This window comes from Amphiura filiformis, chromosome 3 (genome assembly GCF_039555335.1).
Source record: "Amphiura filiformis chromosome 3, Afil_fr2py, whole genome shotgun sequence".
Classification (NCBI taxonomy): Eukaryota; Metazoa; Echinodermata; class Ophiuroidea; order Amphilepidida; family Amphiuridae; genus Amphiura; species Amphiura filiformis.
The window spans coordinates 60,398,167-60,464,944 of NC_092630.1; the positions used below are offsets into that span (position 1 = coordinate 60,398,167).

General features: G+C 37.4%; 1 protein-coding gene and 1 long non-coding RNA gene across 2 annotated transcripts; both read right to left on the reverse strand.

Moving 5' to 3' along the window:
* Window positions 1–1,115: 1,115 nt before the first annotated feature.
* LOC140148861 (protein phosphatase 1H-like) lies at window positions 1,116–40,392 on the reverse strand. Its single transcript, XM_072170949.1, is given in 10 exon segments — window positions 1,116–2,256; window positions 2,451–2,602; window positions 5,369–5,540; window positions 6,362–6,565; window positions 14,109–14,214; window positions 15,841–16,126; window positions 22,279–22,341; window positions 37,217–37,355; window positions 39,954–40,112; window positions 40,114–40,392. Coding segments are annotated over 10 exon segments (1,584 nt in total). The 5' UTR covers window positions 40,206–40,392; the 3' UTR covers window positions 1,116–2,045.
* A 13,550-nt stretch (window positions 40,393–53,942) lies between these two features.
* On the reverse strand, window positions 53,943–57,325 carry LOC140148862 (uncharacterized). The gene is made up of 3 exons (XR_011858532.1): window positions 56,882–57,325; window positions 55,781–55,899; window positions 53,943–54,364 (listed from the first exon to the last, which is right to left on the reverse strand). It is a non-coding gene; the product is annotated as an uncharacterized lncRNA (long non-coding RNA).
* Window positions 57,326–66,778: the final 9,453 nt, after the last annotated feature.

The window sequence follows — 66,778 nt, forward strand, 5'->3', positions numbered from 1 at the left end:
AATGACCCACGTTTGCGTATAATTTATTACCATGCAAACAAGCCTGCGTAATCACCGCGAGTAAGCCAGCGTACTTGTTCATCGCGGCATGCTATAACAGTGAACAAAAGAAATATTTTAAACAAAAAATATATGTTATTTTCAAAGCAAATTCTAAAATGGCGGTAATGAATGACATAACAACTATGCATCATTTGTTTAACAGTCATTGCATGAAATCATTGGGGCTTGTTTCGGAAATTTATCTCGGTCCAAAACAAACCATTTTGATTTCCCTTAATGACCTCAAAACAGATATCATGCAGTTATTATTGTCCAATCCATACATATATTGAGTTGGTTTTACACTTCGTCTTATAAAATATAATATATAAATGAAACACATATATGTCTCTTTTACACATAAAAGAATCATGCTGCAAGTTAAAAATAAAAAACTTCACAATTTGTATGACAACATTATCAATTACAAAATCGGATACCAAGGATAACATCAAGTTAAAACCATGTGTAATACAGAGCTATTCAAGTGGCGATGTTTTTGTTATCAGCCTGGAATTGCACCTGTATTTCTTCAATATACAAGTGAATGAGCGGACTTGAAAAAACATTGGGCTATTCCAGTTGAAATCAACACTACCCCTGTGGAAGATTTAGCTAAAATTGGGTAACTTTCATTTGAAATACTCACTCCAGCTGTGGAAGATAGATGTAAAGCAATAATACAGTGAGAGTATGGGTTTCAAAATGATTAACCCTGACCAATTACATTTGAAAACATACTCCCCCTGTAGAAGATATTTCCAAAATCTTCCACAGGGGTAGTGTGGATTTTAACTGGAATAGCCCATTTCACAGGACTGCAGCTGCAGCCTGTCCAATTCCAATTAAGCACACCATGTAAAGGTGAAATCCCTACTCTGTATATGGACAGCTATACCAAGGAATTCAACATGAGAATGTGTATATCCACCATGTTAGTATGTCAGCTATGGAGAGGAAAAGAATGTACCTCTCATTTGTTTCAGGCACACCTACAATCAACGAAAAAAAGTCTTGGAACGCTTATGTATAAATAACGGAAAACTGTCACCCCTCTCCCCGTGCAATGTTGAGAAATACCAATGTCTTCAGCGGTTTCCCAATGTGTTCTAACATTGATTGATGGGGAGGGGGAGGGTAAATCATTGTTGTAGATGTCATGCTTGTTCCCAGGCAAAATATACGTCATTTCCATGATCATATGAAATTCTGCACGGAATTTCGACAGAGTGTACCAAGCGTTCCAAGGACTTTTTTCGTAGATTGTAGTAAACTTTGGTTTCAGTTTTTGAAATTCCTTGTTTCATGAAAGCTGTGTAAATTATTATAGTGTTCTTTTACAATGTTTACTTTCTCGATAACACGTTAAGCATTTACATTCACATTCCTTTTTAATGCTTTTTACTTGCCTGATAATGATTTCTTTGCCCCTTGCTGAAACCTGCCAATAGGTACACATTTCAGCCTCCATGCATGACAATACAATACAGGTTTTTCAATAGTGTTACACATACAATTTCACATCATATAGATCCTTTTACTACCACTTGGTCCTGGAACTTGAGGTCCCAAATCAATCCATATTTAAAAGTGCTTATGTGACCGGATCAAGCAAATGGAACAAAATCTCAAACTTTCCATTTAAAAAATATGGTACTAGATTAAAATAGCATTTTGTTTTTGCCAAATTTGATTTTGACCGAATGTTTTGGAAAAGAAATGTTTTCACAATATGTCGGCAAAAGATTTCTGTGATTTTTTACGGGTCATTTAACCTCTTCCAGAAAAAAAGAAAGAAAAGAAGCCAAACTGACTGACCCTACCTGGCCAGTCTGTCCAATCACAGAACAGGGGTTTTGTTTTCGTTGCTTGATTTGGTCACATAAATACACAGCTCTGAGTAAATGTAGCACTTCACAAAAGCACTTTTGATATCATCCGGTATTCAACATTGTTGAGGTCTGCCTACTTAGTACTGAAGTAGTTGTTTAACATCGGCCATGTTACATATCTTCGCTATCAATGTACGGAACAGCTTGGTTGGATTCCGTAAGACTGTTCTGTGGTGATAGTAGGCCTGTATGGTGGCACAGTGGGATGACCCACACGGTGATATCATCTCCTGAGCCCGATTTGCCCTCTTTGGTTCTCCAGCCGTTATCTTTAAGCACCCCTCGTGCTGCCATGGCAAGTTCCTGAGCTGCTGATGCATATCTGAGGAGGAGAGAAGAAAAAGAAAGGAATGGTTAATCAATATTCGGGCAACCTACTTGGGATAGTGTAGATGTGCATTAAGTGTTGTGACAACATATCAACCATTTTGGCTGCCCCACATTTGTAGTCTATTTGTGATGGCCACCCCACATTTTTCAACCTTGCTGCAGTTCAGTTATGTTATACTGATTTACCTTTTGTAGTCTCCTGGAGGGAAACTTTCCAGTACTTCATGACAAATCTCAGTAACGGCTTCACTGCTGAGAATATCCCATAAACCATCGGAACCCATCACCAACACATCATTCTCTGAATGGTCGTATTCAAATATATTGTAGATTTTCACCTGACGGAGGAAACACACACAGTAATGATACATTAGTGAAATTTTAACTTCCTTAGAAGATCTTCAGAACACTGAATTATGGGAAGAAGTGATCATGCAGTGGCCAGAAGAAGCGCTATAGGAATTAGGAAATGCTGGCTCTTTAAGTTTGATCAGCTCGTAATAAGCGGGCCTTGTAACATCACAGATTAATATAAATATACTTTCTTTCGAGAACTGTCTTGCAACAACTCGTTAGAAGTATCTTGAATTATTAATTAGAGTCCTATACTTTGCCTACTTTATTTAACTCACACAATACAGACTAGACAGATCAACTATATCACTCTTAATTAATGTGGATCTATTTTTCGGCGTAACATTATGAGCTGATCAAAGTATACATCACTCATGATGCCACTCGTGATAGATCGCTTCATCGCATTAGTTGCTTTTGCCAGGATTTGGCTGTTCCATCTCACGCTCTCAAATAGAATGTAAGAGAATCAATAGTAATTCACTTAGGATCATTCTGATCCATCTCGCACCCTCAAATAGAAGTTAAGAGAATCAATAGCAATTCTGGTATCATTCTGCTCAGTATTTTTGTCCTTGTGTATCACAGACTCGTCAAAGCAAAGATTCGACTCATTAGTCATATGCCTACTCAACCGGCTACCTACTACTTGTTTGTCATGGTCATCATTAGATTTTGATGGATGATTCAATAAGAAGTAAAAAAAATTATGCAACTGGCTCCGCATCTGGGGAATGATCGCATAGTGAGCATGTTATTTGTTAAGCGTGTTACAGTGTATGGGTATTGTACCGCCCTCATGTTGCGATATAGTTTGCGTGCAGAAGAGAAGTCCTCATCTTAGAAGTGCGCATTAATGCGAATCTTGCCTCCCGTGTGGAATAGGTTTTTTTTTAGCATTTTGCTGAAGGGGTAGATTCAATTTTTTACACCTTTTCGTAATGTGTGTGTGTAGGGGGGGGGGGTGCAGAACAAACAATTTCACCCCCTTTTTTTATATTAGTAAATGCTATCATTTACTACTGACTGGTACCCTTACCAGCTACAGCCCTAAATCCCACAAAACATTTCTATAATGACAAGGGTAATTTTTGTCATCTATCTTCTAAGATCTAAGATGAAAATATGGGGCATTTCTATGTGAAATCATGGAATATATGAACACGTACGTTTCAAGATTTTGTATGTGTTGAAGGGGTACAAGTGTGAAAGTGTGTGAACGCGTATATATGCATGCTATTTGTGTGTTAAAGAAAATCCTGGTGTGGAGTCACTCAATATCATCTCAATGTAACTATATTGGGACTATAGTACCACTATAGGTAATAGTAAAGGTGCATGTATTAAATCTGTATGATATTACATGCATCAATCATTACTACAATCACTTTGTGTATATAGCTTCACAAGGAGCGCAGTAATTAATTTTCATCAAATTTGTGTGATGTAGTAAAAACGGTAAGTGGAATCGAGGATTTGCATCGTTAACTTTCAGTGACTCAATCATCTGCGATGCACATTGAAAGACTACCGAGTCAACATCTTTGTTTCTATATAGCTTTACAATGGAAGCATCTGTTGATAATTATTTGTAACTATTAACATATTGGAAGTTGAGTTAACTGTCCTCCTTATGTGTCTTTGGCCCAATTGATTTCATGCAGGATATTCAAATTATCAATGCCTGGATTATGAAATCATGATAATATTGTATGTATACTATTACTATGTCCAAATGTAGGTACCATATTGCCTGTAATAGCACTCCCCTCTCATATATGCCCCCATCAATTTTTCAATGAAAAGGTGATCGAAATGCATTCATAACCTCATTAATATACGCGATGTGTTTAATCCAATCACAGATAATAACTTTTAAATACACGGACGCAAATGCAGGTTATTGAAAAAGTATAATGACCGCGTCTTGTGACGTAGCTAAAAGTATGCTCTACAATGACGGCGTTACGTGACGTGTTATGCATTTGAAAAATTTACATGGGCGCTGGCTGCCATATTTGGACATTGCTAGTGTGATTGGTTGTTAGCGGTATTTCCTTGCTCAGCTGCTCGATTTTTTACAGGGAAAACAAAACTTACAGTTAAAATTGTATTTTGTTTTCAAATTTAAAAGAAGAAAATATGACGTTAATTTAAAAAGTGAAAAGTGACAGTTATGAATGAGGTTAATGACTTTGCATCAGTTACTTTTCGGGTATTGCGCCCCTCAGAGTATTCCTCGGTCCCAAATCACAATTTTTAAATATTTCATAATACCTTCAAAACAACTGATGCGCAGTCATTAACCTCTAAAAATGTCTATGCCATATCTTGGGAGTAAGCTTAAAACTGGCATCAGTACTGGCCGCCACAATCACTAAATTACATGGACAAAACCTATTCTAACTTAAACTTCCATCCATGACAGAATTTCATTAAGTATATCACATTCTTGCTTAAAATGCACTTACAGATGTAAATTTGGTAGTATTTACCGCAATAATATGACATCAGTAAAACAAACCCCAAGAAATCTGTAATTAACTCCGTGGACACTACTGGTCATCTAACAGCATTTCTGATTGGTTGATAACTTGAAATGCTCATTTCAATTGCCAATTATGACTAGGCTTTAAACTATTTATGGTCAAATTTGCATTTGCTTATTAATACCCTCCTTTATTGGTTCAAAATTGGACACGATATTCATTTTGGCCAATCGGCAGGTAGTTCTCATGGGGTTAACATACCTCAGGAGCAGGTGTAAGGAATGGTTTGATAAATATATCTGTGCCATGAACCTTTAATTCATGGTCACCAAAGCCTCTAGTTACACCGATAGTAGCCAGCATTCTCGCTCTTTTGCCTTCACCGTATACTAAAGGAAATTTTAAGTCATTTTCTGTGATTTCTTTGTATGCCCTGTAAAAATAAAAGAAAAAAGATTACTGTTAGCATTTTAAAAGAGCTCAAAAACTCTTCTACAATTTATGCACTTATTACAGTTAGTACTTTCCATAAAACAAAGAACTACATCATCACTTCATGTTTGTCCTTGTCATCATCATCATCATCTTCATCATCACATCAGTATAAAACCATTGATCATCATCACATCAGTACAAGATAAAGCATTTCATCATCACTATTTTCATGCAGAATCATCATCATCAATCATCATGATCAACTTTGCCACTACCACATCACTGCCCACAACTCTGCTCTCCCCACTATCTTTATCCTCCTTATTGTCCTGATTATCAACTTCCCCACTGCCACATTACTGCCCACAACTCTGCTATTCCCACCATCCTCACCCTCCTCATTGTCTTCATTATCAACTTTGCCCCTGCCACACCACTATCCACAACTCTATTTCCACCATCCTCCTCCTCCTCCCCCTCCTTATCAACTTTGCCACTGCTCCTCCTCCTCCTCCTCATCATCCTCATCCTCATCATCCTCATCATCAGCATCTTCATCCTCCTCCTCATCATCATCCTCATTCTCATCATCCTCATCTTCATCATCATCATCATCATCCTCATCATCCTCATCCTCATCCTCATCATCATCATCCTCATCATCCTCATCATCATCATCATCATCATCATCATCATCATCATCATCATCATCATCATCATCATCATCATTCATCATCATCATCATCATCATCATCATCATCATCATCATCATCATCATCATCGTCATCAGTTGAAATATATAAACACTTTAATTCTTACCATCCCACCATGTTGCCATCCCTATACAAAAGTTTCTTGCCTATATCCTTGCGTTGAACTCTCTTTTGGAATTCTAGGTGTGTGAACTCATCACTGAGTAACTGTGGATGAAGCTCAGCTATATGTTGTAATCTCCGCCTTTCTAGCACTGGTGTGAAGTCAGTTGACATTGCTATGTAATCTTTGCCTTTCACTATGATTGCTCTGTGACAGTAAATAAAACAAAATAAAGTTAAAAGACTTATACTTATCAGTGATTTACTAAATCAGAAAATCTTAAAAATCATTGAAAATCAGACTTTTGCACATCACCAAATAATTTCTCTTGAGGGCTCTGCAGTTTTTTTATATTGCAAATACTACGACACACCTATAAATCAATATTAAAAACCAAAACAATTGGACAGATTTTGTGAAAAATCTGTGCCAGGTATTAAACATAGGCTTAAACCGCCAAGATTTGACAAAGATTCTGGGGTTTTATTCACATTTTTAGTGTATTTCTCAAGCCGCCAGCTTCTAGGTAAAACCACAAGTGGTGCTATTCTGAAAATGGGGAGAACAAAGTTTATAGTCTTTGCAGTTGTTTGTTTGCCTTTCATGAAAACATCACTTTGGAAAATTGAGCCACTTCTTAAGGTAGATGGAGCCATTTGAATGGAGCCCATTTTGTATACAAAGTATAGGGAAATTCATTAATTGTGCACCCAAAACAGTTAATTCAGGTGTCCTAACATACCTTGCAAGTAAAAAGACAGAACACAATCTACATGTAATAAAGGCAAAAGGTCACATTTCAGTCATTGGTGGTGGAGTCTGTCTGCACAGACACTTGTAGCTACACACAACTGAATGGAGCTTTGTATTATCAATACTGTCGGGTTTTTTTACCTTTATGCCAATTCTTTTTTTTCATTTGAAGAATCACCTATGACAACTTTAATGACTTATCCTTCACTTTTAATCCATCCCTAAAAATTAAATATTTTTACACCTTTGCTGGATAGCTGCTAGCACATTTGAGTGGAAGAAAGCAAAATTTGACAATTCCAGTTGAAACCCATAACACCTAGTGGCGTAGCCAGTGGTGGGGGGGCAGGGGCCAGTGTCCCGCTCATGATGGCCGTTGGTTCATGTCAGGCCGTCGGTAGACTATTTTTTACCGTGCTTAAAAAAGGGTAAAAATGTAAACTTGTTCATTTGTTTTAGGTTCGTAGTGCCTTTTGTTCCTCACTTTTTCAAACCATTGAAAAAAAAATTGGGTCTACAATTCTAAACATCCGTCTGTAAAAAATATTTCCGTCGGTACATTTTCAAGTTGTGCCCCTCCGGTTCCGAAATCCTGGCTACGCCACTGATAACACCCCTAACAGAAGAATGCAAGGGAGTGCAAATTTTAAATGGAGTTGCCTAACTGGGTGATTCCATTTAAAACTTACACTCCGTGTGTGGGAGATTAAAATCATGTCTTCCATAGGGGGTGTATGGAAAGAACTAAGAAATAAGTCGCCCTCTGAACATGTCGTCATAACATTGTAAGGTTTCGTTTTGTACCAATAAAACTAACTTTGAAATAATTATATGACTGTTTACTAAGTGGTGTGTGAAAATGAGAGATTTCCATGACGTCAGGGCTGAATGAGCCTAAATTGAAGGCAAAACTGCCCTTTTCAACAGTCACAAAGTAGGTCTATGCTTGTCACAAAAGTTGATTCATGGCTTGTTACTAATGGAAAACCCCATGTGTTTGAGTGCAGTTTAAAATCCTCACCAAGTGAACATTTACTGTAATGTGTATCGATTCTTGATCATTCAGCCATGCAAATCCCCTTGGTGCAGAGTTCAGCACAGTGAGTTGTAAGATGGCCAGTTCCATTCCTTGTCCCTATACGCCTCGCAAGCATAAGTTAACAAGCATAGGCGTACTTTGTGACTTTTGTCTTCAATTTGGGTTCATTCAGCCATGAAGTCATGGACATCTTTCATTTTCACAAAACACTTAGTAAACAATCATATAATTATTTCTAAGTAAGGGACCGTTCAGAAATACTTTGGTGGGGGGCTGGGCACTTGGAATTTTTGGAGTCAAAACTTTTTTGACCGCCTCCAGAGAACCGAAAACTTTTGACCCCCTCTTTAGACATAAAAACTTTTTGACCCCCCCTTTCCAAGAGGTTAAAAACAGTCTGGGGAGGGGCTACTCCATTTGTGCAAACTCAGTCACAATTATAGGCCTGAAAGTTCAAGATGTTTTTCACATGCTGTGACTTGTATGAAGTTTAATTTCAATTTATGCATTCTAATTTTTGTTTCATTCTCAGTAATCAAATAAATAAAAGTAACACAAAAAAGCGAAATTGACAGTGGCGTAGCTAGGGCTTGTGGCACCCAGAGCTAAGGATAGGTGTCGCTCCCGATTCTTGAAATAATTATTGCGCCCGGAGCACAAATAGGGCCTACCGCTAATTAAGTTTGGTTATAATGAAAGAATATCGGTCTTAAATTGATCTTTCAAATGACTTTGTCCTGAAATTTGGACTTTCATCGCTTAGAGTTGCGCAGAATCGATGCTGAATTGGTCAATTTGGCGCCCCCTAAGAGTGGCGCACAGGGCACATGCCCCCACCTGCCCCCGTCGCTATCCATTGGAAATTCAGAGCAACATCTGGGCACATACTCAAGATTTTTAATACTTAGGACTTGTTTATCAGGGGCGGAGCCAGCTTTCTTGGTCGGGGGGCAAAATAGAAATTTCGGGGCAAAGACAAAAAATCCTGGTTGCATCATTTTGACCCGGTATTATCAGTGGGATACATACATAATCACCCTTTTCTTATAGCGACTGTAGAATACATGTAAAGTCTTTGAGATTCCAAAAAGGCTTTAACCGGACACCGGTAATGAGCGCCAAAAATGTATTTTACACTATTTTGGGCCATAATCGTGGTAAAAAAAGGGCTTTATTGGTACATATGCGTGCAAAAATTTTGTATGCTCTTGTTCTTTTGGTATTTTTTTGTTTAAAACTTTTTTGACCCCCCCTCCTTTAGTAACCAAAACTTTTTGGTCCCCCCCTTTGTGCAACTCAAAACTTTTTGTGCCCCCCCCCCACTTTGCCCAGTCCCCCACCAAAGTATTTATGAACGGTCCCTAAGTTTTATTGGTACTAAGTTTTACTTTACAATGTTATGACTAAATTTTCAGAGGGGGACTTATTTCTTTTGATGTGTTTAGCCCATTGTCTTTTCTTACTGATTGGTTTCAGAAAGCATTTATTTTCATTGTACATTTGTAGATATTCTGCATTCCTACAATGATATATGGTATGTTAATAAGAATGACTCTGTACACACACATTAATCATGAAATTATGTGTGTGTGAAAATAATATCAAATTATACTAGCACCAGCAGTGAAAATTTAGCAGTTGATAGCTATGCTGCAATGTCTGTTCATGTCATTATGCAGTATTTGTAATGCAAAATAGTGAGTTATTTATAGTAATTTAGTTATAAATGCTCTTCTTTTTGGATAAAAAAAAAAGAATGTACATATTCTATAAACGTAGGATAATTAATTTGGGACTATCCACTTCTTTTTGAAAGATTTTACAGCCTGTTATGTGTGCACCTTACATAATGCCCTGGAAGATAACCTGAAACTGTCGCATATTATTATTTAACAGATCGGTTTCAGTCATGATATCCACTAGCAACATATAATTGAGATAGACTGCTTTATGCCATGATTTCATCCGGGGGATGTGCGTTTGAGAAGGGCTGATGCATTTCAAGATCTCGGTTATAAAGACAGGTTGCAAAATCTTAACAATTGGTTTGGAAGGATGTTTTTATAATTTTTAAAAACATCTGCAAAATGTGCACATTTTTCAATATTTTACATCAAAACTATAGCAACATTTTTCCAAATATTTTGAACAAAGCTTATCTTTTGGTCAGACACCACTTACTATTCATATATTCTGTGTATCCTTTTTATTAAATTTGGCTGCACATCCCCATCCAAATCAAAATCAACTAGAATAAATGCAACTGTTGGCGGAAAGAAGAAGGAAAAACAGCGCAAAACCAAAATTAAAATCAACTGGAGCAGATGCAATTGTTGGCGGAAAGAAGAAAGAAGAAGAAAACAAAAACAGCGCAAATACCCCAGGAGATTTCATGCATATATAAACAATTCCTACACTCTAATCACAGACTACATCCAAATGGTTGACTTAGGCTAAATTGATGTACAGGTGATTTACTAGTAGTCCTAATGTATATAAGGCAAAGAAAATATTATTTCAGTGATCGTAAGTGCATCGTCTATAAATTATAAAGTGTTGAAATATTTCAGAAATAATTCTGTGCACTATTAAGTTAACACACAATACTAAGAGCATTTTCTGCAATTACAGAATGCTGTGGGCATGTTTTGACTAGATTTATCATGTGGGGGCAAAAGTACACTGATCAATATTCTTTGTTTAGCAAAATGAGACACACAATTTGCAAAATAAACTGCGTTTATGCTTGTGAGTAATCTAATTAAATTATAGCTTATCATGCATTGATAATTTATTTAAACAAAAATAAAATCATTTATGTTCTAGAGTATTAAGCAAACTAGATAGTGTTCTGTTTATACATCGGATGGCGGCTATATAAAGTACATAAAACTAAAAAATCACATAAAAGGAAGCAAAGGGTCAGAAAGATTTTAACTTTGTTAGCCAAAATGATTACATTTCTCCTGTATCTACATGCTGCAACTTTTTAACAATTGTGATTCTTACAATGAGCGGTTGTTTCCCGGGGGTCGCATGATATAAATCAGAGATCCTGGAGAAAAGAATGATCATCATGTCATTGAAAATGTTTTTGTCCATTTGAAGTCATAATGTATGATCTTTTAAAATTTGATTAAAAACAATTTTTTTTTTTTTTTTTTTTTGGGGGAGCATATTTGTAATGTTTACACATGTCCCATTTACACATGAAATCCACCATATTTGTTGTGTTTATATGACAACAGAGCAATTTTGAATTAATGCTGTAAATTAAATCCCCCATAGATCTCCATGTTAAAGCTGAGTAACCTGATTGACAGCCTCATCCCCCCACTTTACCCCATCAAAATACAGACTTTGGTATCAGGTGAAAGCTCATATTTTTGTCATTAACATATTGAAATTAGGCGTTCCAAATTGGTAAATTGCCAGAGAAATCATCAAAAACTGTCGAACTAATCTCAACTGTGGTATACCACGTTTGAGACTAATTCAACAGATTTCGATGACATCTTCGGAAATACACAGATTTGGAACTCTTAATTTCAATATGTTAATGAGAAGAATAGGATCTATCATTTGATATCAATTTATTACATGATCATGATGAGTATCATTAAGAAAAACACTGTAGACTACCAGCATAAATGTCAGTAGTTCCATTTAGGAATTTGTCACATTTACATGTACTTTTTGCATGAATGTTTGAAAGGGACGACATTTTATGTTATACGTGTCACGATCGTTGTTGCTGCAAGCGTGTACCCGATGGTCCAACAAAGATTTTCTTTCCTTTTAAATTGCGGAAACAAGTGAAATAGTGAAATAAAATCCATAAAATAGAGCAGAAAAAAAAAGCTCAATTCATTCAAAAAAGCTCAATTTCGCGAAAGAAACAATGTCTAGAGTACACAGCCACGTTAAGAGGTGTATGTTATCAAAATGAGAATAAAAGCTCCCAAGATATAAATAGGTTCATTTTCCATAGTGGAGAAGTATTTTTGGATGGGTTGTGCAGCCCAAATTTCAAAACCCTACTGAACAGGGTAATTGCAAAACTGGCCATTAAAAAATGTGAACGAATGTTAGGACTTGATAGACAAACAATCTTAATTTTTATTTTAGTTGTTGTTGTTGTTACTAGTTTAAACAAAGGATAGGATTCATTATAAACCAGACTACAAGTACCATATTTGTTCCATTAACCCCCCCTGGCGCTTAACAAATTTTAGTCATTTTAGTTGCATTATATTCATCCATCATTATGTTTCAGACCATGATCCAGATTTGCATCTAGGCAGTTCATAATATCAGTTTGCTTGTTGTGGTGGGCGCTTATAGAGGCAGGCGGTTAATGGAATGAATTTGGCACTTAGCTTATTAAGCTACTTGTTTGATTATTTCAACAGGAGAATATAAAGTAGATGACCTTATGGGTATTGGACTAGTAGACTAATGAAAATAGACAGTCAACACAGGCTAGTGGATTTCACAGATCTACATTCGCTTAAAACGCTGGTACACGACTCAGTAATGCACCAATTGGCAATGGATGATGAATAAGCTATTCAGTTCAAATCCATACACCCCTGTGGAAGACACAACCTTAATCTCCCACACAGGGAGTGTGAATTTCAAACGAGGTTACCTGACTGGGTGACTCCATTTGAAATCTACACCCCCTGTATGGAAAATTAAAATCATGACTTACGGGGGTGTATGGATTTCAACTGGAACTGCCCAATACATGAAGCTGTATAGTGGACCAATGTGGAAATTAGATGAATGGGAGTGGATGGTGTAGCAATAAACTAATTTCCCTCATTTATCTAAGCAGCACACAGCTTCCTTTGGCATTAGCCTTGACCAAATTAGGGTTGGGGAACGGGTATACACCCCTAATGCCAAACTTGTTTAATGAGGTAAATATGCAAAACTTCCTCAATTGTAACATATCCTACAGAACGTGAAAACAATATCAATGGTAAATTCTTAGTATCAGCACAAAGAGGCAAGCTTGACATGTTGATGATAAAATCATCATAATCATGTCTATAAGGTGACAAAAAAAAAAACAAATCTTGTTTTATGTGTGGACATACTTCAAGTAGGATATGTTGGTCTGGATTTTTTTTCTCACTGGAGGCTAAAATTACCCTAAAATATCACTGAAAGCTTCAAAAATCTGGGAAAAATTTGAGACTTAACTCTGAAAATCAATAAATTTTGGCCAAAAAATGGCTGATTTTACATGATTTAAGCAAAATTTAAAAAATAATTCTCACAAAATGCTAAATCTGGGTCACCGGGCCTGTAAAACAGGGTTTCATTTTGTTGCTCTAGTTATATGAATTTGTTAATTTACTCATTAACAGAGTGGTGGACAAGAATACAATGTACTTGTAAGTGAGTAAATGGACTTGACAGACCTTCACCAGTGTTAGTTTGGAAATCACAATTTGCAGTTTTTACTTTCATTTATTATAACTTTCCTAAAGTGCATATAATTATATTTTATCTAAATTTGAGAGAAATATGGAAGAAATCCAAACCATTTTTGGTGGAGCAGGAGGGAGGGGGGTACGTGGCAGCGGGTGCGAGTGTGTGTGTGGGGGTAGAAATGGAGAAATCCAAGGAGGGGGTGCCATGTTGAAATATTCAGGGTCATGCTGCCCAAATGGATCCATTTTTCAAACGACAATCATTTGACATGGGGGCATACTTTTCACATAAAATCCCTAGACATGGGTCCATATTTTGAAAAATTATCCAAAAACTGGCATGATGGGGGTAGATTTTTACAAAAAAAACACCTAGACATGGGTCCATATTTTCAAAAAGATCAGCCTAAAATGGCAAGATTTAGCCATTTCTTGAATAACCATTGAAGGTTGGTGGAAGTAGCGGCACAACCTGTCAAAACAAAATCACATTTTACCATTTACCACTTCTTACCTTGAGTCACCAGCATTGGATATATAAAGCTTTCCCATTATGAATAATGCTACTAGTGCTGTACATCCACCAGATATATGATGTTGGGTTTTTCTCTGGCTATCAGCTGATCCTGGAAAACAAATACTTTCAATATTCATGACAGATATACATATAAGGGGGAAAACCCTCCCCATTGGAGTATTAAGTTATATACAGGGATAGCGTGAACTCAAAAATGTAAAGGGTCCAATTGATTTTGACTGGGCCCTGCAAAACCCAAATTTAAGGGGTCCAATGAGAATTTTAAGGGGTCAGTTGATTTGGGAACGCTCTATTCGGAAGATTTTTTTTGTCATAATTAATTCAATTTTTGTATCGACAATGACAAAATTTTATTATGAGCTACTCTGCAAAGGATTTACACAATTTAAGCTTCCGTGCATCATAAAAGTTAAGGGGTCCATGTAGTTTTGATCGGACACGCTGGTCAATTTCAACTTGCAATTTATGGGGTCCAAACTGTCCAAAACAAAAAGGGGTCCCAAGATGCAGAGACCATAAGAATCGACCCCCTGGTTATATCGGTTGGTCTGGGTCACTGTTTTGGAAGGCCATAACTCAGGAAACTTGTAAATCAAACCTTCAAATAGAAATTTACATCAAAAAGTAGCGCACTAACAGTCTACACATTTTTACACATTGTTTGTTTCAAAATCCCAATACTGTTGTCATGACAATCCTTTGAATTGAAAAATGCTAATTCCTAAATTACATTCATGTCAAATGCAACATGAAATTAAATTTTCTATGCCAAATGTAATATGGCATTTTCTGCAAGAGTGGTTATGGATAACGAGGTACTCTGCCAAGAAAAGCAAACATTTCAATGGATTTAAGCATTGAGGGTCCCTGGGTTTAGGTGCAACTTTGGGTGTGAATATTATTTATTCACCTGACCATGTTACCTTACAGGTAATTTATGGGTTTATTGAAGAAAATGAGGTTCTACAAACTTGCAGAATAAAATTAAGTCTGCCAATTTTAGGAGCAGGTACATAAACATAAATAGTAGATTTAAAAAAGGATTTTGAGCAGTGGCGGTGCTGCTGGGGGTGGACCCCCCCTCCATATTTTTCTTCCCCCAGTTGCCCCCCCCCCCCCTCCACCGAGGCAAAAACTCAAAAATCACACAAATTTCCACTTTTTGCAGTAATTTTGTGCAAAATCGGTTGATATTTTGCCCCCCCAAAAAGAATGCCTGGTGCTGCCATTGATTTTGAGGACATGGCATCTCTGGAACTAAAATGGGGCTTTGTTTTTGCTCTCTTTGGCAAAAATATCCAAATGTTTCTCAGAAATAAGGTCTTAGATCACAAATTTGGGGGGCATTTAGAGGAAAATTTTGCCAAAAGTCTCTGGGAGCTTGATATGGGCTTCAAATAAGGGTCTCTAGAATGGAAATAGAGATTCAAAGGGGTGGGGGGTCTTGAAGGTGGCACTTACCCGTAGATACATACAAAGGGAATGTTATTTTGTGATGGGTTTTATAGACTGCATTTATACACATTGTATGCGACTATCCACCACAAATGGGACAAAGTCTGCAATTTGAGATATTACTCTGGCAAATCTTTACTGGAAAGGTAGTAAAACTCTAATTGGGAAATCTTTTGTTTTGTTTTCGCTGAAATGTATACTGTTTCGAACCTTGCTTTGACAACATTCCAGTCTATTTATGATCATTTGTCACATATTATTTTACTTACAATATCAAGAAAAGCTGTCTCTAAAGCACCTTGAATGAGACTCTCCACACAAACATCTCTCTGTGAAAAACGGCCATTTGTGAGGCGTTTGTCATCTTTTCTCGTAAAAGTCCTTTGTTACGCCCGTGCACTGTGTATTAATAGTTCATAGACACTGTCCAATTTGTCCAGAATATGATAGTGTAAGTTATTAACAGCCATCAGAGAGGATCCTGTGCCGGCATGGCCATCAAATATGGCAAAGTATGTCATGGGAATATCGTCTGGGTCCTGTATGCAGCGGACAAAATGGAAAAGAGATTTCATCGAGTAACTTGGAGGAATCAATATAATGCATGGCTGGATTAGTGTATCTTGATTGATTTTGAAACCCATCTCATGGCTATTTTACCAGACTTGAGAATATATTGCCTGTTTGTTCACAATTTATGTAGAAATGCGATGTATGGATACACATGTCATGTGATATGCTTTTTAGTGCTCTTAAATACTTGACATTCAATGAGCAAAGCGTACACATATTTTTGCAGAAAGTAGTAAGATACGTCGACCTTTACTCACATGCTGTAACATTAAATTGAAAAAGAGTGTTCACAATTGGCGTAAAAAGGCCATGTATGGATATGCACATGACATGAGATATCCTTTTCAGTGCTCTAAAATACTTGACATTCACAGAGCACGGCACACATATTATTCTTGCAAAGTAGTAGATAAGTCCACCTTTATTCATGTATAGTATTATACCATTAAATTTAACAAATTACCGGAACTGTGACCACTCACATCATTGACAGGTTGGCCTTTGCGGGCAAATTGCTTTTCAAGATGTGGATGAAATCGTGCATGATAAAATAAAACATATAAAAAGAAATCATGACTTTTTTCGCTTATAAAATCTGAATGCTGTGATCGATTTTAACAAGTGATGGCTCAGAATACAGCTGATAAAATAAAAATATGAAAAAAATTATCTCAAATTTAATTTGTTTCCCCAGCAAAGTCCACCTTTCTGATGTGATTGGTCCGACGATGAACAAACAAGATAAAATCACCAAATATATTACGAATATATTATTTTAAAATCTGAATAAAATGGGTATGACATGAGATAGGTTTTGGGAGATATGGCAGACATATCGACTGCTCAGTGCCAGAAGTGGGTTAGTATAATAGCTGCCCTGTGAACATTTGATAATTTACACAGAATATATAGTTCTCATCTACACATGGCAGCTATTGCACTTACCCACTTCTAGCACTGATCAGTCGATATGATAGGTCAGCTGCACAGAGTGAAAATACAAAGTGAATCAATATGATATTTGGTACCTGTCAGTTTCTCAGCCGGCCAAAATCGATAGATCAGATCCACTCAAGTGAAATAACCTGAATAATGTAATGAGTCTTCTATTTTTATTTTCTGGTCATTTCAACAGGATTCCAAGTTGGATGCTGAGGGCACAAACTGAAAATGGATGAAAGAGATCAGGAGCTTACTGCAAGAGGGGTGTACTCCCTACACCAATGAAGAAGTGGGGGACACATTGAACGTTTTTATTTAAACTCCTTTTCACCCACATACTGTATTTTTGTATCAATTTTGCTATCACTAAATGACCCCCTTTTCATTGAATTCGGAACAATTTTTCTCAAATTCAAATTGAAAACTGATGGGTACCAATCATTTTAGACTTTTAGTAAACTTTTACATATGTGACCATCCACCACAACTGAGCCCGGATGTCGCCAGTGCCACTATTCAGTCCCAGAACAACGCCAAATATGGATTAAAAGACCTTTGACCTTGGATGTACAACAGCATGTTATGATCTAATGGGAAACTGTGCACATCAACAAACACCATTTCTATCAAAAAGGCAACGTCCGATATAATTTGAAACCACATAAATTACTAGAGTTGGTTCTTCTCTTGGATTTGGACCAAGCTTTAGAATATCGAATGTTGCGTTTTGAAATAAAACAAACCAGAAATTTATCACCCATTGTAAAAGATATGGAACATGTACCGAATACATGTACATACATTGGCTGACCTTGTGGATTTCCTGGCCCAGCCATGCTAACCACATAAGGAGATTATACGATTAACCTAGTGCAGCTATTGTCATAGCAGGGTATTATTATGTAATACTCCTGATCCATATTTGGCGTTCTCTTGGACTGCTATTGAGATATGCTCCATTGAACTTAACAATAAACAATAGGAAACAAAGGATTTATTGACTGTTTTATTGATTTTTCACTACTTAAATGTCAAGTACTATAGACATGATTTACATCATTTTAAAGCTAATTTCAAGCGGAATATTTTGGTTGAATATCTCAAAAAGGATGATTGGCGACTTCAGGGCTCAGTTGTGCTGGATGGTCACATATGATACATGTACAGTCTTTTGGATTTACAGGTTTTTTACATAGTTGAAGCGTAGTAACATGTATTTTGTAATTCCACACTGCAACATAAATACCCAGCAAACCCCAAACGTTTTACAAAAAAGTTTTTATTGTCAGGTTAGAGTGTAAAATGTTTTAGCAACATTCCAAAAACATTTTTGAAAACTTAAAAAGTTTTAAAAAATTAAAAATTGACAAAACATTTTTAAAAAAATGTTACAATAACATTTTGACAAATTTTTTTAAAGGTTGTTGTTAGTGTTTTTTCATATAAAACATTTAAAAAAAACGTTTTCATGAACTTTATATAACCCGACATTTAAATGTTATAAAAAATTGTTTAGAAAACCAAAGTATATTAATAACATTTTAAGAACATTTTTGTGTTTGCTGGGTATGGACAGAGATAATTTTGGAATGGGTGTGTGTGAACAATGTGAAATGTATGGCACTGATGTGGGATTTACAATCAGTATGTTTCTACTGATGTATGGGATTTACAATCAGTATGTTTCTACTGATGTTGTATGGCTTCCAGGTAATACAGAGTATTGGGAAACGGATTTAGTAGAAACATGTTGGGTTGACAATATAATCTATGGCAACATTACTGCTTACCACCTTTTCAGAAGGTGGTTTTTGTGGGTATAATATGGAGCGACATTTGTATTGCAGCAGACACGAATGGTTAGAATTTCATTGCACAGTTTAAGAATCAAATTTGATTCTCACAAAGGAATTTTATGAGAATCATTTGATTCTAACATGTACTGTGAAGACATTGACAATGTGCAAGAATCAAGTTTGGGAGCATCCCATTAGTCCAAAGGGTCATTAGTCTAAGAAGGATTAAGTTATGGATTAGAGCATTTTAGGGTTATGATTAAAGTCACATTTATGATTAAGGTTAAGTGTTAGGTTCATAATGATCGATATCCATATTAGTTTTTTGGACTAATGATCTTTAAGGCATTTTAGGGTTAGGATTAAACTTACAGTTAGGGTTAAGATTGAGATTACTGTTAGGTTAGGGTCAATGTTTGGATTAGGATTATGTTTAGGTAAAGATTATGGTTCATAATGACCCTTACTTTTAGTTAGTTGGACTAATGGACAAGTGACCTTTAGGGCATTTTAGAGTTAGGATTAAAGTTACAGTTAGGGCTAATATTAGGATTAGTGTTAGGTTAGGGTCAATGTTTGGATTAGGATTAGGTTTAGGTAAAGATAAGGGTTCATAACGACCCTTACCATTAATTTGTTGGACTAATGACCTTTAGGGCATTTAAGAGTTAGGATTAAAGTTACAGTTAGGGCTAAGATTAGGATTAGTGTTAGGTTAGGGTCTGTGTTCAGATTAGGGTTAGGTTTAGGTTAGGTAAAGATTATGGTTCATAATGACCCTTATTAGTTCTTCGGACTAATCACCTTCCAGACTAATGAGCTGCAACCTCAACTTTGAGCTACACAAATGTTTTTACAAGAATCTTTGCAATCAATACACAGATTCTCGTTGAAATTCTAACCCTGGAAACACGCAGGGGTGACAGTTGCCAGGTACCGATTTATTAAATTACATTACCCAAAACTTGTTTGCCATACAGACTTCTGGTTACAATTTACACCGTGCTAGCTGTGAGTTATTTCTCCTGATCGCTCTCTGTATGTAACATGCTGGGTGATTGTAAACATATCCCTATTACCTGTGTGTCAATATCTGGGAAATGGTGGGTGATAAATATATATAGATGTATATATAGATAATGCCGATTGCTCAGTACAGATATGGTGTGAATCTCTTACTTACACACCATATGTGCATGTCTGCCTCCTCACATCAATATGCAGTATTTAGAAGTGAATATCACAGCAGATACTCCTTTCTGACTTGGAGACAGGTGTTTTTGAATCAGTTCCCAAAGTAAATCGCTGTATTTACTCAATCACTTCAATATAATGTAAGAGAGTGAAAATCATTCTTAAAGAGGTGTGACAACCCGATCGATAGCCTTATCCCACTTTTCTCCATAAAAATTTTGGTATCAGAAGAAAGCTTAGATTTTTCTCATTACATAAGTAACCTTTAATGCCCGAGATATGTTTCGTTTCGATGGTGTGAACAAATATGTGGTGAATTGTGGTTACCACACCAGAGGTGTTTATGCTATCTATTCCTATGGAGGCAGTATGTCCCATTCAGACTCCACATCACAGTGCGATGCTTTTAAAACATTGCATCATTGCACGATGCTGCGATATTTTAAAAGCATGTGAGGTCTGCATCTCCTTTTATGGTCATTCTGCCGACCTTGATATTTCAGCAGCCAATCACAAGCATGCACGGATTGCAGCGCGATGCCAAATATTTCACCACCGAGCTTGTAAAAACCTGGCTCTCATATCAAAACCGTTGGAGCAAATTATACAACTCACAATTTTGTTTGATGGTAGCAATGGAAGATAGAAAACAGCACAAGAAAAGATTGGACTATGCTACTTTAAAAAGCCATTATGTGCATCATGAATGACCAAAGGATAGTTAGTCACATGGTTTTTGAAAAGAGTGATTTTTGACACTCTTTAAAATTTAGAGAGTACATTGTACCTCTACCCGTAAAAACATATCTGAAAGCAGAGGTCAAAATTTGCAGTGAAAGGGTTATTTTCCCCCAAATTTGATGAAAATAGTCTGTGTGAATAATATCTGTCAATGGCGAAAAGTACACAAGATTGCTACTTTCGTAGAATCTGTTTCAAATAGCCTTCGTAATCAAACAAGCATTTTGAACCCTGACTGATAGGTAGGTGTTTTTTCAATCAGTCTGCTTTCAACTTTAGTCTAAACCTAGCATCTACGAGAAAATAACATAGCTAATACTGTTTTTTACTTAGCAGACGGGTGCTTCTGAATGAGTTTGCTTTGAAAGTAACAATGCAATATCTACAAGTAAATAACATGGCAGGTACTGTATTTTACTCTTTGAATTAGTCTGTTTTCAAAGTAAAAATACAGTATCTACAAGAAACTAACATAACATCTTACTGCTTTTTTACTTGTTCCTTGTAAGGCATGTGCTTTTGTTAGTCTAAATTTTTCCAAATTCCAAAGTAAAACCTAACATCTACAAGTAAATAACATAGCATACACCGCATTTTACTTATGGCGCAGGTGGTTTTTTGAATCCATCTGCTTCCAAAGTAAAATGCATTCGGCCTATATCTACAAGTACAGAAAATAGCAGACACAACATTCTTACTTGATGAAGGCAGATATCTTGAGGGGTGATTTAGAAAAGTAATCAGTCGGCCCCAAAAGTAAAAAGCAGTAACTGCTAAACAGAAGAAAAGCAGATAGTGCATTTTGACTTGGTAGGGTAGATATCTTGGGGGTGATTTATCCATCCAATAAAAGTAGTTTGCTAATGATAACAAAGTACAATCATATTATCTAGCCACATGTGCGCAGTTTACCGATGAACAGGGTCTGGTGATTTGTGCATTTAAAAAAATTGCTCAGAAAAATAGAGGAAAATGGAATGAAAAAAAAAAAAAAAAGCAAATTTATGGGGGAGAAATGGGAATGGTGTGGAAAATGGCCATCATTTCATTTTCAGGAACAAAGTGGCAGTTATATATTAAAGTAGTTTTTAAAATACTACATGTAGTAAAATGATATATTTTGCTGAAATTCAGCATGATATATGTGAATTGCATGGACACAATTTTATGGAGCAAATCTAATTGCAGCGTTGATTATCATTTTGATGTAAAATGTATAATGAATGCTTATGATTATGTATTTCCTGATTTTTGGTATTATAGTCCTTGTTAATTTGTCTAAAAAATTGCATTCTTGTATAAATTTTGTTCTAAATGTAAAGGTGGCATCATTTCCAGCCATCAGGTCTATCGAATGTCTTCTGTATATTTTGTTAATTGTTATAATGTTAATGAATTATAGAGCGTGAAACAAAGTGGATACATATACATACAGTTTATCTTACCTTACACGCAAATTTGACATCACCATGCGGGATTTCGTACTGCAAAAATTTGTTGGGCCCTGCCTATAAGCATGAAGAGAGCAGACAGACATTTTACTCCTCATGTTCATCCTTTAAAAACCTGCAGGCAAGCTCTCTGCTGCTTAGTCCCATAAGACACATTCTGTTTTTCTTTAGTAATACGGGATGCTATCACACAAAATGGGTCATTTGTCGCCAAAATCAATTTTGAGGTATGGTTTTCTAAAATGGCCAGATCTTTTTTTCCTTGATTATTTTTAGCATTGTGAAAATGATATCTCATCAGGAACTGAGAACTATTAAAACCTAAATTATTAAGACTCATTCAGTAACTGTAATTTCAATTTTGATGGATTTTCAGGATATTAGCACAGGTAATTGGGCTACTAAAAAGTGGACATTTTCACGCTACATTTATTTTCGCGCTTTTCGTGTTCCAAGCTGCTACCGTGAAAATAACCCGGAAAATAACAATGCACGAACATATTCCTTTTGTGTTTAGGTCAATGTAAGGAAACTTAGAATCACAAATTTAAAAACAAGGGAAACAGTTCAAAATTGGCAAAGTGAGGAAAATAAATCGATGCAAAAATGTCCACTTTTACAGTATTCCATTAGACACTCCTCTGTGGAAGATGACACTGTCATTTCAATTCCAGTTGAACCATATGATCAGTGCACTGAGTGCAGTGCTTCACACTCAAGTAGTTAAAATCCCTAAATAAAGTGCAGGTTGAAATTTTGGGGTATTTTATGTTAAAACCCAGCTGAAAACTGTGAAAAATGATTTAAATCTAGTAAAAATTGTCCACAATTTGACCCTTTTGGGGAAATTTGCTTTAGAATTCCAAAATCATTTCCACTGTAACTGTTTTTGGATGAAAAATGTTACATAGTGAAAACTGTTGAGTTTAGTTTAGTTAAGTGTTTCAAAATCTTTTTTTTTTTGGGGTGGGGTGTAGTTTTCAAATGGAATAGCCCATTTGCCGATCTAACATTGCCTCCAATCAGAATGGAGCTTTGCAAATAATTCACCCCAATTGTTTGCAGGGTAAAATTATTCTAACAATGTTGCTGATTGGTCCAATTTATAATGAAAACTTCTTTTTGACCAACCGGCAGGTAGTTCTCATGGGGTTAAATGAAAAAATAAAAAATATGAAAATCAATTTTGTGCTACAAGTGACTCCTTTTGCTTCATTACATAACATAATGTGTTGGCCCACATCATAACGATGCTACAGTCTCATACCACACATAAAATGTGCAGTTTTACATGTAGTAACATAATGAAGTTTACGTTATACTCATTCAAATGAGACCCAAGTTTAGGTTGATCGTATATCATCGGGTATATCATGCATTCTTTATGAAGAAATAAGGTGTGAATCTTTATAATAGTTGACTGTTTCAAAAGTTTTTGAAAGAGATATACAGGGATATTCTGTACATTTTGTATACATACAAAATAATCTGTTTTAAAAAGAATTGTTTGGTCATAAACTCATAATGCTTTTTGATGAACCTGGGCAACTTTAATAAGTTTATCAGTTCGGTGGACCTATCGTTTGCTGGTGTACATCATGGTTTCTGAATTTAGCTTTGTTGCATACAGGAAGATTCTTGTCTCCAGCGACAAGAAACCTGCAAATATAAAAATTTCATCTTAACAAATGCGGGGGTGACAAACTATACAAATGTATGCCTTAGGCCAAAAAATATGTCTCTAAGCTGCCACATGAATTATATTTTATGCGGTGCGATTTGTGTCCGAGAAAATGCACTTCAATTTAATTTGTTTCACATCTTTGTTGTTAAAATTTTACGATGTTAACGCGGCTGTGTACTCTAGCCATTGTTTCTTTCTCAAAATTGAGTTTTTTGATATGTTTGTACCTTGTTATGTTTTTATAAATACAAGGAATGAAAATCCAGATTTGTAAACTCCAACTGCAATATTTTAAGGATTTTATTTCACTATTCCACTCGTGTTTGACATTGAAAAGGAAAGAAAATCTTTGTTGTACCAGCAAGGTACACGCGCGCAACAACTCATCGCGTTGCGTGTCGCGCAATTTGTTAACGCACAAATACGCTGACGCATACGCTGACGCTTATCTGCATGCGTGGCGCATCTTATGGAAACACCACGGAAGCACTGATTTCACAAAAACCTAGTGGTCAAATGGCTCCGTTTTAGCTGATAAAATGTGGGTTTTTCAAGTTCTTTCCCCGATTTAAATATCAAGTTATGAATGGATTTCGCTCAAACTTCTCAAGGGGCTGTGGATTTACCCGATGTTCACGTAATATAAGTTACAAAAGCGAAAACTGTCGCATTCTCCTGTGAGATTCGATGAAAGTGCAAAATGTGACCACTTTAAACTTCAACGGCCATTATTTCAATGTTCATTTTCTCGGTAAAATGACGATTTAGGTACACGATAACTCAATAAATACAGCATCTATAGGTAAGCAAATATGATCATCGTAAAAAGCATGATCGACTCAAGAAACGTTTTCTCATTTTTTATATTTTGGTCTATTTCCGATTTTGGGCATCATTTTGTGCAAATAGGCGTTTTTGAATTTTAAAAGTTCATTTTGATGCCTTATATGGTCAATATCTCAAAAATAAGGCCAATATCAAAAAAAAAAAAAAACGTTTTTGGAATGGAGCCTCAAGATTGAGCTAAAAACAAAATAAAATATTTTTGAAAGAGTGTTTTTTTGTTATGATGTACCTAACAAATATTGCCAAAAACTCACTTTTTTGTGATTTTCTTCAAAATTGTTGTTTTTACCCCAAATCTGTATTTATATTAAGATTTATTGATGTCTTGCCTTCATAAAAATGTATACTTTTATATGTTTTATGCTGAATAATTACAAAGTTATTGCACTTTTACTACATGCATGTCTGAGAGTACACAGCCACCTTAAGGTTGGTCTGAACCCTGGAATTATGAAAACTTTCGGGCCTCATAACTGCTAAATTATTAGTCTAAGGATTATAAAAGTATACATTTTTAGAATGGAAATGACTTGATGAATTCATTTGTGAGGTCCAATTTGGGCCAAAATGCTCATTTTGGAGAAAATCCCAAAAACAGGTTTTTATTAATTTTTAAAAACTAGATAAAAATATCTAGGGACCATTTTTTTATTTTTTTGAATTTTGACCAAAAATTCACCAAAAAATGAAAAAAAATGGTCCCTAGATATTTTTATCTAGTTTTTAAAAATTAATAAAAAATTTTTTGGCCAAACAATTTTTTGTTACGTTGCACTAAAAAAATTTGGGCCAAAAACCCGTTTTTTAATTTTCTCCAAAATGAGCATTTTGGCCCAAATTTGACCTCACAGATGAATTCAGCAAGTCATTTCCAGTCTAAAATGTATACTTTTATATTCTTTAGACTAATAATTTAGCAGTTATGAAGCCCGAAAGTTTCCATAATTCCAGGGTTAAGACCACCCTTAATTCAATTTTTTGTCCTTTTCTTTTCCAGTAAAATATCAGTAAATATGTTAAAACCGTTTTGTTGAAGAAAATTTGTGTGATTAAGGTTGGTCGGAGTGGAATAAGACCTAGTGGTGTTTGCACTAAAATACTGAGACAAATAGAGCTGCCACACAAGAGGAACATTGGTACAAATTCCATATAGGGCATAAAGGAGATCCCAAGGCTTGAAATAAGGGGTGTAATAATATTGTGAGGGTTTTCTTGAGAGGGGGAAAATGCCTGAAACTTTTGTTTTGATATGTATGGAAATATATTAAATGTGATTATTTGCTTCTGTGTCTCATTTTCTATAACATTCTATGAAATGCCTGAAACTTTTGTTTTGATATATTATTGGGCTTAACTCAAGAACCACAAGACATGTATGGAAATATATTAAATGTGATTATTTGCTTCTGTGTCTCATTTTCTATAACATCAGTGTATTTTTTTATAAGTAGTGCACTGTAGTTTTTTTGTTTTTTGTTAAATGGCGTAAACTGGGAAATATGGCACGGTGGCACCTGTCATCCCTCTTATACCTTAATACTTGTTTAGTGAAAATAAAGTAACGATTCACCTAATGGCGTACTTGGCATTCAGAATAGAGAGCTCCCTCCTCTGAAACCCAAACAAGAATTAAGGTTCTGTGCCCTTATTTGCTGGTGGATATTTTACTGGAGGGTACCTTTAGGTTGTGCCTAAATTCGACCCATAGCGCCATTAGGCGTATTTCATAAATGTACATCATACAAAAGTTTCGAGCATCCCAAACTTATTTTGACCTAGTTTGAGTTAGAAAACAAAATCGCTTTCTGCATTATTTTTAGATTTCAAAATCTTCGCAAGTTTAATGACATTTTTTTTACTTGTAAATGTGTAAATAATGAAAATTGTGGAAATAGTGCGGTTCCATTACCACTGGTGATATCTGGGTGTCCCTTTAACTTTCATATTGTTTTGATATGACCTAATACATACAATGACTGCTGGCATCCAGCTCATAATTGAGCAACCAGCTTATGAGCTAGGGGCTGTGTCTGCCTTCATCTACTTACTACTAAACCAAACTGTTTCTGTGTTCTCTTTGATACTTGATATCACAGTCAAATAAATCACCAAATGACAAAGTTTGCACCTCTGTGTTCCTTCTACTATTTTAAAGTACTAGCGGTCACCCGTCTTTCGCAGTCACTGTTGCGGTTACTATCTTTTGCGCTTACTGTCTTTTGCAGTACCGTACTGATATTTTATATTCTTTTTGCCCTTAGTCGTGCTTAAGAGAAGTGTAAAACTAACCAGGCAAAAAAGAAAAAATGTTGTATTGGTGTAACCCACCTACCCTAAAATTGGGCCAGACAATTGACTTTAAAAAAACAAACAAAAAAACCGCTATGCGGTGCTCCTCTTCAAAAAGGAATACAACTAACATTGAAAGTCCCATATGGTTGGGCTGTGTGCGAAAGGTCAATATGTTTTTTTTTAATGTAAATGTAATTTAAGAGAGTACATCTAACCTTATTGGCTGTAGTTTCTACCAAGGGCGTAAATCGGTGGGGGACAGGGGACACGTCCCCTCACTTTTTCAAAGTGGGGGACACAATATCAAATGTCCCCCACATTTTGGTCCCCACCCCCCAAAAAAAAGGGAAAGGAGAGAAGAGAAAGGAGAAAAGGAGAAAAGAGAAGAGAAAGGGAGAAAAAGAGAAGAGAAAAAGAGAAGAGAAGATGGCACGTAATTGAGTAGGCCCATCACTGCCCATACCTAAAAATCCGCACAGCCGGGTCGATCGTAAGTATAATATATTATAGGCCTGTGATTATTTTGGGCAAATTGTTTGAAGGTGGGTCCTCGGCCCAAAAGCCTGTACTGCGGGCCCGTCGATATGCAAGGCCTGTCACATTTTATCACCAAATTCAGTTTTAAGACGGACTCAAAGATGACTTCAACATCAATCCATGCATGCTTTAGTAATAATTCCGAATCTCAAATCTGAAGTAAAATTTTGCAAATTGAGTTTGGTCCCTTTTTTGTTTGTTTTTATGATAACAGTGTAAAAATTATGCACCAAATGACTTCAATTGGACCTTCATTTTGCAAAATTGTCCAACGTCTGAGGGCGGAACATCCCCCCTGCGTATACATAAACAAGTGGTCGCTTTCGCTTCTGTTTTAGTGAAGACTTGTCCACAAGTTAGGCCGTCATTTTTTCAGCTGTTTCAAGCTAAAATTTTACACAATAATAGTGCCAAAATGGTCCACCAAATGGCTTCAATTAGGTCTTCATTTTGCAAAAGTTTCTTACTTCTCAGGGGGAACATCCCCCCTCAGACACCCCCTGCGTATACATAAACAAGCGGTTGCTTTCGCTTCTGTTTTAGTGAAGACTTGTCCACAAATCGCTTATTAGGCCGTCATTTCACAAATTTTCAGCTGTTTCAAGTTAAAATTTTACACAATAATAATGCCAAAATGGTCCACCAAATGGCTTCAATTAGGTCTTCATTTTGCAAAAGTTTCTTACTTCTGAGGGGGGCACATCCCCCCTCAGACACCCCCCTACGTCGCGGGTATCAATGACTTATAATTTTCATTGTGTCCCCCCCCCCACTTTCAAAAATGGATTTACGCCCCTGGTTTCTACTACTTGATTTAATATTTTGTCAGGCTTTGTCATTTTAGTGATTTTGCTTCATACATTTTTAACTTTAACTTCTTTTATCCAAAAAAAAAGACCCATAATTTTGCATAAATCCGAACAAGGAAGTATGCCCATTAATATTTGAAAACAGAATGTTTGTTTTTATAGCGTCAAATCAGGTTTCCACACATTTTGGTTCATTGGTAAAATTGGAAGAAACAATCTTTTTATACTGGAGTTAAAATCCTGATCATCAGTCGAAATGTTTTAAAACAGGCAATTTTTTTAAAATGAGGGAGTGAAAAACCCTGATTCGAGCAAGCAAAGTGCACTGTCATATGCTACATGGATTAACAAAAATGTATAAAGACATTCTATACTCCAACAAGTAAACATCAATGTTGTTTTGTCTTTCTCAATCTGATCACACATTGGACACATGGGAATATATATTGATGTTTTAGTATTGGCTGAAATGTCAGTGAAGTGTAAGTAGAGATATATCCGATGCACTATGTTATTAGGGAACAAAATAAAGGGGAAGGCAGCAAGAAACTCCTCTGAGCCAATCTTAGCAATTTTCAATGTTAAGGTTACACAGAGAAACGTATAAAAAACGTATAAAGTTGTTCTCTAAAACCGTGTTTTCTCAGCAATCAAATATCACAGTGAGTCAAATGTTGGTGCATGGGTGTATCTTTACATTGTTTTTGTGTGTTTATACAAATTTTTAGAATCCGTTTGAAAATCCTTCGTTTAAATCATTTTTACGCACCATGTTCAAAAGATCAAAAACGCGTTCCATGCAGTTTTTTTCAAATGTTCGCTCCGTATAAAACCACGCCGAGTGATTACTTTCTCTTTTTTGTATTGTACTACAAATCGACCAAAGAAATAATGTTGCCATGGGGAAGAACAAAATACAGTACCGTTTAAATTTTATTAGCCCGTTTTTGGGAACAATTTTAGAATCTTGTACCACAAAACACTGTTTTGTTACATTATCGATATCTGGATTGTGGAACGTTAATTTGATTTCTAACTGCCTACATTATTTCTCAAATGTCTGTCGCTTACTTTACCATTTGAATTTCACTCAAAATTAAAGCTACTTTTGCAAAAAACAAGGTTTTTCGCCATCGATACCTTGACAGCGGTAACAAGCTTGTTTATCATAAGAGCTTAATGCACTATTCCATAAAGTATCAGTTTGAGATCAATCATTTTCATGTGCCCCAGTGGCTCAATCGGTTAGCGCGCCGGGCTTACGCTCTACTATATAATTTTGAGCTGGAAAATTTTGGTACGTGTTCGAGTCCCTATGTGGTCCATTCCATTTAGTTTATTTTTTCTTTCTCTCCCTTTTTTTTTCTTTTTTCTTGTTCGTTTCTTTCTTTCTGACTGCAGCGATTGATTGTTTTTGCCCGTTTTTTTTTTCATTATATAATTCAGCAATTTTTAGGCCTATAGGCCTACTAGTCTATAAAATAGGCGCGGCCTATGAATATATTTTTACAAATTAGATTAACAAAATATTGGTTGTTGGTTTTGTTATTATTGTTGTAGACTTGTAGTTATTGTTGTATATAATGCATATAATCAGGGACAGGGTATGCATAGGCATACTAGGCCTGTTATAGCCTATAGAAGCATTGCGACAGATATCATCCAGGATAATTTTAAAAATTGAAAATTTAGAAAATCCAAAGGAAAATTGCAGCGGTTGCCCACAATCACCCCCCCATCAGCCCATATGGTCATATCATGGTCGCCCCTCCCTATCCCTGCAACATATAGGATGGCTGACGAGCCACGGTTTGTCCGTGCCCTAGTTCAGATTGATACACTATTGTACGCGCGAGTTCATTCTTTTCTGCATGGCTGTTTCCATTATTAAGGGTTTACCGTCGTAACTAAACCATTCGATCAAATTTTTTTAAATTGACATATTATGTACATTAATATGTGTAGATAATAAATCAGTAAAAAAAAATGGGGTGCGGACCTCACTTTTGAGCTACAGCCGTTTTAAAAGAGGTGTACATTTCCAAAATCTCTGTACACTTAAATGGCAAAATCAGCAATTTTCTCAAAATAGACAACCTTTTGTGTTGTAGAATAAATTGTATCGATCAAATTTTTTAAATTTTATATATGTTATGAAAAATAAAAAGCTCTGTAAATCGCGCCAAAAAAAATTGGGGGTACCAGACCTTGTCTTCGCGTAAATTGACCAAAATAGGTCAAAAATGCATTTTTATGCGACACCATGCGTAGTTAATTGCGTACATGGATAGTTTGAGTGCGTATCAACGCTGGTATACACGCGATCTGATGCGGATAAGCGTTAGTTTACGCATATGGCCACAAAAAGGAATTGTCTGTTTACGCAGGAAAGTTTTCACTGTAAAAAAAGTTACCTAAGAAGTTACCATAATAGGAACAATTATTCTAATGATGTCGATTATTAAGATTTCATGCCTTAATATTCTTACTAATCATGCTAATTTGGTGTATTTTGGTCATAAACGGGTGTAATAAAGACTCCCATTCTGCAATCTGCAAAGATATTGGACCAAAGAGTTAGCAAGTTACACAAAGTGAGGAATTTTCAGTTTTCACCATGTTCACCTGACTCGATCGACCAAAAAGATGATTTATTAAACATGTTAAAGCGAAGCGTTTGACACCATGGCCGGAAGTGTTTGACTATAATAGGCCTACAATTATTATAGGCATAGGCCTACTTAGCATGCTTAGTGCCGTTTACGAGAGAGGAAAACTTTTTGGTCACAAAAACTATATAATACGGAATTATCTCGAAGTGGATTCATATCACAAGGCAGTTCAATTAAAGCAAAGTTAAACACTGGGTTGCCTATAGCTGTAGAAAAACGTTTGGCCTATTAGGCTATGATATTAGGCTTATTTTTGTAAAAGTATGACACATTTTTTTGAAATTGAATAGTTTTGATGACCAGTGTTGTCTATATCGCATGCATTATGAATTCAGTGCACGTAGTAGGCCTAGGTCTTTACCCAATAACACAAAATGCTTTAAAGATTTAAATGTTGGATTATAAACTTGCCGTGTGGTGCGTTTCATTATGAAACGTTCTACAAACGTATAACCTTTAATAATAGGCCTATAATATACCGGTAGTGGTTACCCAACATTTAGGCCAAAATATTATTAAACGAATTAACCAATTTATCCAACACTTTCGTTTAGGCCTAATGTTAAAAAAAACCTTGATTCTGTGTTTGTTGGGTAGGCCTATAACTTCATACCATTGGACCCTACTGTCGTAAGCCTACTTTGGGGGAGGGGTTCAGGTCCGTTATCAGTGGAAGCACGCTGGCAAAATTTGGTTTGTAGGCCTACATGTTATATTTAAGCGGCCACTTTTCTTGCGCTCAGCAAACATTGTTTTCTTTATTTTGTGGCCCTGGTTATCGCGGTGCGCAAAAAAATAGCATTGACACGCAAAACACGCATCGTTCTTTGCGATGTCTGCAACGCAACGCCGAGCACGACGCGGAGTACGCACGCGTTGAAAAGAGGCGCAATAGTAGAGTCGAATCAGGTGACGACGGAAAACCCTTAACTTACACCCCTCTGGATTCAAGCCTTGAAAATCAATTGTATTTAACCTTAAAGGAGGAGAACCCTTCCCCTCCTCCAATATTATCCATATGATTCCATATAAACATAGAGTTCGGAGGATCCCATGTTAGAAGTACATGGATTGGCAAAAGCAGTGAAAATTAACTTCACTCAAGATGCATTATAGGGGCCACTCTATACTGGACGAAGATTGCTCAAAATATTTTGTGACTAAACCTGAGGCCATACAAGAGATTTATTACACCAGTTTGAGAGTTTATTTGGCTAACTCCATGTAGTGTTATAATGTTTATGTAAGTTGAACTGATTGTTTTTGGCATTCATACTTATTGTAGAACTAGAAGCTCATTGGTCAATGTAATGAACCAGAAAATAACTGGATACTGTCGTTATACATACTTTCATGTAGACCAGAGAAAATAAATCATATTCTGAAAACAAACACATTTCCCCCAATCAGTGACAGAAATTTAGCCCAATTGAAATGTATGAGTACTTACGAAAGTTCTGACATATCTCCGGCATAAGATAAACCAAAACTTATTAAAGTCAACATCTTTACGGTAGAGCTACTTCCATCAGATAGCTTGCTGTTCTTACCATGTAACAGCTAGGAGGAAGGCAAGCCTACAGGCAATGAAGACTTCAAATGCAAAAATGGAAAATGGAAAATACACCAGGCAACCTGTACAGAAACCGAATAGACTATCCTCATCAAACAGAGTTGGAAAACAAAGAACTGCTGCACTTTTCCAGGTGCAGAAAGGGACAGTGAGCACAATATACACGGTCTTCAAACTGTGTCTCAAAGTTCTGAAGAAGCCAAGAACACTTGCCAAATATGACATCCAGAGCCTACAGGATCAAAAAAAAAAACCAAGTTGAAAGGCAATGGGCAGTCAACTATGTACAGCTCTTTCCAGAGCCTCAAGTAGGCAAGCAAAGCAGCCAACTATGAGCAGCTATTTCTAGAGTCTCCAGTAGGCAAGACAAGGGGCAACCAACTATGCACAGCTCTCTTCAGAGCCTCAAGTAGGCAGGGCAAGGGGCAGCCAACTATGCACAGCTCTCTTCAGAGCCTCAAGTAGACAAGGCAAGGGGCAACCAACTATGCACAGCTCTCTTCAGAGCCTCAAGTAGGCAGGGCAAGGGGCAGCCAACTATGCACAGCTCTTTCTAGAGTCTCCAGTAGACAAGGCAAGGGGCAGGCAACTATGAGCAGCTCTTTCTAGAGTCTCCAGTAGACAAGGCAAGGGGCAGCCAACTATGAGCAGCTCTTTCTAGAGTCTCCAGTAGACAAGGCAAGGGGCAGCCAACTATGAGCAGCTCTTTCCACAGTCTCCAGTAGACAAGGCAAGGGGCAACCAACTATACACAGCTCTTTCCAGAGCCTCCAATAGACAAGGCAAGGGACAGCCAAATATGAGCAGCTCTTTCTAGAGTCTCCATAGACAAGGTAAGGGGCAGCCAACTAGGCACAGCTCTTTCCAGAGCCTCCAGTAGACAAGGCAAGGGACAGCCAATGATGAGCAGCTTTTTCAAGAGTCTCCAGTAGACAAGGCAAGGGGCAGTCAATTATACACAGCTCTTTCCAGAGTCTCCAGTAGACAAGGCAAGGAGCAACCAACTATGCACAGCTCTTTTCAGAGCCTACAGTAGGCAAGGCATAAGGCAGCCAACTATGAACAGCTCTTTTTAGAGCCTCCAGTAGGCAATGCAAGGGACAGCAAACTATGCACAGCTCTTTCAAGAGTGTCCAGTAGACAAGGCAAGGGACAGCCAACTATGAGCAGCTCTTTCAAGAGTCTCCAGTAGACAAGACAAGGGGCAGTCAATTATACACAGCTCTTTCCAGAGTCTCCAGTAGACAAGGCAAGGAGCAAGCAACTATGCACAGCTCTTTTCAGAGTCTCCAGTAGGCAAGGCATAAGGCAGCTAACTATGAACAGCTCTTTTTAGAGCCTCCAGTAGGCAATGCAAGGGGCAGCAAACTATGCACAGCTCTTTCCAGAGTCTCCAGTTGACAAGGCAAGGGCCAGTCAACTATGAGCAGCTCTTTCAAGAGTCTCCAGTAGACAAGGCAAGGGGCAACCAACTACGAGCAGCTCTTTTCAGAATCTCCAGTAGACAAAGCAAGGAGCAATCAACTATGCACAGCTCTTTTCAGAGCCTCCAGTAGACAAAGCAAGGAGCAACCAACTATGCACAGCTCTTTTCAGAGCCTCCAGTAGGCAAGGCATGAGGCAGCCAACCATGAACAGCTCTTTTTAGAGCCTCCAGTAGGCAAGGCAAGGGGCAGTCAAATATGTACAGCTCTTTCAAGAGTCTCCAGTAGACAAGGCAAGGGATAGCCACCTATGAGCAGCTCTTTCCAGAGTCTCTAGTAGGCAAGGCCAGGGACAGTCAATTATGCACAGCTCTTTCCAGAGTCTCCAGTAGACAAGGCAAGGAGCAACCAACTATGCACAGCTCTTTTCAGAGCCTCCAGTAGGCAAGGCATGAGGCAGCCAACTATGAACAGCTCTTTTTAGAGCCTCCAGTAGGCAAGGCACAGCAAACTATGCACAGCTCTTTCCAGAGTCACCAGTAGGCAAGGTAAGGGGCAGTCAACTATGCACAGCTCTTTTTAGAGTCTCCAGTAGACAAGGCAAGGAGCAGGCAACTATGAGCAGCTCTTTCCAGAGTCTCCAGTAGACAAGGCAAGGAGCAACCAACTATGAGCAACTCTTTCCAGAGTCTCCAGTAGACAAGGCAAGGAGCAGCCAACTATGAGCAGCTCTTTGCAGAGTCTCCAGTAGACAAGGCAAGGGGCAGCCAACTATGAAAAGCTCTTTCCAGAGTCTCCAGTAGCCAAGGCAAGGGGCAGACAACTATGAAAAGCTCTTTCCAGAGTCTCCAGTAGACAAGGCAAGGGCAGTCAACTACGAACACCTCTTTGCAGAGCCTCCAGTAGACAAGGCAAGGGGCAGCCAAATATGCACACCTCTTTTCAGAGTCTCCAGTAGACAAGGTAAGGGGCAGCCAGCTATGAGTAGCTCTTTCCAGAGTCATCAGTAGGCAAGGTAAGGGGCAACCAACTATGCACAGCTCTTTTTAGAGTCTCCAGTAGACAAGGCAAGGAGCAACCAGCTATGCACAGCTCTTTCCAGAGCCTCCAGTAGGCAAGGCAAGGCAAGGGACAATGCTCTCCCCTCTAATAAATGGCCCCCTCCAATTTGTCCATGAAAAATTGACAAAAAAAGCAAACATTTCCATACCATATCATGTGAGCAAGCTTAAAACTTGCATCATTCATGAATATCAGTCAGTGAGGATTGCCAAATTGCATGGACAAAACCTAAATGACTCAAACGTTCATCCATTTCATTGCCTAATTACGGTAGAATTTCACCAGATTCTTGCTTGATGATGTACTTACGGGTATAATGTTGTTGTATTTACCACAAAAATGTAATTTTCCCATGGTAGTAGCACTAGTATAGTCGTAAATCCCTCCCTTCTACAGGAGCACCATCGGGAAATTGAACCCAATTTTAAAGTTTTTTCACTGAAAATTCACTTCCAATAAACGCACTCCCTTTGGAATGCAACGCCTTCGGGGCATTTATTACAAACAAATGAAACAATATGGCACGTACAGCTCTCTTTATAATGAAAGACAGATAAAAAGAATTTATCGTGTCAGACATCATCATTATTGTTATTTAAGTCTTGACAAAATATTTGGCAAACAATATTTGCAACAACACATTTCACAATAACATTTTGATTTTTGACATTTTAAAAATATTGTAGTAGGTTTTCATACAAAATGTTCTAATAAGGTTTGCATGACCTTTTTAAATGAACCATTTTACCAAAACCAAAATGGTTATTGTGTTTGCTGTGAGTTAATGCAAGGGACAGCCAACTATTCCCAGGACCTCCTCTAGAGGCAAGGGGTACTCAACTACACAAATCTCCCTTCAGTAAATGCAGAGCCTCCAGTGGGCTTGGCAAGGGATATTAAACTGTGTACAGCTCTTTTCAGTAAGAATTTTTTCTCTGATTGTGGGTGTGAAATTATGTGAATATAAAATGCAATTATAATCACTGGGATCAATGACATTTATTCACCCCTAAGGCTTCCAAACCTATTTCTGAAAGCTTTTGAAATGTGACCATCAACCACAAATAGACTGTATAAGTTTGATCAGCTTGGGCCTTATAACATCGCGGATTATTTAAAATGTAAGTGATATACGTTGTCTATTTTCTTTTTAACATGCACAATATAGATCAACTATATCACTCTTAACATGGGTCTACTCCTGGGGTCTACTTTTCGGCGTAGTGATAAAAGCGGGATAAAAGCCTAACAATTCCCGCCGATTATGAGCTGATCAAACTATAGCTTGTTTTGAAATATGGCTCACTATTAAGGGAACTGGAATGAGCGTTTTGAGCGTTTCGACAGTATTTTTTGTGGGACATGAGAGCACATCAGACATATCGAATTGCATTCTGAATACGAAGAATGTCTTTCTGATATAAAATAATTTTCATTTTATGAAATTTACGATATAATACAAATTTTATGACAAATTGATAAAATTGGATATTTTTCACATTTTTGAGATATAACAGTCCTCGAAGTAAATTTTATAAATTTAATGATATATTCTTAAAGTGTATGTAGCAGGGAGGAAAAGCCGACGATCAATTGAAAATTTTGACCTTTCATATTGAAGTTATGGATTTTTGTCCCAAAAGACCTATTTTTTGTTTGTGTTTTGGGAAAAAAATCCATATCTTCAATACGAAAGGTCAAAATTTTCAATTGATCGTCGGCTTTTCATCCCACCTACATACACTTCAAATATAAATCATCAGATTTATAAAGTTTACTTGAGTACTGTTAAATATCAAAAATATCAATTTTAATGATTTGCCATAAAATGTATTACATTGCGAATTTCAAAAATCAAAATTATTTGATATCAGAAGGACATTCTTCGTATTCAGAATGCAATTCGATATGTCTGATGTGCTCTATTGTCCCACAATAAATACTGCCCAAACGTTCATACCCCAGCCCTTAAAGCTATCTAGAAAAACAAAGGATTTCCATTGGAAATGAGACCACTTTCACTTTGTACTTACATTTGAGGACTCGACATGCACAGGCGAGGCTGTTGGGTCCATTTCATCTGCAGGTTTCTCTTGAACATGACCTTTCAGTACAAAATGACTGGCTGCTGCCTGGTCTTCATTATGTTTGCTCTTGCCAGCATTAGCAACTCTAAAAGTAAAGGAGATTGGCATAAATACATTAAAATCAAACATTGTAAGATTTTTGTAATCAATGTGTTTCGGAAGCAATCATTCACACAGCTGACATGACTGTAATCGAGACTCGAGAGTTTATGTTTTTTGGATTGAATTAAGTCCAAAACAGTAGAATGAAAAGATACAGGTCTGTTTTCAACATGTATACATGCTTTGGGTTCAACATGTATGCTTTTGTTTGAACATGTATGCTTTGGTTTCAACATATGCTTTGGTTTCAACATGTATGCTATCGGGTTCTCCGTAACTCCAGGCTTCATGTGTAGAAGACCGTAAGACAAGTCATGATATGAACTCTTTTTGTGATCACGCTGAACAAAATAAAAAGCACTACCGTACATCTTGCAGTATACTATTTCATTACTTTCATCCCGAATCATACTCCCGGCTTAATTTCCTGTTTAAAAACTCTAAAAAGTTTGGGTCAGTAACTTTTCACTCGGGCCTGTAACTTTTCAGAGTTACAGGCCCGGCTGGAATATAATCAATAATATAATTATCTGTCTTTGCTCTCAACATAATATACAAACTTTTTATTCATTCACTTATTAGAAGTAATTAATCTGCAAACTCATACGACAGTATGCCAAAACATGCACAATTTGACAACCTACAATCTACATGTATGTTGAATGATACTTCATGTGATACGAGTCATACGACAGTACATGTACATGTATGTCAAAAGTCACCAATAGGCAACTGCAGTTACACGGTGGCATAAATGGCGACATATCATGATACGACTATGTCAAAACACAGAACGAAGTTTTCATGCAGGCTGTACATAAAAACCATGTCATATCACACTAATTAGTGCCATATCTCATTTCATTCAGGTCTCAAAACTTTGTGAACATATATAGAGTTTCATTCATAGATTTTGAAAGTTTGCCCAAAAATCGTTAGTACGACAGTATGTCAAAACACCAAAGACTCAGAATGAATTTCATTCGGGTGCACATTAATTTGAAATAGTGAGCGTTTAATACTCAAAAAGCTAGCATTCATACCCGGCATTCATACACACACACACATGTACCGGTAAGACACCACAAATTGTGTGCTCAAAACAGTGAACTCAACGTCAATGAGTTGACATCATCGACTCACTGAGACGAAAATTTATCTGAAATTATAAATCAAACTATTTAGCTCAGTTCCTATAGCCTGTGTGAATACCATGCCTAAACTTTTTATTACTTCTGTGGGCTGTGCTGTGCGCCGAGCGTACGCAAGCGTAAACACAAAGCCTTACAGGTGATAAACATTCACGCTGTTTGGCTGCAGATCAACGATCTTGACAACAAGATGGTTAACGGTTTACCCATTGGTTCGATTGTCGGCGCATAGAAGGGGAGGAGACCTTGCTACTTTTACGCGATCATTTTGTATTACTTCCGTGGTCCAGGTACGTGCTGGTGATCAGTGATCGCATAAAAGTAGCAAGGTCTCCTCCCCGGCGTTTCTTTACTTTAGAGGGTTTTATTCTCACAGTCACATGTTATAATAGTCCGACACTCCGAATAATCAGACCCAGAACAAAATATTAATTTCTGACATGATCGTGTTCTGGGTCTGAACTGTTTCCATTCGATATCTTGATGCCAAATTGGACAAAAGAAGCACATGGTCCTACTTCACAGTTTTTTAATCCCCTATTCATGTTGCGTGAATCACTCTATTGTGGACCATCCTTTTGATACTTAATAATTGGACAAGCGGAACAGTTTTGACAGGCCCTTAGTCTACCTCTCTGTTTGTAAACAAACGAGGAGGTCGAAATTGTCCTCCTCTGCGAATACGAAAGGCAGCGTAATAGTACGGCATGTCGGCACTGATGTTATAACTGCCTTGTGAAAGTAGGCCTACAGTACGTGTTATAACCCTAACTGTATTTTTAAGGTTTTGATTCTTTTAAAAATGTTTTTTGTATTTTTTAAGCCTGCTTTGTTTTGTACAGCGCTTAATTTGTCCTTTAGTAAGGCCACTACTCAATTTGAGTTTCCCATCACATAATTTATGAAAACAAGTGAGGTAACTTTTTCATTATTCATTATTTTTCTGCCTTTCATTATACCAACATGCATGTAAAATGTGTTGTTATTTGCCGCTCACTCACTTGAAGATGGATCATTATTAGCTCAAATGAGATTCAAAAGTATATTAAAAAGAGTCTGCAAGGTTGACAGCAAAATGTATGTTTTGATTTTGATTTAAGGATATTCATAATTTTTTTTGCAAATATAACCAGTTTTTATCTGTATTTTTTGGAAAATCACAATAATGAATTCAAGTGAGGGTCAGAAAATGAAGCGAGGGCGGGCCTTGTTGGCCTAAAGGCTCTTTATATATCATGCCGTAAATAATAATAATAATAATAATAATAATAATAATTGCGTTAGTCCTCTTGTAACGAGCGCTTCGTCAAACGTGTGCATATGACCTTGCACAAAATAATATGCTTGATTTGTAAAAGGAACATTTTAAAGCAAAATATGCAAAGGCTATTAAAATAAAAACTAATTTTAATAAGCTTAAAATTACTTACTCTGCGTAGCCACTATACCACGGCAATTTCGATAAATCTCTTGGCACTAGAATAGGTCTCATCAAACAGTCCGATGCTATAGCTATTTCTTCGTGGGTAAGTTGCAAAAACTCAGGTCGATTATATTTATATTTAAGAGGCAATCCCCCTCCCCGGATCATCCAAATCGGCTTTCTCAGCCTTGTTGTGAGGATGCTGACTGTTGTTATCAGCAATAACATTTGAAACAACCTGACGAAAACGGTTCAGCATGGTTGTCTCGACTCAAACGCACGTAAATCGAAAAGAATACAGTATGCTACATCTATAATATTAGGTGGCACACAAATAACGTTGAAAATTTCGCCTGTAACCGCGATTTATGGTGAGACATCTTCTATGATCTCACGACTAAAATTTGTCTGCACAGATTGTTGTTTTGATTGATACGGCAGCTGCGCCTCACAGGGTGTGTTGTGAAAATGGCGTTTCAAAGGAATCATGGACAGGCTGATATGAGAAACCAGCTGACCCCGGAAGTACACTTGGATATGAATTATGGGCGCACACCAGTAAACAAGAAATGTCTTTAAAAAAGACGGCGCAGTGAATGAAGAAAAAATGTTGGATTTCACATTCACTGAGAGGACCTTTGGCTTAAAAATGAGCTTTTAGAAACGACACTGTAAAAAGGAGAATGATGTTTGTTTCCTTTATTTTATTTTGTCTTAAAACCCACAATGAGGGCACAAATTAATTTATATGCTGAGTTCATTTCTTGGTAGGCCTATACTTAATAACATATGATGACATTTACTTAAAATGAAGAACATATTCTCAAGTTTGTACTTAACATAAATGAGTTAAAAAGTTGTATGCATCTGAGCCTTTAATAAGGCCTAGGAATGATTATAAACATACTACTGTGGTATGGGGTAATAGCAATTCCTCATTGATAGCATGGATAGTGTCTAAGTCTGATGACGAGTCTTCAGGTTCATATTGTGGTTTGGATATACCATTGACTGACATCGGGTATGGCCATTGTTTTCAATTTTGCGATGAATAGTTATATCATTTTATGAACCAATTACAGGTAGGCCTATTTCTGGAAAGCATTAAGAACAGAGATTAAACTGACCAAAATTCGAAATCAATATTCAGGGTGTACTAGACGATATACAGTGTGTAAAAATGAACTTTTTAAGGAACATGTGGTATATTTTTCTTTTCAGGAATATTTTCTCAATCTGAGGACCACAAAATCAAACAGAGCTTGAATTGAAAAAAGCCAACCAGAAATATACTTTATTTTGGGTGCGATGTTTGCTTCTATGTATACAGGGTGATCAAAATTTACTTCATTAACAGACCTAATTATTTATTCAAAAGGTTTAATTAGTGCTAATTAGCTGCTTAAACTGCTTTCAGTCATAAATACTCATTCCAAACCAGAGAATACAATATCTCTTTGTCACTTTTAGACTACACTTGCAATTCTGATAATTGACTGTTTTACATAGACCCCTATGAGGGGTGTAAGTATTCATTTTGAAAATATCATTATCATTTCATTTGTTCAAGAAAAATGTCACGCCGTCAGTCTTTTGGGAGTCTCAACTTATAACCGCATGGTCCTTTACACTGCGCCATTAGGCCTATCAATTTAATACCCAGACCGAATAGGCTATTTAATAATAAATAAAGCAACTTGAAACAAAATGATGGAGAAATTATCACTTTCGTAAAAACAAAATAGTATGGTCCACAACACAGAAGTCCTAAACAAACTGTAGGCCGAAACAACGGCCGAAAATTGCATAAACATAGCTGACATGTACCGCAATATCAAAAACTGCATTTGGTACATTTTACAGGTTCACTTTACCATGCTTACAGCACGGTGTGTCAATTGCGGGAAAATCCGTCAAGGTGTCCCGAAGAATAATCATTTACAGTTGAGTCACGGTCACCGGCCATCTCGTTTGCATATCCATATTAAACTACAGCGCCTCTAATGACGTGCATGCACTGTTACTGTGCGACTGAACAACCTTTGTTTATTACTTTAGACAGATCAGCACGCTGTGATTGGATGTACTATGTAAATAAGTAAGTTGTTGTTGTAATGGTAACACACCATACTTTGGTAACACGAAACTTCACCCATCCCATCCACATGTAATGACACGTGATACAGTTTTTGAAAGCTAACTCCCCAGGCTAAATCCATATTCCTCCGCCGGCAAAAATATAGCCCATGATAAAATTAATCATAGTTATAATTATTTTCTTCAAATGTGGTTGTCGGGTTCAGTATACCACAATTAATACAACAATAAAACAATTCCCACCAGATAATTACTTGATATGTAGGCCTATACTTTCTCAATCTAAACCTGAGGTATAATATGGTTTCAGATCTAAACCAAAATCAGTACCACTGACGTCATCTCTGTCTACCAACCAAGTTATCAAAATTTGTCTATGGCATATGCAAGGTATTCTACCGGGGCAATACACTAGGATAAATTATTACTTGTGCTGTGATAGTTGCCATCTGCGACATGATTGGAAATTATGCACATTTACAAAAACATAGGCCTACGTTTAAACTGTTAAAATACATCACGCATTTTGACTATAAACTCATCTATACCATTTTACTAGAAATGTACTATCTCCAAGGACGCTACGACCAACTCAACGAACTCATGCATATGCAAACGAGCCCAATCCCTATGCTAAATCAGGGGTGTGAGAGTAGAAATTGACAGGACGCATGCTCAGCTAATGCTTGTAGCTAATATTCCTCATGCAAGGAGCCCAGGTTGAGTGTGTTGTTGAAAATCATTGCATTAAAAAACACTTCTTTCAATGAAATCGCATATAAAATCAATGGATACACAACCAAAATTCTAGAAAAGTCAATCTTTATATTAATAAAGCTATCGATGTGTACGAAAAACTTCAGTGGTACAAAATGCCTTTCACATTCGAAAATTTCAGTATAGTAACACCCAGCCAATTCAGAATTAATGCAGCACTGCTGCAAAAAACCAAACCAAAACAAAACAACACACATAACAGAGTGATTTATTCTCCAACCGTAACGAACTTGAACTTGAACTTGATATAAATATAAATCAATTTAAAAAGGGATGCGCCTGGTCCAAAGAGGATATTGGGGGCCGTTGTGGGAAAGGAAACAGCCCGGGAAACAGACTTGAAGAATCAGGAATCACATGATACTCTTACTGATATATAGGCCTACTGGCGTTTTATTAGTCGACATAATATAGTTGGTGGTAATTTAATATAAAAATGATGAAAGTTTTGACATCTTGACAATCATAATGGTATTACAGATACAAGATGTACTTAAGTTATGTCTGAACAATTATAAAAAATAAAAAGACTTTAGTGAAATGTGCAAATTGTAGGCTGATTGTATAGTGTTTGAATAGTTAGCTCAATTTATTAGCAAGTTGAGCGTGTAACTTTAAAAAGTTACACGCCCGACAGAAATATTACAAGCCAGAATATATTCCGGAGATAATGTTAAAATAAATGCACAAGTAGACGATAGACAGTCTCGTAAATCAGTGGCGTGCTGCCAGGCGCAACACATTGAAAGTGGGGGTGGGGGTGGGGGTGGATGGGGTCCAGGGGCCCGCCTTAGGGCCCCTGTGGGGTCGAGGGGAAAAGCCCCTGGGCCCCTGGGGTCCTGGGGAAGAGCGCCCCGGAAGCTCTGGGGTTGTAGCATTTTAAAGGCCAAGGAATCCTACTATTTTGAGGGGGCAAATTTAATCATGTGTTTTCCCCCGAATCCCCTTTTTTGACGTTTTTCCCCCGAATGACCAACAAAGCCCCTCCCTTTGCGCACGCCACTGTAGTAAATTTAATACATGCAGCAGTTAAGGAATCGGATAGCAACGCTTGCACAGTTTTTTGTGGCACCTGAGAGCACATCAGATATCGAATTACATTCTGAATATGAGGTATCCTTCTGATATCAAATAATTTCGATTTTTTTTTTATAATTCGCGATATATAATATTAACTTCATAACGAATTATCAAATTAAAAAAAAAAAAATTATTGACCTTTCATATTTCCCCCAAAAGACCTTCATTCTTTTGATGTTTTTGGAAAAAATCTTTATCTTCAATATGAAAGGTCAAAATGTTCATATGATGGATTGCTTTTCATCCAAAATACACACACTTTAATTACATATCATTAGATTTATACAATTTACTTTGAGGACTGCTGAATTTCAAAAGTATCAATTTTTAATCATTTACCACAAAATGTGTATTATATCGCGAATTAAAAAAAAATGTTCGAAATTATTTGATATCAGAAGGACATTCCTCACTGGAAACCTCTGGCTACATAATGTTTATGTACAAAATATTTCTTGCAGATTAATTCGTTTAGCAAAGATATCGTGAAATTTGAATTTCGTTCTGGTGCACCAGAACGAAATTACAACGCATTGTCTATGGAGCAGTGTAAATCACATAATCATGCATAACTCGCGAACGCAAAATCGGAATCAACTGAAATTTTGGGAATAGGTTTTTTCGTGGATATCTAATGAAAAATGACATAAATAGAGGATGCTAGGATCATGAAATACTCCTTTAAGTGTTGTTGTTAACCGATGAATGTGAGCTCTGCTCGTGACTTGTTCTACAGTGGCGTAGATGTCTTTAGGACATAATAGGAGGGTGGGGTTGAACAAACATCTCAAAGTGTATAGTGAATCCAGTAACTTTTCGCAACAGAATACGTTTTACTATCACACCACCACATTGGGTTCGTATATTTTAATGCACTCGGTGTTTCTACCGTCCCGACTCAAACGATTCTAGAAGTTTTTCTCACAAGCCCCGCCTACTTTCCCTGCCTTCTCGGCAACCCGGAAGTAACTTTTTCCATTGGTTTGTGTGGTGCAAAATGAGGAAAATACCAATATTTGGCAACGAATTACAGGAATTCCAGTCATAGATCTCGACTGAAATGGATACATTTAGGTAAGTAACACTTTCATTTATGTCATATCAAAAATTGTAGGAGATCTATGACCAGTTTGGTAGATAATCGAGTTGAAATGTGGGCATGTTTTTGGCATGGTCTAGGTGGGAATAACAGGTTCGTACATGTAAACTCAATGGGAATCTCTTACGACTAGGCTAAAATACAACAATATTTTGTAAATTTTCCTCGTAAAGAAAAGATCGGTCAAGGAAACCTATATGAATATGTTGTCAATACTTCACTTGACCCAGATATATGATTTATTTTTGTAATGAGAGAATCGCACATGGAATTTTAGAGGGATTTTGATAGCAGTTCCCGCACCGTAGAAAAGCTGCTCTGTCATGAGCCGGAAATTCCATCATGAGCCTAGATCCTGATTTGTTTTGCCAATTGAAGCTTCTAATGTTGGCTGAATGTTTTTCTGCCTCCGCAGGAGGTAGTATGCTTTGAAATTTACACCTAAAATGCCGCACATTGCGCGGCATGTAGGCCGATTGTACAAATTTATATTCTGACAAGTACTCTAATTTCCGCCCAATATCGAGAGCCCAATATATATCCCCACCTCTTTGCGCCATACATAAATTCGCCTATCGCCATTTCCGAATGTTCAAAAGGTAATCACACTTCCTCAGCATGTGCAATAAATTAGCATTAAAATTAATCTTATTCTATAGGGATTCTAGAAACACCTAGCACGTGGCGCCAATGGTGCGGGTCTATCAAGCTCATGAATTATGCATTAGAAGTTTTTTAAACTCATATATTGTATAATTGAAGACCGAATTAAAAAGACTAGCTTGCGTATGCCGTCCTGTCAACCAGACCAAAAATGCCATACTGCGCAGGTCAGCAACCAATCACAGCGCGCCTTTGTCCTGACGTCAGACGCAAACTAGTAGTTTTTTAATTCGGTATTTAATTATGGATTAAATCACATCAGCAATATCGCAATATCGTAGAAATCAAGTCGGACAACCGTTATGCTGTGTGTGGCAATGGGAATACACATTGAACAAGGTTTAATTTCATGTTTACATGAAACCTGATTATCAATGGAAAAACTTTGGCTGGAGAAGTTGAAGCTGACGTTCATGGCGACACTTTGGATGTGATAATTTGACATCATGGATTGTTTTGTGCAAAATTGGAGGTATTTTTGCGGCGAGTCAGCAGACCGACTGACATGCAGGCTAGCATGCTAGGCTCGACTAGGCCGCAATCATCGTGTCTACATCATAATAATAGTTCATACCCGCTAGACAGCAGGAAGAATGTTTATAACTTACATTTCAATACAATCATGTTACTTTTATCTTGAACTTGGAAGAAACTAATTTCAATAACAATTTCAATATTGCAAACTCATGACCATCAGTGACAGTGACCATACATTACACTAAACAGTGAGATCTGTGCCGGTTTATGACTAGAAAGTAGAATGGATTATTTATTTCTGTTCATCTTGATATCAACATTTAAATGGTAAGTTCATGAGTTTGACCTCAATGTCAAATCTACATTGTATGTCGCACAATTATGTGTTGTGCATGACTGAGTGCATGATGCTAGCATATGACTAGTCTAGGGCTAGGCCCGGTGCTAGCAAACTGATTTCAATAACAATTTCAATATTGCAAACTCATGACCATATACCATCAGTGACCATACATGACACTACACAGTGAGATCCGTGCCGGTTTATGACTAGAAAGTAGAATGGATTATTTATTTCTGTTCATCTTGATATCAACATTTAAATGGTAAGTTCATGAGTTTGACCTCAATGTCAAATCTACATTGTATGTCGCACAGTTACACTGCAAGATTCTCATCTGTGTGACGCCGATGTCACATCAATGTCACTCCATCGGAAACTACACCTCGGTTTTCCATATCGCCGGTCCGAAATAGCCGGGTAGCCAGCCTCCTAGGTTTCTACAGAGTGACTTCGCGGCGCGGTGACTCCGCAGGAGAGTCACACTGGTGTGACTACGCGAGCGCGACTGGGCCTGGGTGCTCACGTTTTGGGTTGCCGGTTTTGATTTTATTGCCATATTTGTTATATTCTCTTGATTTATTCAATTAATATTCTTTATTTCTTGCTTTTTTTAGGGGATTAGGGAGGGGGAAATTGCAAACTGGACTTTAAAAATAAGGGAAATATTAGATGAATAAAATAAATTTGTTAATAAAAGAAATAAACATGATCAGTAAACAAAGTATAATTCAATAAACTAATATGATGAATAAAATACATTTTTGTTAATTGGTGGCTATTTGAATAACTAAATAAATAACAAATTAAGAAATAAATAAGCAGGAAGAAACCAATAAAAGAAGAATGGAAGAAACAAAGAAACACTTTGAAAGAAAACAACTTGAGAAAAATTGCAAATAAAGAAGTTAAAAGTAGGAATATTATAAGAAGCATGTAGGCCTATTGATGAATTAAAATATTAAATGTGTAAAATAAATAATTATAACAATAATAATTCATAACAAGCATTAATATTTGCGTGATAAAAAATAAGACACAATTTCAAACAAACAATGCAATAGGCCTATATTGATGTGACACCGATTTATAGGCATAATTTGATAACGTAAAAAAATCAACATGAAAAACAAATCAAACTAATAGGCCTATAAAACACCATTTTGAAAAACGGAAAAAGAAAATAGCACAAGCCAAAGTTTTGCAAAAACTTACGGCAGCAAAAGTATAAATTTGCAGTAGACCTTTCAGGAAAGTGACAAGAAGTAAAACAAAATGCATGCTAGGCCTATAAATCAATTTTAAATATAACAGAAAATTCTTGCTTCAAATAAGTAAAGTTTTGGCAAATCAAAATGTATACATTGAAAATGCTAGGCCTATAATAGGCATACTTTGCGAACTTCGGCTGAAAATCTCTTTTAAAACATTTAAAAACACAATTCGTTTTAAATGAAAAAAGTTTCAATAGGCCTATATAACGTTATCATGCAAAATATGAAAAAATAGGCCTAATTTGATTGCAAAACATGCCATCTAGGCCTAACCACTGAAGTAAACAAAGCAATGATATAAGTTTTGTGGGAAAACAAGCAAACAAATAAACAAAATAAAAACGTTTGAAATGAAACAAACAAATAAACCAAGAACAAGAACTGCAAATAACACACACAGTTGATGAGATTATTAAACAGGCAGCACGAAAAGAATTAAAATATTATAAAAGAGAACAATAAATAAATGAAACAAAATGAATCGGAAGTCTCACAGTTGAATAATATAAATGATAAAGAATGCAAAAGCACGATAAAAAACACACAAAGACGGCAGTAGCCTACAGCCACGGACCCACTGTACAGCATGCATCAATCAATTAATTATAAAACCAACTCATTCCATTCATGAGCGTATACAAGCAGTAAACAAGCATGATACGCGTATTTGTCATCATCAGCGCGTATTTGGTAGATATACGCGCGCGTCCCCAGAGTGTTCGAACTCATAACAGAGTTCGGTCAACGACCTTTCGGCAGCGTAGTCACCTTGAAGTTCACCGACTGGGCACCGAGCAGGCGACGCATGGGACACTGGCTACGAAAGTCACTTTGATGTGACTACAAGATGTGGACCACTGTCGGAATCTAGTCGATGGTGTACATCATGAGTCGCCGATGCGGCATCGAGCAGGTAACACATTGGAGGCTAGCAGTTGTAGTCACTACGTGATGACACTGCTGCATAGTACCCTACTGCCTTGTTTCCGATGTAGTCACTCTCCTGTAGTGACTCTGTCGGCCACCATAGGGTAGGTTATTCTGGAGTGACGTCGGTAGTGACTTCAGAGTTCCAGTGCGATGTAGTCACTCTGTCGCCAGGAATTTTGCAGTGTAGTCTAGGGCTAGGCCCGGGGCTAGTCCTTTACTAGCCCTTGGCAGTTGGCAGTATCTGGAAAACACTCCTCCGACACAGCGCTAGTCCAAATCTAAAAAACACTCTGCCAGTCCGAAACTGAAAACCACTGCGCTAGTCCAAATTTGCAAAACATGGTGCTATTCTCGAATCTGAATTTAGGAAACACTGCGCTAGTCCGATATTCGGACTAGCGCCGTAATTTCAGATTCGGACCAGCGCTGTGATTTTCAGATTCGGACTACCGCTTTGGTTTTCTGCAGTTTCGGACTGACGAAGTGTTTTCCAGACTCGGACTAGCGCAGTGTATTTCGGACTAGGGGTGTGTCGGACTGTTAAAGTGTTTTTAGATTAGGACTAGCGGTGTGTCGGACTGTTTCAGTGGTGTTCAAATTTGCCAAATGCATCCATGGGTTTTATATCTTATTTTGTAGCCTATCTGAAAATTTTACTTTGCATAATTCTTGCATATATAATTAGAAAATAAGGCCTACCTGACAACATTGCATAACAAAAATAAAAGAAAGTTGTTGCCAACGACTTGGTTTCGCTCCATTTTGACAGGCCATATTTTGGTAACCGAATATTCGATTAAAATAAAATTTTCAGTCTTGTATTAGGAGAAAATGGACTCACATATTTTAATCAGACAAAAATCTATATCCAATAGCGGTACCTTAAAAAAGATTAAAGCTAGCATTATAAGTATCTCCTTAACTAATAACAAAAGGTGTCCACTGGTATCTTGGAGGCATTGTCTTTTTTTAAAGACATTTCTTGTTGATGATATCATGAAAGTCAATCTGTGACAAGATGTAATTTTGCTACCGTGACGGAAAGTGCTATGACAAAACGATTTTCAGTTTTGGCTTTCTTTATAATCAAGGAGTTTAATTTGATATAAAATGATGCAGTGTTTGATGGCAAAATTTGACTGAATTCACCTTTCAGGGGATGTAATTTTCTTGACAGGGGGTCATGAATATGTCGGTGACTGAAGTCAATTTTTATGACCCCCCCTCCATCATGGATCATGGGCTAAAATTTTACGACCCCCTATCGTGGGTCAAAAATTTTAGGACCCCCCTTCTGTCAAAATTTTAGAGCGGAGTACACGCATAGCGCGTTTAAATTTTTGACCATAAGCGTAAAGAAAAGGCGCACGGAGAGCGCAAAAATCTTGCATTGTATAAAGATTGTGTGCACATTTTGTTCAAAAAAAGTGTAAGAAAAGTTACACCAGTCGCCAGCCCTTAATAATTCTATAACCCCCCTATTTTGATTCCTACAAAAATTATAACCCCCCTATTTTTGGTCTTAAAATTCTATGACCCCCAGTATATTCATGACCCCCCTTCTGAAGAAAATGATAGCCCCCTTATACCTATAAGGGGCTCAGCTGTGCAATAATTATGAGCCCTGGAAGGAGGGTAAAATTGGGGGGGCAAGCAAGCGATCCGAGGGGGGGGGGGCAAGCAATTTTTGGCACACATTCATGGGGTGCCTTTTAAATAAAATGCTCTAAAAAGGCTTAGGAAAACAGTATGGAAACGCTGAAATATGCAAATTTTCATGCTCGCTGTGCTCGCAACATATCTAGACCTTTTAAGGTTTGCAAATTGGGATCCCAAAAATTTGGCATGTGTTGGGGGCAAAGATTTTTGGCAGGCCAAAAGAGGGAGGAAAGCGATTATTTTGCAGGCTGAGAGGGGGGGCAAGCTATTTTTGGTGGGTCGTTCGGTCATTTTATTACCCCCGATAATTATTGCACAGCCCCTAATATGGCACATAAATGAACCCTGTGGTGTGCAACCGATGGTGGAGGGGGGATTGGGGGCACCAGTGGCAAAACTACACTTTCATTGCAATCAAGGGAACAGCTAGCTGGGGTAAATCTGCCACCACCGCCAAGGGGGGGGGCTGGAATACAGATGCATGTGCTCATTTGGGGAAGTGGGTGGGCAAGGATTTCAAACCAAGCCGCTGTAACAGCCCCATGCGGGGGATTGTGCCACTGTCCCAGCTTTACCCTGACAAATTTTCTAAAATCCTCTTTTTCTTTTTCAGGCCTACTAAAGGGTCAGAGCTACACTGTACAAGTAACAACCAACTGCCAGACACCATTAACCAATGCCACTGTGAGCCATTTCATGTCACATTTTGCAGCGGAGGCAGATGGAAGTCATGGAATAAATGAAATATTAAAAAGACTGAAATAATGACCGGATTCAGAAACGCACTTCAATCTCACTAATTGAAGAACAATACTTGTGTTGAAAGTCGGGACTCATAAATTAGGTGTAACAGAATGTGTGAAAATTTATTAAGATCTATTAGAAATATTCAATCCAATAGATTAGAATTCAATCTAATTCAATTTTAATATATGGGATTAAAATTGCTTAGATTGATTTTTAACCACTTAGATTAAAATCAAATTAGATGTATTCAAATGAGATTTTTAAAAATCCATCCAAATGTTTTTTAGATTAAAAATCAAATAAGATTGAATTCTAGATTGAATATTTCTAATAGATTAGATCCAATTTTGGATTTGTCCCAGATCACAATCACTTAGAGGAATATGCTGAATTGTATTATAAAAATAAAGACTGCACAAAAAGTAACGCAGCTGTTATAAACATGCCTGTAGCGTTTGAACTAATAATTGTGTTCACAATATTTCAACATAGAAAGAAGGATGATTTATTTACGCGCATTTTGATACCCCATTAGTCCAATCTTGTTCAATAATAACAACACAGCAGTGTTTTTAAAGAAAAATACCCGAATTGAAAGTTGCGGTTATTTGTATTGATATGAAGTCATTGATTGAAACCATTGATTGCTGTAAATGGCAACTTTTAAATTTGTGGTTTTTCTTTAAAAGCACTATGTACTGTGTTATCAGTATTGAACGACATTTCACAAATGGGGTATCAAAATGAGCGTAAATAAATCATCCATCTTTCTATGTAGAAATATTGTGGAAACGATTACTAGTTCTGAACTTATAGGCATATTTCAGCTGTGTTACTTTTTGTGCAGACTTTTTATTGGATATCTTCCATCACACAATAGAGGATACATGTAGTAAAAAAATCCCCATCATTTATTATAGTAGGTGTGTTCAACTGTTTTGGTTTGTTGGACTTCTCTTCTTCATACTTTTTTAATGAAAAAAATAGTGCTTTTATTTTTTCACTTCCTTACAGATCTCAAAATAAATTAAAACAATGATCAAAGCTACATATTCACCATGCATTTTTGTTTATTTCATGAACTCTTGTCTTTCTAATAATTATGTACCAGAGAAATAGGTGTAAAAATACATTTAGTAATGAAGTATGAGATAATGAGTGCAAAAAGACCATTTATTTACAGTCTATTGGCAGCCACTAGTCTTTTGAGAAGGCTTTTGTTCAGACCTTCATTTGGGGGGGGGGGAACCTTTGTCAAGGCCATTTGGCACCACTTGTCAAGAGGAATGAAGAACACCTTGAAGTTAACAAAGATCAGGGGCACAAAGGCCAAAACTGAAAAACTGCAGGCAATGGCCCTGACTGAAATTCGAGTCCAGCTTGTGTGTTAATATGGTGCCTTCACAAAAGACTACATTGTAGCATTGACTGACATCGGCTAGTCCAGTGCTGTACGGTGCAAAAACTGATTGAGGAGCCAATGGCTCCTAACTTTATAAATTTAGGCGCCCAAATTTTGCTCCCAAGTAAAAAAACTGAGGCGCCAACGCACCGTATTCCAACTTTTCTCGATCGAAGTCATTCTGCCACAATGTTTATATCTACGTTAAATTTTAAGGGGGTTTCCCTGTCGTGTCACAGCCACATGTTGCGTTGAATGAATCATAGCTGCTGTACTCAATCTACATACTCCATACACAGCATGTACAGTGTAGGCCTATAGATATGTTTTCCAGAAAGTCCCCATTGAGATGTCATTATATTCATAGCCGTACATTTGAGCTCATTTGTACTATTGAACACTACATTATTTACATCGTTTTGCATTTGCTGGCTAATAAAAGCTTCAACAGTTGGTCGCCATTGGCGCCAAGGATTGAAGGTTTAGTCGCATCAGAAAAAATCTAGTTGCCAATGCGCCTAAATTGGTCGCACCATACAGCACTGGGCTAGTCTTTCCTGAAGGCTTTGGGTGTGAATGCATTGATGCACAGTCACAGTTTTCATGAAAGAAACAGTGTCTGCCAATAATAAACTATGAACACTTACACTCCTTTAAAAGCATTTATAAGTCAAGGGTTTACATGTAGGACCTTCTTTTATTTTAGTTTTATGTTAAGGGTTTACATGTAGGGTCTTCTTTTATTTATTTAATAAATAACAGACATTAACGAGGCCTTATCTGCAATAGCTGCCAAGTGTCATATTTTAGATAAATTATCAAAATGTCTATGGGGCAGCTATTGCAGTTAGGCCTTCTGGTCCTAAACCCTTGATTAGTGGACTGGATACTCATCATATTTACGGGGATGAAGGTAAACCAGTAGCAGCTACTAAACAATTTGGTCTACAATTACTCTATCCTGCATCCGCTAATCCTAAGGTGCGCTAGTCATAAATGTCACTAGTCCAAGAAAAAAATGGTCGCTAGTCCTAATGGCTGCAGATTTTCCATTGCTAAGGTCTTGTAAACCTTATTTATTTTTGGACTTGTGAACCATTTCCTATTTTTTCGGACTAGCGATCCGTATTTTTGGACTAGGGAACCTTGGCTATACATTGGTTCCCCTCAAGTTCAGTAGTGACGTAGGTGCATATTTTAGTGGGCGCTGTATTGAATCGTGTGCGTATAGTTAATTGTGTAGCAAAAAAAGGGTGGTTAGGTATGTGGCGCAGCCATGAAAAGACATTGACGCGTCACTGCTGAATTTGAGGCAAACCAAAGAAAAGTGCCTAGAACATTTCCAATAATTCCATGCAACTTTTACAGCCTGTAAGGAACTATGCATTACGATTACATCACATGATGTCAGAGTCATTTGTGAGGTCCTTATTATTTTAATAATTGAGCAAACATTTACTAGTTAGTTTATGCACCACATAAATTACTATGCAAGTATTTAAGTTCTCATCAAATGTTCACCCTCCAGAAAAGATTTTCTTCAAAAAATTTAATTGTTGACATAATGTTGGGAAAGTTTTCAATGCAGGCGAGTGATAGCCCTACTACGGCCTTTTGACTGTGGTGGTCCAAAACCATGCTATATCGTAAAACCTGGCTATATCCAGAGAACTGCTAAACCCAGACTGCTAATTCCCCCTTTTGGGTGGAGCGGTTAGTGGGTTTTAGCAGTTCTCGGATATAGTGTGTTTAAAAAGCCCTATAGTACGGCTAGCGAGTGATGCGACAGATAACAGATGCCAGCTGTTGACTTCCAAACCATCATCCTCTTTGTCTTTCACTTAAACCAGTATCCTCAGTAGTACTGCTGCACCTGGAAATTGGAATAAAATAAAATAATAGCCAATGATTAATTATTACACATTATTATCAGGATTATGGTATCTAGGCTGTTTGTGTGCCTTAAGGGGGTACTACACCCCCTGCCCAATTTTGTGCCTATTTGTGCATTTTTCTCAAAAATTATAGGGCATTGGGGACAAGTAAGATATGTATATTATAGGGGCAAGGACTACAACTACTGCACTGGAAATTTTATATCAGCACAGACAACAGTTGTGGAGTTACAGTCAAAAATGAGGAAAACCAATATTTGATCAAAAATCAATAACTACTTGCTTTGAGTTGCTGAATTTTCAGTACAGTAGTTGGGAGTCCTTGCCCCTATACATATCTTACTTGTCACCAATGTGCTATAATTTTTGCGAAAAATGCAAAAAATAAGCACAAAATTGGCCAGGGGTGTAGTACTTCCTTAAAGCCTTAACCCTAACACCAGTAAAAACCACAAAATACCACGATGAAAAATTCATAACATGCATGCATCCCAGGGTCTGCGATGACGCAATCAACCGAAGTGTGATATGCTCACAGAATTGCTGGCCGGGCAGCAATAACCCGAGCAGCTACCGGTCCGCGATCGTTCGCTTGGCATGCGAGGGGTCAAAGGTTCGAATCCCGGGGGTGCCAAGTCAAAAATTCTTCTTCTTCTTGAAAAATTCGGATCTTCTCTGACTTCCGATACCAAAAAGCATGGGTCAGTGTTAGGGTTAAAAAAGATGTATTTTTCCAGATTAGAGTGTCCTCTACTGTACTATCTTTTTAAATTTTTAGATTTTCCTTCCAAAATGATAAATTATTGTAGCAGAGTCATGATATGCTATTTCAATAGGTGTGAGGTCAAAGGTCATAAAGTCAAAAGTAGTCACTTGCAATCATTTTGCAATTTTAATTTTTTTTATGAACTGTGAGAGCGGAGACAGATTTAAAGCACTAATCTGTAATTTACTAAGTCTACTAGTCGTGCATAGTTTCATGGGCATAGCCATCTTTTTTTTTTAGTAAGGAGGGCAAAATAAAACTTAGGTGGTACACAAAAAAAACTCTGCATTGCAAAAAAAGTTGCATCATACAATTATACATAGAGAGGTTGTATGTCTTTGAGCTTCTAAAAAAGGCTTTATTGGGACGTAGCACGCAAAAAATTTCGTATTTTACACTATTTTCGGTCATGATCAGGTTAATTTTGGTAGAAAAGGGTTCCTTGTCCCTTTTCTTTTCTTTTGCCCTTCTGATTTTCTCTTTTATTTTTTGTCAGAGGGGCACTTTCATTTCATATATACCTGTCGTGCCTGAGAATTAAATATAGGAACACATAGGAATAAGGTATTGGCATTTTGTGTGGTGTGCTGCACCCCTTGGCTACAACTTTGTAAATGAAATTACTTACATCCTCCTCAATAAGGAAAGCTGTGCTGTTCGGTTGCAGGTGCTTTGCTTCAGCGTGTGTTTATAGTTCAGATTTTTGGAAGATATGCCTTGCAGAATGGACCTTTCGTGTGCCAGTTTCTGGAAAGACAATACAGTATGACATTGTAATTAAAGCCATTGTAACATTTGCTAAGGGAAAGCCCTGAATATTTTTCAAAATTCTGTTTTTACACGATTGCTTTGTAAACATATAGTAGGCCTACATACTCTGCAAAAATCAAGACTTTATGTTTGCTCACTTGCTGTGGGTTGGGATTGAGACTGAAGATGAAGTCAAAATCATATTTTCCTATAGACGAATCAAATTTCACGCATTCCTGCACCTCAATGGCGGCCATAGCCGCGACGGGGACCAAACTATCTCACCTAAAATGTGAAATGATGCGCCCTTGAAGGATATTTTAAACTGCATTCTACCACCCGTGTTACACACAGACAAAAGAATGATGACAGTTTACAACACAAAAGAATCTCACATCAAATTTTAAGCGGGTTTAATCCACCCAATTGGGCACTCACAACACCTGTTTGGTGCATGCAGGGACCCTAATAAGGCCAAATAAAAAAATAAACATGTTTCACGTCCCCTCCCGCTTCCTTTTTGAGGTTTCTTCAAATATATTTTTATTTTTTGAAATTCGGTTATAACTTTTCAAAATATATGTCTAGGAAGTTAGGATGCTTTCTATAGCCTTGTTAAGATACAAGAAACACGTTAGGAAGGTTTTGTGATCATTTGAGGGGTGTAACTCTCCTCCTTTTTCCAGGCATTATTGTATACGCTAAAACACTGAGCTCTAAGTATGGCTATTTACACCAATTTTGTGATAAAAAATAGAAAATAAAAAGACCCCTCTTCCTCCTTTTTTTTTTTTTTTTTGGACGTGAAACATGTTTTTTATTTTACTTGGCCTAATGGCCGACCAAATCCTGACCATGACTTGGCTCGTTGGATTCGTCTATACTATAGCGAATCCTCACTGCCAGTTAAAATTAATGTTGTGTCGTTTAGTTTTACTTGTGCATTAAAAAAATTAATGAGTTATAAAAAGAAACTCACCTTGCAGAGTCGAGGTACAAACAACACACCCAACATACTCAGCCAGGAGAACGGTATACACATACACGACATACACTGTATTGCAATGATCATGAATGTACAGTCATGACAGTGCATGAACAACAGATCTGTGTGATGCAGTGGTGAATGGGACAAATCTCGTCATGTTTTCGTGTAGTCCGAGGTGCTCTGACGATAACACTCCGATCGCCAGGCAATCTACGTGTAGTAGGCCAGTGGGACAACGAAAACGCTACGTGAACGAGCTAGTTTTCGTGGTATATTCGATGTCCGTGGCCTTAAACTGTCCTTATCCATCATGTCATTTGCTTCTCTAAATATTCAGTGAATTGAATACTAATATTACTATTGCAAACTAGTCCAAGCACGTCGCTAAAATGAGGCAAATAATTCGATTTTCGCAACTGGATACTTCTGTCAGTGTTATGATCGACCGACGAGGGTTCGAGCCTTGGGCTTGCCTTAGGTGAAAATTCTCTTCCCTCCCAAAAAGTTCCTATATGGTCAGGAATCCTTCAATTCAGTTCAGAAATTTAATCTCAGAATTTAATTGAAGAATTTCTTCTCGCCCCCATACACTGCTTATCACGTGCAGATATAGGTAGTGTACGATGTGCTTTGTCCGTGGTTCGGAAGTCACGTAAAGCCGTTGGTCCCGTGTACAGGAGGGCTCTCGATCATCCCTGTGCACGTAAAAGTGTCAGAGCTATTCGGAAAGAGTAGGGGATCACCCCGGTTCTGGTATCTGTACCCCTTCCCCTAGGTTCCAGGGCAGTAGTAGTTGTCTGTACAGTGATAGTAATAGATTAGTTGTGTTTGTGAAATAGTGATATAGATTATACATGTAAAAATCGAAATTCGAAAATTACACTGCCGTTGCAGTGACGCGTGAATTGTCGAAATACACTGCCGTTGCAGTGGTGCGCCTGAAAAATAGGCGGGATTTCCTTGAATTATTATTATTATTATTATGACTGTCGCAAAAACAGCTGATCGAGGTCAGAGGTGAAATCTGTCAATCAAACTACTTTCGCGCATGCGCAAATGGCACACCTGAACTTAGGGAAATATTTTGCCGAAGGCATTGAGGTGGTGTGTTTTACTATGGTACAAATGCGCGTGAAGCGCGTAAACATTTTTGTCATATTGAAGCTTATTTGCAAAGAGCCCATATGGTTCAAAAGTAGAAACAATTCGCGCGAAGCTTAAGAGCTCAAAATTGGGCACTTTTTAGGCAAAAATGGCCAAATATATAGTAGAGTGACCTATGAGGGTCAAAATGTCACACGCCAGTCAGGCGTGTAGGCCTACTTTTCAAAAGTTACACGCCTGACACCGGGGCCCGACATGTATTGCTGTCGCGACAGCAATACACGCCATCGCCATTGGTGTGCGGGCGTGTGTAAAAGTCGAAGTCGAGCCCTGTGGCGGAGACTCTAGAGACTTACCTATTTAAACCCAAATTTGAAGGGAAAAAACCCATAATTATATCAATTTTCTTGGGATTTTTTTGCAAAAATGTTTCCACTTTAGTAAGAAAACAATGAAAAATTTGCTGATTTTTGACATTTTTTGAGAAAATATTGAAAAAACACCTTTCTTTTCATGGAATTGATGTCATCAATAAATCAAAATGGCCAAAAAGGACCTGACTTGAGATTCTAAACTGACTGGAAACTTCCACAAACAGCTAGTTACAAACACAGCTACAAACCACCCAAACCAAGGTTACAAACCGCGAACGCGAAAGACGGCATGATGCTGTCATGCATGTCTACAGTAGAATTCACCACGACCTTTGCAGGACTTATAACCCCATTAAAAGCTATTAAACCAAGATAACACTCATTGAAAACAGCTCAACTATGTTAAATCAGATCTTCTCTGGTTAAATCCACACTACACATGTTTCTGTTTTACCTGTGCAATGAGCAATGAGCTGGTATTATAGTTTCAGTTGGGTGAACGATTATAAAGCAAACGCAAGGTAACAATACTGCATTTGCATATTGTTAACCAGCATTCTTGAAAATGAGAAACATAATGGTTGCAGACTTAACACGGTTTGGAAATAATTTCTTCATATTTTTGGTGTTATCTGTCGTTTACATATCCTTCCTAAAACACCAAAGTGCGAATATTTCCAAACACCTAAATTAGCTAAAAATTTAGGACATGTTACAAAACTATATTTTCTAGAATTTCAGAGAGAACTTTAAATACTGGCCGGTTATTTTTCACACAGTGACGTTAACTAGGCAATGTCCTATTACCTATAACATGCACTGTTTGTAGAGGTCACGCGTCAATGGTGAGAGTACTGTGTATTATCAAAGACAGTATCTTTGGTATTACTAGTATGTATGAGGAAAATGGACAGTAACTGCAGTATGGGTGACCGCCTATCTTACTATAATTCACCAGAATCTGTTTGTGTGTTTGTGTGTCTGTTTGTCTGTCCGCCTCTTTTCTCGGAGACTGGGGGTCGTACATTCCTCAAACTTGGTGCGTGGGTGCAGCTTGGTATGAGGAAGAACGAGTTTATATTGGTTAGTGGGTCAAGGTCACCCAAGGTCATGCAGGGGTCAAATGAGTAAAAACTGTTTTTCTCGGAGACTGGGGGTCGCACGTTCCTCAAACTTGACGGGTGGGTGCGTCTTGACCCGGGATAGAACAAGTTTGTATTGGTTAGTGGGTCAAGGTCACCAGAGGTCATCTAGGGGTCAAATTAGTAAAAACTGTCATATGGGCATGAAACTTGGTGGGTAGGTGCATCTTGACCTAGGACAGAACAAGTTTGTATTGATTAGTGGTTCAAGGTCACCTAGGGGTCATCTGAGGTCAAATTAGTAAAAACTGTTTTCCGCCTATTTTCTCGGAGACTAGGGGTCGCACGTTCCTCAAACTTGGTGGATGGGTGCATCTGGACCTCAGACGGAACAAGTTTGTTTCTGTTAGTGGGCCAAGATCACCTGAGGTCATCCAGGGGTCATCTGAGGTCAAATTAGTAAAAACTATCGTATGGGCATGAAACTTGGTGGGTACAGTTAACTTTTATAGTCAAATTTTTGGAAGGTCATTTGGGGTCATCTGAGGTCAAATTAGTAAAAAATGTCGTATGCGCATGAAACTTGGTGGGTACCGTACAGTCAACTTTTAGAGTCAAATTTTTGGAAGGTCATTTTGGGGTCATCCAAGGTCAAATTACTAAAAACTGTTATATGGCATGAAACATGGTGGTGGGTACAGTCAACATTTAGAGTCCAATTTTGGAAGGTCATTTTGAGGTCACAAGGGGTCATATGAGGTCAAATTAGTAAAAACTGTCCTATGGGCATAAAACTTGGTGAGTACAGTCATCATCAGCCAGGTAATCGCGACAGCCAAGAACCGCCAAATACGGGTAACCGCCTAGTCTATATAATAATACTGGTAGTCTGTGAGTCTGTGACTCTGTGCCTCTGTCTGTGCCTCTGTCTGTCTGTCTGTCCGCCTATTTTCTCGGAGACTAGGGGTCGCACGTTCCTCAAACTTGGTGAGTGGGTGCAGCTTGACCCCATACAGAACAAGTTTGTATTTGTTAGTGGGTCAAGGTCACCCAAGGTCATCCAGGGGTCAAATTAGTAAAAACTGTTTTTCTCAGAGACTGGGGGTCGCACGTTCCTCAAACTTGACGGGTGGGTGCGTCTTGACCCAGGACAGAACAAGTTTGTATTGGTTAGTGGGTCAAGGTCACCAGAGGTCATCTAGGGGTCAAATTAGTAAAAACTGTCATATGGGCATGCAACTTGGTAGGTAGGTGCATCTTGACTTAAGACGGAACAAGTTTGTATTGAGGGTAGTTCGGGGGTCACCCAGGGGTCATCTGAGGTCAAATTAGTAAAACTGTCATATGGGCATGAAACTTGGTGGGTACAGTCAACATTTAGAGTCAAATTTTGGACGGTCATTTTGGGGTCATTCATCCGGGGTCACCCAGGGGTCATCTGATGTCAAAATAGTAAAAAATGTTGTATGGGCACGAAACTTGGTGGGTACTCTCAACTTTTAGAGTCAAATTTTTGGACGGTCATTTTGGGGTCATCCAAGGTCAAATTACTAAAAACTGTTGTATGGGCATGAAACGTGGTGGGTACAGTCAACATTTAGAGCCAAAGTTTGGAAGGTCATTTCGAGGTCACAAGGGGTCATCTGAGGTCAAATTAGTAAAAACTGTCCTATGCGCATAAAACTTGGTGGGTACAGTCACCATCAGCCAGGTAATCGCGACAGCCGAGAACCGCCAAATACGGGTAACCGCCTAATAGTATAGATTACTGCAGGACTGAGTATTTCCACTCGAGTCGCAGGAACTCAATCATTATACTGGGCCCTTTTGGAATAGCTTTCAATAGCTTAAAGGTTGTGGGACTACCTGCCAGTCTGGAACTGGAGTAAGCCTAGGCCTAACCATAGATTACACTGTAAAAACAGTGTTTAGCGATTAAACACTTTTCTAAACACAATTTTGCCACCACTGCCATGTTTAAAAGCTAAACATCATGTGTCAAATTTCTCAACATTGATCAGTGATGGTGTTTAATTTCTAAACATCTGGCATCCATATTCTAAACATAACGTTTCTAAACACATTCTTGCCACCACTTTCTAAACACTGTTTTTACAGTGTATCCTTAACAAATAATCTATGGCCTAACTGACGGTCAAGTTCTTGTTATCTTGATGGCATGTTCTTTGGGGGATCAATTTAAGATTTTGATTAAAATCCAGGGGTTACTAGACATTCAAACTATGATATTGCTCCTGCATTCTACAAAACACTACAAATAGGCCTATAGTGTCAAAACGTGGGCCTACCGGTAATAATCGCATAATTTCAAATTTGGTGATGTGCGCCCATAATAAAGAGAATGCGTTTTATAATTTTAACTGAGTAGCGCATAGCGCTTTGTTATTTACATTATAAAGTATTAAAAGAGAAAACAATCTTTAAAGAAAAAAGAAATATCATTCCAGAGTTCTGGACACACGTTTTGCTTTTGTTTCCTATGCTCCCATAATTACCATTCTGAAAGTCTGATTATGTCAAACATGAGAAAGCGATTTATGTCAAGAATCACGTCCCACACTATTCTATATTCCCTGGCTGTGTAAAATGCGGAAGTGAATTTATCGTTAGTTCGGTGATTTGATCCACATTACGCTTAACAGCTGCGCTCGATAATTTGTGTAAAAAACGCCGCCACAAATAAATAGATAAGGAGAATTAGGCTATAAGAAATGTGTTACCAGCGTTTCTTAGAATGAGAAAGTTATTTGAAAATAAGAAAAAAAGGTATAACACAAATTTTAAAATAAGTAACAACTATATGTACAGAATCCATGTTAAGATGGACAATGTAAAAATTGTAAGAGTCGTAGAAGAAGCAAAATGTTTTCATATTATTTGATTTTTTCAATTTTATTTGCACATCTAATTTTAGAAACACTAAAGCGTAAACAAAAATATTTACAAACGTGGAAAGTACAAAACGAGTCGCGAGTCTGTTGTCGCTGAATAATATTTGCACAATATTTCTATAAAATCATGGATTCACGATAAGAAACTTTCGACTATTTATATAAAAAAAAATGACGGATTCTATTCACATTAATGAAAATAACTTGTGCATGTTTATAGCAGAGCATTCGCTCAGGCCTGCATTCGCTGACTGCACTGGCGGCCCGGGACTGGCGGCCGCTAGTGTCATGAGTGTGCTGATGCATCCCTGATCCAGTCACACGTATACGTACAGACCTAAACTGTAGTGTACACACTACATTAGTATACACCTGTGTGGTAAGTCTGACATTAAATAAAATAAAATTAAATTGAGTTAAAATATTAATATAAATTTAAAAACCACATGATGTGTTTTTGTTGTCTTCATTCATTTTTATGCACCATTCAAGGCCCATTCACATGGATGATTCAAGGATATGAATGCTGCTGCACATGACACATTCGCATTCAATTCAGAGCCCGCGGAAGGTTTTGAAAGTGAGGGGGCGAAAATTGGTATACTATTAAATTGTAATAAATGGCAGTGGAGCGGCAATAGTATCGCGCTTGCACGACGCAGGGGGGTGTCTGAAGGGGGATGTGCCCCCAATAGAAGTAAGAAATTTGTGCAAAATGAAGACCTAAGGCAAAGTAAAATAAAAACATGTTTCATGTCCGGATTTTTGAAAAAAAAGGAGGAAGGGGGCTTTTTTTTTTATCGCAAAATCGGTGTGAATACCCATAAATTAGAGCTGTTTTAAGCGTATACAATAATCATGAATAATGCCTGGAAAAAGGAGGAGGCCTCTTTTATTTCTTGTTCTGAGAGATAGGCCCCTCTAACTATCACAAAACCTTATAAAAGGGTTTCTTGTATATTAGTAAGGCTATAGAAAGCATCTCTACTTCCTAGACATATTTTTGAAAAGTTATATAACTGAATTTCAAAAATAAAAAATAAATTGAAGAAACCTCAAAAAAGGAAGCGGGAGGGGACGTGAAACATGTTTATTTTTTTATTTGGCCTAATTGAAGCGATTTGGTGGCCCATTTTAGCACTATATAGTGTGTAAAATTTTAGTCTGAAAAAGTCGACAATTTGTGAAATGAGCCGCCCATGCTGGGGTGAGGGTCCATGGAGCCTTTCGTGGACAATTTTTTCCCTGTTACTATACTGTAGGCTTATAAATTGTGTTAAGCATATGATAAATTGGCAAATTGTCAAAAGCAGAAGCGAAACTGGGCACTATCCACTACACAGGGGGTGGCTGATGGAGGGGGGTTTGTTACCCCCTCATAAGCAGTGGCGTAACTAGGGTTGGTAGCGCCTGGGGCAAGAAACAAAATTGGTGTCCCTACCCCCCTCCGAGAATATCTTAGGCGCTGGCAGTGGCGTACAATGTAGCTATGGGTTGTGACACACAGGGCTAAGGATACATAATGGCGCCCCCATTCTTAAAAGCGTCCGTTAGCGAATTTTTGGACAAATAAGGCCTACCACTAATTAATTTTGGTTACTAGAAAGTATAGAAGTTGAATATCGGTCTTCAAATGTTCTTTCAATTGATTTTGTGCTGAAATGCGCGCGAAGCGTGCGAAAATGTTGACTTTCATTGCTTGGAGGGGCGCAGAATCGATGCTGAATTGGTCAGTTTGGCGCCTTCTAAGGGTGGTGCGGCTTGCCTATCGGCGGACCTGCAGTAATTTACAAATGCTTTAGGATGAGGACCCGCCTTCAAGTAATGCCTAAAATATTAAATCGCAGGCCTATTACAGACGAATCCAATTTCAAGCATTCCTACACCTCAATGGCAGCCATAGCTGGGTCCCCGTCGGCTCCATCTCACCTAAAATGTGAAATGATGCGGCCTTGGAGGGTATTTTAAACTGCATTCTATCACCCGTGTTACACGTAGACAAAAGAATGATGACAGTTTACAATTCAAAAGAAGCGGTTTTAATCCACCCAATTGGGCAGTCATAACACCAGTCAGGTGCTGCGGGGACCCAGTAATGCCCTATCAAATCCTAACCATGACTTGGCTCGTTGGATTCCTCTATAGGACCTACTTCCGATCGACCCGACTGTGCGGGTTTTTAGGCATGGGCCTACTCCATTATGTGCAATTTAACTTTTTCTCTCCTCCTTTTCTCCCTTTTAGTTTTACCCTTTAACTGAGAAACTAAAAAGGACAAAAAACACAAAACTTTTGCTCATCATGATGGCAATCAAACAAGTCACCTTTTATTTTAAATCAATGTAATCTTGTCCCTAAACAACACCCTTTGAACCTTTGATCTCAGCCAAAAACCATAAATATATTCTCAACGAGAATGTGAATGAAAAACAATTGACCGCGACAAAACTATCGGATTCCCCTTTTATACAACAGTGTACGACCAAAGTAAAGTGTTTTCATTTAGCTTTTGAACGCGACATCACCATCAGGTCCACTGATACAGCAATGCTGACTGTATAGTTCGAATTTTCAAATAAACTCAAACTCAAAACCCACCTACATGTACTCCCTATTCCAGAAAAATACAGCACTAATTTTTTCGGATTAAACAAATATTATCCTGTTCTGCCAAATGAAATATATATAGCTAAATCCTAATCCTTTAGTTAGTCCTAAGTGGCAATAAAAGTCTAATTTTAATATTTTTACAATTTGAGGTAAAATGGTCCAAAAACTTGCAATTTTGCATGTTTTCTACAATTGCAGTGACAAAGCATTCAAAATCTTGAGTATAGACTAAGAGTTAGCTCATAATTTTGATATTATATTTTTGCTAATTGGTTATGAAAAAGATTGGAAAATGTGTTTTCCAAAAATTAGAATGCATAACTTGAAATATTAGTCTTGGTTCAAGTCTTTGGGCCTGATTGTCACAGAATACGAAAAAGGTCGAAAAACACCCTAAAATGCATGGTTTTGGCCCTTATTTCCAAAAATTGACCAAATAATAAAACTTGACTTTTATTGCCAGTTAGGACTACCTAAAGGATTAGGATTAAGCTATATTTCATTTGGCAAAACCAGATAATATTTTTTTAATTCAAACAAAAATTAGTTCTGTATTTTTCTGGAATGGGGAGTAGAACTTGCATTATGTAACGGAAGACTCTGCAACTGTTTGTTAATTTTTAAAACAAGACCCAAATTGTCCCAGGGTAGACAAATACCCCTGGCACTCGAATTTCCTCAGCGCAACACTCAGAAAACCTTGGTCAACATACATAAATTTGATATCATGGCTGAGACCTCCAAAAGGTTATATAAATTATAATTACCGGTGCATACATTCAAGATCTCCGAGGTGACTATCCCAGAAGATTTCCTCCACAGGCGTTTATATGACCTGGAAGTTACAAAGGATAAAAGATTTTAAAAAGATAAAATTTTAGCGATGTTGACAAGCTTGATCGACAATCATAAATGAACACCGCACAAGAAACTCGCAGGTAACTTTTCAAATGTACCTGCCCAAACTTTGTGCATGTAGAATTCAACTCAAAGCAGGTAACTTTTCAAATGTACCTGCAGTCCTGCACAAGTGCTGAAGTGCATGTAGAATTTTAGTTGTAAATTACACAGTTAGAATCAGAAACATACAATGTGCCTCTAAATCAAAGAAGTAATATAAATATCCCTTACAAAATGACACCAATTTTTACTTTTCATCTTAAAAAAAGATAATTAGTTTCACGGCACAAACTTCTTATTTAATTATAATATGGTTAAATTGTGTGCAACTTACTTTCACTTTGTGCAGGTAGATTTTCTATATTGCCTGCACAAATGCAAGTAACTTTTTTCTGGTAAATCGAACACTGCTTAGAATCATTCAAAATATTTCCAAAGGCCATTATAGAATTAAAAATTCTTTTCATCGGAGCGATTGCCGAATAGGGTGCAACTCTACTAGTCTTATTACAAGACTGCCCTACCCCAACCCTAAACCCTAACCCTAAACTCCGTAAATGAGGACTGGACTCAAGTCTAGCAAGTTGCACCCTATTCGGTAATTGTAGCTTTTCATCTTTCCACGTTTTTGGACAATTGGGAGGGAGCTTTTTTTCTTCTTTTAGCAAAATTGACATTGATACATGTACAGCAGTTTTCATTTAGCAGTTTTCAGCATCTGAAGAAAACAATGAGGCAGTTGAGGCCCTTTTTATTTTAAGATTATGAGGGTAAAAACTCCCATGCCTGCCCCTGGAAATCTAATGGTGCACCTGGAGTCATTGGGTAGCAGACTGCAATTTAAGTGAAGGTCATTGAGTTGTGGATTTGCACAAAATTAGGGGGACATTGGATAACAGGAAATAG